This window comes from Neltuma alba, unplaced genomic scaffold (genome assembly GCF_004799145.2).
Source record: "Neltuma alba isolate B1F8T4 unplaced genomic scaffold, ASM479914v2 tig00010128_pilon, whole genome shotgun sequence".
In the NCBI taxonomy this organism is placed as follows: domain Eukaryota; kingdom Viridiplantae; phylum Streptophyta; class Magnoliopsida; order Fabales; family Fabaceae; genus Neltuma; species Neltuma alba.
The window spans coordinates 58,439-126,547 of NW_021635079.1; the positions used below are offsets into that span (position 1 = coordinate 58,439).

A 68,109-nucleotide genomic window follows, 5' to 3' on the forward strand; every position below is an offset into this window, starting at 1 on the left:
TTTTGTTTTTTTTTGGGAGGGAGGGTTAGTGAAGGAATGGGCTATGGACTTGTAGGGTTATATATATGGTTATCAGATTTAGGTGAATAGTCAAGAAAAGCAAATTAATTTTTTTGAAATATTTTTATTAAATTAAAGCTAGGCATTAATCATTAACCTTAAAAGAAATCAAAATAAATGAAGTTAAATTTATTAATAACTGGAAGAAAATTTGTTGTTGGGGATTTGCAGCTTGACTCAGTCGTACTATTGTTAATAATTAGAGTTAAATTTATTAATAACTGTACAGCTAAAAATGTTTTTGACAAACATGTATCATCCTAACATGTTTAATCTGTCAAAATCACTCTTAATGTAAAACAATCCAAACATAAGTTGAAATCTACCCATATTCTATTTTGCCAATGCTAATCTAAACACCCTATTAATTGGCAATGATGTGCTGTTTGAGTTTTAAATTGCATCATATCATCATTTTCTTCATGTTATCTCTCGGCCTAATTTCTGCAATGGGACTTGGGGGAGTTAATTTAATAAGAGAGTAAAGCTTGATCATACTTATATGCATACATAAATACATATACATATGTGCTTGATTGCGTGTAAGCAGTGATTGGGGCAAACTACTGCGAGAAGGTTAGAACTATTTGAGTTACTGAGAGTTCGTTAGTGTCTTTTTATTCACTTTATAGAGACAATGTATGCTTTCCGTTATTCTCCAATTCACTGGCTCCTCGAGAATATATGCCTGTCATATGGCCATGAACTTAGAAATGTTGGTTGACTCTTGCTATCTAATTGGAGCAATGCCAATTCCCGAAATAGTTGATAAGGTTTCTTTGAATCGTTGATGAGGTTTCATACATAAAATGTGCTTTCCTTTTTCTTTTTCTTTTATTTTTAATTGTCCTTTGTGAATAACATGCTAAACTATGGGAATTTTATATCTTGACCCTCCCACTAACCCATTTTTTCTGTAAAGGTCTGTGTAAGGAGGACATGATTTTATACTATCTTACGTTGAAGATGATGATGAGTACTGTCCAACTATGGTGGATCCAAGGACCAAAGCTTGGAGTTATGGTGGAATGTGCGCTAACAAAACTAGGTCAGCATTTTCTAAAGAAGGTGGTGACATCTGGAGACCCCTCGACCACAAAAAACTTGATCCGGAGATTCGTGCAAAGTTCAGCTAAATCAGTGTCTCTCAGCACTCTTTGCCATCTCCTCTCTCCTTCTACAGTTCAACCCCATCTCTCCTCAGTTGCCTTCCCGGTTAGTACTTTACTCTTTATCTCTCTCCTCGAATTGATTATTAGAGTCTCTGATATTTCTGCGAATTTTGCAGCTTTATGCAAGAATTGCGGAAGCACCTTGGTACAGTTGGAACCCTAAGATTGTAGATGAGCTTGCTACTTTGCTGGATAAACAGGAACAATATTCAGCCTGGGAAACTCTAATTTCGGGAGCCACTTCCAAATTAGAGTCTGGCTCTCGAAATCTGGCTCTTTTCTATTGTAAATTGTTGGATTGTAACTCCAAGCAAAATTCAGAAAGAGGGTTTGAGATTGCTTACTCGTACCTAAGCCAGCTTCTTCATAGTTCATCATCCTTTACTTACATAAAACGTCGTGTTTATGAGTATATGGTCAGTGGTTTATGTTCAATGGATAGGCCTTGTGAGGCAGAGAATTTGGTTGGGAATATGAGAATCAAAGCACTTGAACCTTCAGCGTTTGAATTCAAGTCTATCATGTGTGGTTATGGGAGATTGGGATTATTCCAAGACTTGGAGAGACTTTTGGTTCAAATGGAAAAAGAAGGGTTTGTCATTTATACAGTTTGTTCAAACATGGTTCTCTCAGCGTACGGAATGCACGGTGAGCTAACAAAGATGGTTTCATGGCTTCAAAGGATGAGGAATTCATCGATTCCGTTCTCAAAAAGGACGTATGATTCTGTTTTGAATTCATGTCCTGTTCTCATGAGAAAATTGGTGGACTTAAATGGCTTCCCATTGTCAATTGAAGAGTTGAATGCTAGTTTGGAAGGAGCTGAAGCTATAGTGATTCAAGAGCTAATCGAGTCAACCGAGATTCTAGAAGAGGTCATGGTTTGGGACTCTAAGCAGGCAAAGCTGGATTTACATGGACTGCATTTGGGTTCATCCTATCTGATTATGTTACTTTGGTTGCAATAAATGCGACGAAGGCTGAACGATTCAACTTACGCGATTCCTGCAGAAATTGTCGTGGTGTGTGGTTTAGGGAAGCATAGCAATCTCAGGGGACGATCGCCTGTGAAAACGTTGGTGAAAGAGATGATGGTGAAGATGAAAAGTCCTCTGAGAATTGATGATAGGAAGAACAGTGGTTGTTTTGTTGCTAAAGGTAAAGCTATGAGAGATTGGTTGTGTTTGGGACACGAATTAAACAAATAGAATATGCAAGATCATAATGGGGCCATCGTTGCCTAACCGTTAGTTAACCATGCTCGCTCCTACATGCATGCTCTCAAATTTGATTCTTTCTTTGGCTTTTGCACATGCCAGAGAGGGGGATTATATCAGATTTATTCCGAGAGATTAATAAGTTAAAAGAAAAAAAAATGTCTGTAATATACGTAATTCATTCCTCCCATGTCGTTATCTCCATCTTAAATCAAATTTATTCGTTTTTATTTTGTAATTTAATATTTTGATGCTAATTTTATGAAGTAATCAAAGGAAAAATTAAGTTGAGGTCTCAAAAAAAAAAAAAAAAAGGTTTATGAGAAGGTTTTAATGACGAATTAAATTGTCATTCCGTACTAAGACTGTCAATGTACATTGCTCTGTCACTATTGAGATCATTTTTTGTACCTATATTTTTTTTCCTTAAATTTTATTACAATTCTCCCGATATTTTGAGTGTGAATGGTCTAAATTTCATTAACAAATTCGTAGGTTCGTTTTCCGGGGTACTGGAAGCTCTTGACAGTGTGAAAAGGCTTACATTATCGAGTTTCACTTGTTCAACCAAAGGCCCCTCTCTCGTGCATCAAAACTTCCATTGGATGATCGGAATAAAATAAGAAAATAGAAAAGTCTTAGTCCTTGTTTGATTCCTTCTTTCTAGAACAATTTTTCGTTTTTTTTTAAAAACAAAGATAATTTAACTTTAGTTAAGTGTTTTGCAAAAAGAAAAAGAAATGTCTTTTAAAAATATAAAATTAGCATCCAACGCTTTGATGTGATTTTCCAACTACATACAATTTCCAACACCCTAATTTATTTATAATGCATTAAACACTATAAGCTATAAATAAAATTAAAGTGTTGGATACTATCAAAAAATTATATTAGGATACTGGATGTTACTTTACTCTTGAAAAAAATTTTAAAAGAATAAATTAGAACAATTTTTAAGATAATTTAATATAAAAGGCCATTGTTTTTAGATACTGACAACCCTTCGTTACTTATTTACCGCTTTATTAGCCACCTTTGTCATAAAAAAAATTCCAGCCGCCAACGAGAGTGCCAACGTGGCATGTTTATTTATTTATTTATTTTTAAAGAAAACTAAAGTATATATTTAATTTTCTACATTTACATCTAGTTTCAATTTGCTTCTTTAAATTTAAAAAGTATATTTTTGATTTATTTAATTTTAAAATCCTCTATCTCATTTAACAAAACATGTTGACTCGTGAAATGCTTGTTATCATTTTTATCATAAATAAACCTGCGGATCAATTGGTTTATTTTAATTTTGTACTATAAGTATGTTTTGCCAGTATTTAATTATATAGTTACTGTTTAAATTTATTGAGTCAACATTTTTGTGAAATGATGCTAATAGTGCTGAGATTAAAAAATATATTTTTTAAACTTTGATGTAAATTTAGTGGACTAAAGTATAGTTTAGCGTTAAATAGCGTAGGACAATCCTATAAAAACACATTTCCTAATTTCATTTTAGTAGATGTGGATGATTTGAGATTATTGACACTGGCGTCACTAATTTGTTATTTTGATATTTTCATGATATTTTTCTGGTATTTTCCCTAATTAGCAAATCATAGCTTTTTATTTATACATTTAAATAGAAATAAAGAATGTATTTTATTTTTTTAAATTTTTTTGTCATTGATTAATATTAACTTTTCCAACAGAAAAGAGAATATTACTTACTGGAAATTTATAGACTATTTTTCGTGATTTAATTTGCAAACAACATTTATTAAGAGTGATTTATCAATGCCAAGCATACTTATTCAAAACTAAAAAATTGATTTATTTATTTTTTAATGCATTTAAGTTTGTGTCCTAATTTTATGTTCACCTCACTTTTTAATATAAGAAGTTAAATTTATATTATAAGTAACAAAATGATTAGCGCATGCCCCTAACGCGTTAAACAACTAAACACAAAGGTCGTGCCACAAGTTATAGCAGCCCAACTAAGCGCGCACACAGAAATTTAAATTTTGAAGCGGCTCAACAAAACACAATACGCATCCTTCCACAAATCCACGCTATTTAGATAGAGTCCATGACAGTATCTTGAATCTAATAGGAGGATATTTGTGCTTATCCAAAAAAAAATTTGACAACAAAAGAGAGTTGACCTAATAGAAGGAGCCCGTCTCTCAAAACATGATGAATTGAAGTTTAAATCAATGTTGGGGAAGTGCTCACATTTAGTATCAAATAATGGTTTGAATATGATTACTTCCAATAGTAGGATACATATGCTTAGAAAAAAATATCTAACAGTACTTCAAATAAGATTACCTCTAATAAAAAAATATTTGTGCCTACGGAAAAAAAAGCATCTAAGCGAATAAATGATCTCAGCTTGCAATCTCGCATGAAAATATTAAGGGAAAAAAGACTTTTGATTCTAAAAGTAACTTCACAAGAGATTTTGTTTTTAAGGTATCAAACTAAAACTTTGTATGAAATTAAATAACTAAGGTGTCTGTTGTCACATAATGACCTAATAAATATAAGGGTTAAGGTGCAATTTTAACCCCAATATTATTTTTCAGATGCAATTTTGTCCCTGATCTTTTTAGTGGTGCAACTTGGATCCTGATTTTTTTGTGTGTAATCTTGTCTCTCATGGTTAAAATTACACCCAAAGATCAGAGACAAAATTGCACATGAGAAAAAAAGATCAGGGATAAAATTGTGCCTAAGAAATAAGATTAGGGGTAAAATTCATTACCAAAAGATTAGGAACACAATTGCACCTTAACCCTAAATATGATGACGTTACATAATTTTTAAGATATCAAACTAAAACTTCGTATGGATCTATTGCTTACGGATCTAACATTCAAAAAGGAATTGGATAAAATGTTTCACGAAACATTTGAACTATCATTTGAGCATTGCTGTTGGAGTTTGGATAAAATTACGTTACGTCATTATAAATAGTAAAAATTACATATAGTGAGATTTAAATGGAAAACCATACATAACAAATATAAGTAAGTGGACGTAAATTTTTTTCATTTATAAATGCAAAATTTAAAAGAAAAAATCCCATTTAAATCTAGTTGAAATACTAAAATTTAAAATCAGGCTTTCACTTTAAACAAATTCCTATGAATATTATAAAAAGACTAAAATGCCTCTCTATAATTAAAGTATGAGTAGTCAGTTATATTTTTCTCCCTTGCAAATTCTTTTCCTAAAATATGAAAATAATAAATTATAACACTGTCCTCAGTCCAAAATCTGTAAAAAGTTCGTTATCTTAATAAGTTTTTAACTCTTAAAATGTACGTGTATTCTATTAAAAAAATGTATGTGTTTAATAACAAAAATTGTATATGTGTATATATTATTAAGTATATGAAGAATGTATCAATATTAAAACTGAACAAAAATTAAACCCTTCCAAGACTAAAATCTAACAATAACTACATCCTTACGTTGATGAGGATGCTGGAATAATTATTAATGTAAGCCATTGACTATATTGTAATTTTTTGTCATCTACTGAAGATTTACTATTTTCAAATTTCAATCTAACAAGAAAATTTTAGGAAAAGAATTTGTGAGAAAAAAATATAAAAGTAACAACTCATATTATAATTATAAAGGGGTATTTTAAAGTTTTAACAATATTTATAAATTACTAATTGGGTCTGATTAGGAATTTGTTCAAAGTATGGATCTAATTTTAAATTTTAGTATTTTAGTTGGATTTAAATGGGATACTCTCAATTTAAAAACCCTATTGAACTCAAACCCTTAAAAAAAAATCTTCGGTATCGTTAAATATTCCTGGGCTGTTTCGCGGTAAAATTTTCAGTAAAACAATGAAGAAAGCATTTAAGAAGAAGAAACAAATGGAGAGACGAATTTGTCCCTAGCTGGTCCTTACGGGCTTGCACTTCGCGAATGTTACCCAATCAAATTCACGGAACCTTTTCGGTAACATGCTTTTTGGTGGGGACCAATTTACCATTGTTTGTCTTTTATACACATGGGGACTTTTGATTGACATAAAATATCAAATAAAGTTGGCAAAAAAAAAAAATCCAGTAAAACCTTTTTTCTTTGGTGATTAAAAAAACACGACAAGGGCAGCATGGGGTTGCGTGGTAAAGTGGCGCTCCTTTCTGTTCGAAATATAAGATAAATTTTATTAAAAGGATTTTATTTTTTTAATAAAATAATATTTATTTTTGTCTAAGTATTTAATGAGTTTTTTTTTCAATTTTACCCTATATATTTTTTCCCTCTTTGATTCATTTATTACATCTTATATTTATTCTTTTCCTTAATAAATGCATATTTAAGAAGAAATATATATCTTACATATTTATTGTTTTAAACTGATTTTAACTAATTTCTTGATAAGCGTAAATGGATAAAGTTTAGTTTATACTCCTCTGATCGTATTTATAGGGCAGATAGAGGATTTTTTTGTCCTATTTATAAGTCACTTTATTAAATTTTTATCATGAATGTACTATATTATCCTTCATTTATTATAGTGTATATAATTGTTATTTTTGAAAGGTGTATATGTAAATAAGGGTAAAGTTGAAAAGTTGTTATATTTTAATGAAGAGTTAATATAGTTTAAAGTTTTTGGTTTTTCTTAGTCTGTGTGAAACATGTTAGAAGTATCTTATAAATAAAATCAGAAAAGTATTTTGAGCCTGGAAGTAACTTTGTTGGACACTCCCCGAGTTTGACGATATACTATGGTTGTCACTCACTCACTTGGCATGTGGTTGGCATTTGTCGTTAAATCGTTAATTAAGTCATTAAGACCCCTCAGTATTAAGTTTGTATAAATTCTATGAAATTCATATATTGTTAATTATGTGCAATTCATCATTGAAATCGTTATTTATCTAGGAGCCTTGGTGCTCATTGGAGTAGTGATGAGCCCCAAAGAAAATGACCATGTACATTGAAAACATGGACTAGATATGAGGTGATCCAAACCATAGGTGGCTCTTTTTTAAACTGTACTTCTTTTTTAAATAAGTTCAAAAAGAGTCATTTTTTTAATACTTAATAGGTTTACATCCAAATCTGATTCGAATGGTTTAGATTTATTTTTTTATTTTTTAAAATAATTATTTTAATGAGTATAGAATCTAAAACAAAAATAATATTTTAACCATAATTTTTTTGAAAAATAATTTTGTTATTTAAAAAAAAAAATATAAAATAAATAAATCTGAATAATCCAAATTATATATAAATGATCTATATATGATGAGCTTGATGAGATGCTCATTACTCTCATGAGTATCAAAATTCATTCCTCTGTGTGTGTGTGTGTAGACAGTAAATTTTTTAAAATAGCATTAATCTCTTAATGCAAATTTTGTCCAACTTATAAGAGATAATATTTAAAACTAATAAATTTTATATTATTTAGCCCCAAAAAAAAGTTTATATTTGTAAAACACACACAATAAACAAAGGAACGTGCTAAAAGAATTTGCTAAATAATTTCCTCGTTTCAGCGGAACCTCAGCAAAAGATACTTGTTTACCGTTTCAATGGATAGTCAATTTTATAATACTATCAAAATTGTGTTATTTTAATATATATTATAAAATTATGCACTTTAAGTTTTTCAATTAAACTGTTTAAAAACTATTCATCTGTGATAGTATTGGCAAGGTACCATTATACTAATGCCACTGTCACGTTAATATGTGTGTGTGTGTGTGATATTGTGTTATTCTTGAACAACATTGGTCAGAGCAATAATAAGAATACTCCTTCAGGCCTGTTCAGCGGGCATCTTTCTTGATCCTAAAGGTAATACAAATACAATCAATTATTGTAGCTGCGTATTTAGTTTCTTTTACTTATTTATTAGTATGTATTATGTGCTAACTTGGTCCTTTTTTTTTTTTTTGCCAGGACCAAATGCTACCAAAATTGTGTTACTTTAATATATATTATAAAACTATAACTGTAAGTTTTTCAAACTGTTTAAAAAAAATTCATCCATAGTAGTACTGACAAGGGAATTTTTTGTTGCACAATTAAATCTGAGCTTCTAGGATGATCAATGATGCTATTACGCAGGCTATTCTGACAATGGGACCGGGAAATACCATCCAAAGTAATTATCATGCTCATTATAGGAAGGTAGTATGGCCGGGTGAAGACAAGAAATCTCAGTTATTACAGGAATCGAAGGGAGGATAAGACTTCGAAGGAATGATCGGAAACGGAATTTAAAAGAATTTGGATCCCCTCCACTGAAGCCGGAAAGCAGGAGAGAGCCAGTAATCTTGTCAGTCAAAAGGGAATAAAAAAGCATTTGGATTCCCTTCACTGAGACAGGGAAAGTAGGAGAGAGCCAGTAATTTTGTCAAATAACTAAAATTAAAATAAGGTGAAATTTCAAAAGGTGAAATATTATTGACCCTTTTCCAAATTAAATGATTATATTAAAAGAAAGATAACATCATAAGTTATTTATAAATTTAAATAAATTGCATGAGAGGGTGAGAAAAGATCATAAAAATATTTAATTTATATATTTTTAATAGGAAGCATAAGATGCGCTTGTCTGTGTAGGACTTGTGAGTTGCGTCGAAGGGAAGAGAGATTGGAAGAGAGAGAAGGACGATGTGAACACTGATCAGCAACAAAGTAGGAGAGAGCCAATAAATTTGTAAAGTGTGATAGAGGAAAATGGGATTCAGAAAGCTGCCAGATAAGTTAACACGTAGGATAAAGACATTATATTATGATTTTATCAGGCAGTGCATGGATGATATGATGCTTTGGGTGCACCTAAGAATTTCTTAAATCGTCTGTGGAAATTGCATGTCCCCACAAAAGTCAAGCGCTATTTGTGGCATATGCTGAATGAGGCGTTAGCTTCAAAAACAGCCTCAACACAAAAGGAAGCAGAAATATTTGTCTGCAAAATCTTGCTTTTCTCTTCGGCAGAAATTCTTCTTTTTATAATCATCATTCAACCCATCACAGCACAACCTCTCATTGAAAAGGCCAGGAATCCATCTATCACTCCACATTACTTTAACCTCATTCCCATCTCCCACTCTCCAAAATAATTCCTTCTTCAGAAGCTCTCTACCTTCAATAAATAAGTTACTTATTTATTGCAACCAAACCAAGTCATTGTCCTTGACAGTAAAAGGGAAAAAGGTTTCAGGATTTTTTTTCCTTCTTCCATAAAATTAAAACAAATGAAACTTTGCTGCAAATGTATTCTCTTGACATAATTTTCTATTCTTTCATCCTTAGATTATTTTATATAAACATGGTGTTTTACGAGAATCCACTAGTTTACGATCAGTGAGGCTGCATGTTTCAATTCAATTTTGTTTCATCCTCTGAGTAAATAACGTATCGGACATTAAAAAAAAATTAACATTATGCAATTTACATTATATTAAAAACACATGCAAATTTAATTGTCAATTAAAAGGAGACAAAATAGAGAGAATGGCTTGAAAATTTTCAATTACAAGAGTAAATATGTTTTCTCATTTGAGGCAGATTCTGTAAGCATGAAAGTACCATAGAGCATACTATCTCCGGTTCTAATTATGTAAGACCTTGTTTGTTTGTAGATTACAAACAAAATCTTATAATTTGATCCATAGATAATGTATGGTTCTTCAATACATAGTATAGTATACAGTTTATTATCATCATTCATGGAATTCTTAAAGTCATGAAACTTTCAGATCTTGAAGAAATATAAGATAATTGTTTCATAAAATTATCATCATGGCAGAACTTTGGAAACAGTGGCAAGAAGCCCTCAGATGCCAGGAAAGCTAAAAGACTATGAAGGAAAAGAAAACGAATCTTACATAATTTCTATTCACCTAAATCCTGTCATCGGCATCATTATAAGATTATGAAGGAAAGAAAAAAAAAGCCGAATCACACATGATTTCTATTCACACATAATTTCTATTCACACATAATTTCTATTCACCCACATCCTATCACCGGCATCCTTATAAGATTATGAAGGGGGGAAAAAAACGAATCTTACATAATTTCTATTCACCTGCATCGATCCTATCATCGGCATCCTTATTTTCTATATATAAGAAAGAACAAGATTCCTTTTCGGATTGAACGGGCCGAAGCAGAAACTTGACGCTTATAAGTGGCGCCTCCTGCCCGTCCGAAGCTGGGCGTAAAGGAGAAATTGGGAACCGAAGAAAGCCATAAAGGACATAGGATCTTAGTACCGTAACACTACCAATATATTCCCGACCAAGAACACGCGTCGTCATGCTACCGCATATGGCATCGAATGCTATATATACACACGGAGACACACACATACTGGTTCCAAGGCCCATCATCAGAATTTCGTGGTCTTCTTCCCTGCTTTTGCCCCTCGACTCTCCTCCCACCATCTTCATCCCTTTTTACTTCTTTTTGGTACCCTTCTTTGTCTTCTTCTATGGCCGACAACCAAGAAATTGCAGGGACGGCGCCCCACATGCCCTTAGCTCCATCTACGACTTTTAGCTCTCCACAAAGGTTTTACCACCTCATTAACTTCATATCTAGTTTTCCCATTATTATCTTACGTGTGCATTTGGACTAGACAAATTTCATTTCTGGTTTCTCCTACTTGCTTAGTTTCTTCCCCTTATTGTTATCACTACTTTATAATGCCAATTCAGTTTATTTATGACTTACTTTTGGAGGCTGCAGTTCAAACCGGGGACAAGAGGAAGCTTTTGCTCTGTTACACACTGTCATTATTTCTCTGATTACCACAGTAGGTGGTTATGTGCAGTTTCAATTTCAATCTAAGAAATTGTCCCTCTTTGATGAGAATGGAAGCATCACGAGCGCTGTTTTTGGGATGCCATTATTGTATGTTATGGGTTTGATGGCAGAATTAAAACTCCAAAATCGAACCACGTATCTTGCTATCATGAAAAAATTTACTCCTCTGGTTGGACTTCTTGTCGTGGTTCTACTTCTCTTTGTCTTGTCATTCATTTTGGGTTTGGCTGCGTCCATCATATGGGCTTTCTTGGCAATTGGGCCAACAATCAAATTGTTTCAGGAAATTATTCAATGCCTTCGTCGCATCATTCTCTATATTCCTGCAAATTAGATGGCAACACATAACTTTGACAGGGAAGAAAGAGACTCTATTGGGATTCAAGATGATGACTTGCCCGGCTGAGGCTCCTTTTGGCCAAAACCAAAACCTGTCTGAATGTTAGAATTAAATTGTCTAGCGAGTCAATCAGTCATCATAATAGGAAAAGTTGCAGCTTTTCCTTTTCAATACGTCTCTTTACTTTGTAATTTGGGCATGGCATAGATACCCGAAGCATAATGTGTCGTCTAGTGTTTAAGATAATGGCAGCATGCATCTTCCTTTGTCAAGTTTCAGAAATGCGGAACGACGAGACCTGCTACCAATTTGTGTTTTAGTAAACCTGTGATGTGCTACAGAGTTAGGAAGATTAGGTTGGGCTTGTTTGTTAATCTTTTTTTTGTTTTCTTGTTATCATAACAATTTTATAAAATTATCTTTTAAAATAAGTTTTGTGAACAAAAAAATAAAAAATATATTTGGATAATTGTTTAAAAAAACATTTGAAAGAAAAAATTAAAAAAAAAATTATATTTGGCAAGCGTTGACCGCTACTGGTGGTAATACCTGGTGAGTACTACTAATAAGTAAGAAAAAAATAAAGGTTTATCCAACTTTTCAAAATAAAAAATACAATTAAAAAAAATGAGGGAAAGATCTAAAAATTGTTGTGGTGCTTTAGTTTTTAAAAACACTACTGTTCTTTTTTTTTTTAAACATTCAACAAAAAATAATACCAAACAAATTTTTTATTTTCAAAATAAGAAATCAAACAAGCCTTAATTTTTTCCAACCTTGCAATCTATTAAAAAATGAAGAGAAAATTAATCTTATAGTTATTTAAATTGTGACTCAGGTATAGCTCTATAACTCAATCTTTCAATTATGACTAAATATGATTTTAAACTTTTAATTCAATTCCTCAATTTCATTAGCAATATATGAATTTTATTAGTCAGCAATTTAAAAGTATCTTTATAAATACTTTTTGAATCCAGAAGCATATCATAATCTCATAAAACCCAATTCAATTAAACATTTTTAATTAATAAAACATGCATGGAACCGCTGGCCAAAAATACATATAGAACTGTGATTGATTGATAGATTGAAATGAGGGTGGGAAAAAAAAAGTGGAACACTGTCATTTGAGAGTTTAAATTAGGGGGAAAATAGCCTTATATGATCACCATTTCATTAAATGCATTGAAAACCCCCTTTGTTAACATTATATGATAGCTTATAATTACCTATTTTGTTTTAAACTACCATAAATGAAATTCAATAACTACAAGAGACTAATTAGTTGATTGGAGAATATCAAAACAAAAGAATTAAAAACTATGGCTAGAGAGTAGGCGATGGAATACCATAAACTGCTTGAAAGGGAGTCATACCAATAGCAGAATGATAGTTATTGTTATACCATAATTTAGCTAACGACAGCCATTTAACCCACTACTTCGGATAATCACCAGTCATACACCTCAAATGACATTCCAAACAGTGATTCAATACCTCTATCTGTCCATCGGATTGGGGGTGATACGCTAAAGAATACTGAAGCTTGACCCCATTGAGTCGAAATAATTCCTTCCAAAATTTGCCACAAATAATTGGATCTCCATCTGTTACTATAGACTTAGGGAACCCATGCAATTTAACAATGTTATCCATAAAAACTTGGGCCACATCAACTGCAGAAAAAGGATGCTCTAAGGCAACAAAATGTGCTGCTTTGCTGAGACAGTCGACTACTACTAAAATGGTAGTTTTAGAGTAAGACTTCAAAAGACCTCCAATGAAGTCCATTGAAAGTTCTGTCCAGATGTGATCAGGGATGGGCAATGGCTGAATCAGTCCTGGAGTGGCAACGGTTTCATACTTGAACTGCTGACATGTATTGCAATTTCTCACAAATTCACGAACAGCTTTTTCAAGACCCTTCCAATAGAAGACAGAAGAAATGTGTTTGTATGTAGCTATGGCACCAGAATGGCCCCCAATTGCGTCTCCATGAAAGTAAGATAGTAACTCTGACCACAAGGCACATTCTGCTCCTACTACCAAACAGCCCTTATGTTTCAGTACTCGTTTGACCATGAAAAAGCAAGTTGAGACTGAGAGTCATTTTCCAAATCAACGATAAGACGCTGAATGTGTTCATCAGTAGCCCATGATTGTTGAACCCGGTCATATAGCTCTGTCATAGGGGCAGTAATGGCAATAATCGAAGCCTCAAATTGTTGTAAAAGAGCATCTACTACTAGATTGTCCTTACGTTTGTGATACTCAATATCATAAGTCAGACTCCACAATTTATTAATCCATTTTAGTTGATTAGGGGAAACAGACTTCTATTCCAATAAATGCTTCAGTGGAAGATGATCTGTTCGAATCGTAAAGGGATAACCAACCAATTAAGAACGCCAATGCTTGACAGCAAACACAATGGCCATAAGTTCCCGTTCATAAGCAGAGAAGGTGCGACAATGACCATTAAGACCTTTACTTATAAAAGCAATAGGGTGACCCTTCTGACTGAACACCCAAGAGGTGGGTGAATTGGGTGTTAGTTAAAAACAAAAATCTTTTCGCAATGTAATGAAATTCATAATAAATTATGAGTATAAAAACAATGAATTGATATAAGTATAATCACAGTAGTAAAATGGTTTAGCTGGAAATATAAAGAGATAAGGGAAGAGACGATTCAAACTGTGATTTATCCTGGTTCGGTCCTCATTGACCTACGTCCAGTCCCCAGGCTCCCCCTGAGATTTTCAATTGACTATTTCCCTCAAGTTTAACACGGGTACTTGAGAACCACTACAATCACAAGTTTGATCGGGCACTTGTGACACCACTTACAATTCTTAGACTAACTAGTCTATTCAATAATAACCTCACACCGAGGTAAATACTCCCCTTTACTCACCGTAAGGATACAATCTAATAATGATAATGAAGATTGAATATTTCTTCTCTCAAAGAAGTGATAGACGAATCTTAAGCACGTTTGGGAAATTCTCCTCTCTATCTTACGAATACATATGTTTTAGTCTATGAAGTACAGAGACAGGGAGTTTTCTCTCGGAGCGCTAAATGAGAATATGTTGATTCGGCATTTTAGCATTTGATGTTGTAAGATCAGACTCTTCTCTATTTTCTTGTTTTCAATGCTCTTCTATTTATAGATGATGTTGGGTACTTGACCGTTGAGCATTTTCTTCCTGTTTGGCTTGAAGAATATGACCGTTGAAACTAACCGTTGAAAGCTTCTGATAAAAGTCGATTCTTCACATCATAAATTCGTTGTGGCTCTTTACCTAAAATAATCTTCCTCAGATCAAATGATAAGTATCTGATAATCTTTGAAACAATAAGTTGGAAAACATGAAATCAATAATCAGATATTCAGAAAGTAAGATAAACTTACTTAATCGATGCCTTGATCATAATCCTTTGATCGATCATATTATCGATTAATTATATGAAGAAAAGATGTAGCAGATATATGTAATTATTGAATAGGTTATGGATCATGTGATGATCGAAGAAATGATCGATAAATGATGAAACATGAACACAGTGAACTCCGAATAAAATATGCAAGGTTAATCCCTTTCAAGTTTCGTTTACCTTCGTGTCTTTTCGATAAAGAGTTATATGTTAAAAGAAGGCTGAGAAAAGCTTGAAAGAAAATAGATCATTGATTTTAAGAATCATCATAGTCGACTGATGTTTAAACGGAAAACATTTCATGATCATTTCATGATCGAACACTTGTTGATCTAACAGATTATTGATAATCCAAGTGTTACAAAAATGAAACTTCAGTCATTGATGATTAAACAAATTATCTATAAATGGATGATGGATAAGGTTATCGATAAACAATGAGTAAGAATATATTCAGCGAAAAACAAACTATGTGGATTAATCGAACATGTGATCGATCAATGAATATTCGATCAAGTGATCGATAAAATGAAAAGCATAGATTTAATCATGTAAAGTAAAGAAATTGATTATCGATCACGTTATGTGAAAACAGGAGTTTCAGGAAATCGAATGATCGATCATTTTATCGATAAATCAATGATCGATTAGGTGATCGAAAAAATGATTCAACATAAGTTAATGCAGTGAAGATAATAATCGATCATTTGATCGATAAATGTTTGATCGATCAATTGATCGATCAAATATTTTGAACGAATGGTTTTGACAGAGCACTATATCGAGTAAGAAGACATGTAATATTCGAACAAGTTATCGATAAAGGTCTGATCGATTATTTCCTGCAACATCTTATATTAAGCAGCTATACCAATGATCGATTAGTTGATCGATCAATCTAGCAAGTTATTAAGCAGACTAAATTATCTATCACGTGATCGATAAAACTTGACAGTTATCGATCAAATGATCGATAAACATATTCATCTATAACGTTATCCAAAAATCATTTATCCAACATGTTACTGATAAAACCTTAATAATATGTATGAAGATACAAGAGAAGAATTGAGGAGATAGTACCAGTAACTCGATGAGTATGTAGTCGCTTGATCAGGCTTGAGTAACATATGATAATGGCTTTTCATTTCTTCATCTCTTCTAGAGCTTTTACTCAATAACATGTTTGAGTAGCATGTTGTTTAAGAGTTTAATCAATCTATGTAGAATTTCTGGTTTTTACCTCAATAATTTCGAATTCTGATTCAAGCAAAACGAAGGTTAACTTTGAGTGATCATAAATCTTCCAATTCAACTCCAAATTTTGCAAATGACATATCCCCAGAAAGCTCTCTGAGTCTACTTTCTAATGCAACAAGAATCACCCCAAAATTCGTTGTGGTTGCAAATTTATCTTCATCACAATGACTAAAGGTCAGAATAAAGGCGTTAATCCTTACTGCAATCTTTCGAACAACATATCTCCCTCGTATGAAACTCTTTGAAGGTGAATTTAGTGTCCATGAACCGTGTTCTGAGTCTAGTTTCATAGGAATCAAGTTTCACCTCAAACGGATTTGTAATTTGAGAGATATTGAAGAAATACCGAATCTATGTCAGAGTTGAACAAAGAACAGAACATAACAGAGGATGTATTTTATCGATAACTTGATCGATAAATGAATGATCGATCAAGTAATCGATAATTGCCCATGAAAATCACCTCTGAAGCTTATTTTCCATGTTTATATGAAGGGTGACTCAATATATGATGGTATAACTTCCCGGTTGTATATTTTAGCTTCCGACTGAGCCATTCAAACTTCTGATTGAGTATAACAACATTTAACATCAAATCTATGAACTTGAATCTTGATATTTTCATTTGATCTTGCAAGTTCTTCTTTTCTCAATCTCTCTTCTTCTTCTTCCTCTTGATCATTCTCCATAACTCAAAGTGCAACATAATAACTCCTCTCTTTTCTTGAGGAAACTACACAAGATAGTAAGTATGATAGTTAGTCAAAATATGAGATAAATAATTTATGTAAACTTTTTGCTCTATTATTTGACATCATCAAAACTAATCATATCTAATAGACTCAACATGACCCCCATTTCGGATCTTGAAGCATCAGTCTCAATGACAAACTTCTCACTAAAGTTAGGAAGTACTAATACTGGAGGAGAAGTCATAGCAGTCTTTAATGAGTCAAAATCACGTTGGGCTTCTTTTGTCTACTGAAACTTAGAATCATGGTGTAGGAAGACTGTCAAGGGCTGGCAGATCAGACCGAAATTCTTCACAAAGCGACAGTAATATCCGACAAGTCCAAGGAACCCACGCAAGGCACGCACGGTTGTAGGAAGAGGCCATGACCGAATGGTTGCTATCTTTTAAGGATCAGCCTCAACACCTTTAGCCGAAATAATATGTCCCAGATAATCTACTTGTGTTGATCCAAAAACACATTTGCTAGCTTTAGCATAAAGTTGATGTGTACGTAAAATAGACAGCGTTTGAGTCAAGTGAGTTAAATGGGTAGCCTAATCAGGACTATAGACCAAAATGTCATAAAAAAAACAAGAATGAATTTCCGCAGATGAGCTTTAAAAATCAAATTCATCAGGCTCTAAAAAGTTGCCGGGGCATTCGTAAGCCCGAAGGGCATCACTACAAATTCATATAACCCTCTATGAGTTTTAAACGCCGTCTTGTGAATGTCAGGAGGATGCATTCGAATCTGATGATAACTAGCTCGTAAGTCAAGTTTTGAAAAATAACAAGCGCCTTGCAACTCATTGAGAAGCTCTTCGATGAGAGGAATAGGAAATTTGTTTTTAATAGTCTGGTCATTCAATTGCCTATAGTCAACGCAAGAACGCCAAGTACCATCTTTCTTATGAACCAACACAACTGGTGCTGTGAATGGGCTCCGACTTGGACGAATAACTCCAATTTGAAGCATTTACTAGACTTGTCGTTCAATCTCATCCTTTTGAACAGGGCCATAGCGATAAGGTCGACAGCTCACTGGTTGCGACTGCTTGAGATGAATTTGGTGGTCAAACGCTAGTGACGGCAATACGGATTGAGGTTCCGCAAAGACATCCTTGAAGGAATCAAGCAGCTTAGCAAGTTGATCGCGTTGCAGCTCCGAAAGTGATGACTCACTACTAACAGCCATAAAAATAGTGGGGTCAATAGGGTATGGACAAATGAGGAAGGAGTGTGGAGCTCGTCATACTAAGCAATCATCAATGGGCTGCTCGTGTAAATTGGACTTCAGAGAGCCCATTCTGAAAATTTCAATGTGTTGGCCTTGATAATTAAAGGCAATAAAATGCTGGTCCATGTCCAAAATAATGCGACTAAACCTCCTGAGCCACTGGGCTCCCAAAATTAAATTAAAGACACCTAAATCCATCACCAAAAAATCATCCATAAAGGTCCTATCAGCCATTGACCATGGTAAATCTTGACAAAATCTATTGATAAGAAGCTGACGACCACCTGCAACATTAACATGTAGAGCATGACCATCTGTGACTGGAAGCTTCAATCATTTCGCAAGGGCAGCATAAACAACATTGTGTGTACTGCCAGTGTCAATTAATATTACGATTCTCTGTTTCTTAATGTATCCCTCCAATTTCAAGGTCGTACACCCTTCACTACCTTCTACTGCATTGATGGTAGCTGTCGGTAAGGAATCAGAGTCCAATGTATCAATAGCATCAGCAAAATCATCATCGTCATTATCTGGTATAACAAGCATCATCACCTGGGATTCTTTGCATTTGTGAGATGAGGTGTATTTATCGTTACACCAATAATAGAGGCCCTTGCGACGCCTTTCTTCTATATCCTTTTTGGATAATGTCACCGAAGGCTTCTTGACAGATGCAGAAGACGAAGAAGCAGAAGAAGGAAGGTTTTGTGTAGAAGAAGATTTCGCTGCCGGGTAAAATGATGATCGACCCCCATAATTAATAGAGGCCAATGGAGTCTTGGAAGGCTGATAAGTCCAGGGCAGTCGCGAACTAGCAGCAGTATCATACATTGCTTGGAGGGAACGTTCTTGCATACGAGCCATCTGCATCATGCTAGCCAAACTCATTGGTCGAAAGGCAGCTATGCAAGCTTGAAGATCAGTACGCAATCCTCCTAAGAAACAATTCATCGAAACTTCCTCTGGAATATCCATGTCGGTGAGCAGATCATCAAAAATCTCAATATACTCATCAATAGAAGAGGTTGCCTGTTGCAACTGTTTCAGTTGGACCATCGGGTTGATGTGTCTGATTTCTATAAAACGAGCTTCCATTTGATCAAAATAGTCATCCCAAGAAACTTCATCTTCTCAGCGTTTCTTCATAAAGTTGAGATGCCATTTCAGTGCCTTGCCCTCCAAATGAATGCTCAATAAGCGAATACGATGTTCCACAGGCATACCATCTATAGAAAAAAATTGACAGCACCTATATGCTCAGCCTCGAAAATCTGATATGTCAAAACGCGAAAATTCTACCCGACTCTGTTTAGCCGGCGGTACGTAAGATTGAGAAGCATGATGGAAGGTTTCGAACTGGACGCTCTTGGCACGATTGAAGCTACTTGATGAGCTGTCGGCATGATCTCCCTGACCGTGATGAAGCAAGGAGTTAAGAGTACCGTTCAAATCTTGCAAACACACTTCAATCTTGCTCATTAAACTCTTCAAATCGGTGATATCTGCAGTATTCTGTTCTAATCTTGCGTGACTACTCTCGACCATAGCAGCATTCAAATCTAATCGCTGCTCCTATTCATGATAGCGTTCGCCCGATCTAGTCTCTAGAGTCGTTTACCGAAGATGTAGCTCTGATACCAAATCGGTACAGGCTGGCCGAGAGAGAGAGAGAAAGAGAGGGAGAGAGAGAGAACAGGAAACTAATTTCCACACTTTATTCAACAAGTCCCAATATACACGAATGGCAGTTCTTATAGAATGAGCTGTAGCCTAACTGATTTGTAACTAACACATATAATGCCACGTAACTACACATTTTAACATATCACTAAAAAGAGTAACAATATAATGCCACGTATCAGGTATTCTTAACATTGTTGCATCTTGATCCCGAAGCCCTTAAATGAAAATCATCATCCCCGTGCTAAAAGAACTGAATATCTTCTGCCATCTGAATAAGAAGTAAGATCGTGAGTCTCAGCTTGTTTCTTTCTTTTCTACGCTTTTTCCCAAATAATTAGAGGGGGAAATTAGTGATGGTGAGCATCTAGGCCTCAAGGGCTGAGACGTGTGGGATTTTCTTTTGTCCCAAGCAACTGAAGTCTTCTTGTGATCTCCTTCAACAATTGGATAACTAGATCGTGTGATTTGAGTCCAAGACTAGAATGAGAGTGAGCTTTGGAGATTGTAAACATAAATTCTCAGGAAGAAAATCACGAAGAAACTGCAAACGCAGATAGCATTAGACCACTCAAACCATGCTCTCCAAATTTACTTCAAAGAAGAAAAGCCAGGCATGGCGCTTCAGCTTGGTCTTCCCCAGAGAATGGCACATGAAGACATTACACAAAGACGTCAAAAACCAGATACACGAACATCAGAACCAGATACAAGGACCCAAGCAAAACCTTTTACACCTATTTTGATTGTGCTTTTTGTCTTTTCATTAAAAAAGTAATGTATCTTTTTTATCTTGATATACCACAACACTGGCACGGCTCCATTTGAGATTCCAAACTGAATAATGGTAACTAGACCATGTCATAATGAACAAGTGTATCGAAATTCAGACTTAGCTATAGAGCAGATTTGATCAGAAAGACTATCTGTATCATGAAAGTAGGAATAAAAGTTGCCAATAACACACATAGAACAATTGATATATATGTCTTGCTAAAGCATAGCAAAAAGGAAAAGGAAAAGGGAAACTCTTGACACGTTAAGCAGTTAGCACTTTATTTAATTTGTGCGTTTTCACTTTGTTTTTCTTCATTGATTGAATGTTTTGGATGTATCTCTTGGACAACAACTGACATGAAGTGTGAAAATTTTATGATAATTTTGAATAAGCTGGTAAGACCTAAATAACTTTGTTAAGAGCAAATTTCTCCTAGAATTCAGCATGCTCATAGGAAAAAGTAAAACGAATAGCCTATAAATTAGAGCCATAAGATCGAAACTAGTTCCACCACGACAATGGCTAGTGACGAATGAATTTGACATAAAGAACATTGCACATTGAGCAAGCATGAAAGCATTCTTTGCCACTTCAATTCAAAATCATGTTTTCCGCACACATAAGATTACCTGTTTGTTGTAACCAGACCAGTACCCTGTTCTTGACAATTAAAGAATAAAAAAATGGTTTCAGGATTTTCCAAAAAGAGAGAGGGGGGAGGGAGAGAGGAAACAATGTGGCAAAGTGTATTCTCTTGTCATAATTTGTCTGGCTCTCATCCATAAGTTTTTCTTTTTCCCATTTAAACGTTCAGGTTAACAAGAATTAGCAATTTTACCATCAGTGAGCTACACTTTTCCTGTCCGGTTTCATTTCGTCCTCTCCACGAGTTACCTGTAAGACATAACAAACAGAACATTGTACAACATACGTGTAAGTTGTATTAAGAATATGTTGAACATGGGCCGAAGCTCAAATATGTTAGACAGACGAAGCCCAACTCGGGTGCCTAGCACAATTTATGTTTCTTTGTATCAGGGGTATTTTTGGGAAAGGATACCGGTTAGTTAGAGGGGGAGCGTGGATATATGTTTGGGGGATCTTTTCTGTTAGGGGGATATGGGAGAATTGGTTGTGGTGTAGGAGAGCCTGTGCCTCTCGAATGTGCAGAGTGAGAACTCTGTGATTCCTGTGACCGTTTGTGGTGCATGAATAATACTTGGAGCGTTTTGGCTCCATTATAGGTATCAGAGCAATCGTACCTGGGGCATGGTTTAGACTCGCGTGGAGTCCAGGATGGATGGTCTTGATTCCCGAGTGATTCAGGCGGAGCAAGCAATTGAGCATTTGACGTCCGATATGACCTCCATGAAGACGGACATGGCAACGGTGAAATGTGACCTCACGACTTTGACGTCAATGATGACAGAGGTGGCCGCTAGTCTACGCTCAGGAAAACGTCCTGCAGAGCTGGAGGTTAACGGTGGCGAATCTTCCCAATCACCTGGGTTGACAGCTACGCAAGCCACTGAGGCTCATACTCGGATCATCGCGATTGAAGAACATAATGGGGGCGCTGGAGTCAACACCTCCAGTTACCGTAAATTGGACATGCCTCTCTTCTCCGGTGAAGAACCTCTTAGCTGGATCTTCAAAATTGAATGCTACTTTAAGTTCAACAAGGTAGCCGATTCTGAGAAGCTTGATGCAGCAGTATTGTGTTTCGAAGGGCGCGCCCTTAATTGGTTCCAGTGGAAGGAGGTGAGAGCTCCAGTGGGATCTTGGTTGGACTTAAAACGGGGATTTAATTTTGCGTTTTCACCCCTCCCAATGTGGCAATAGTTATGAGATGCTGATGGCCCTACGCCAATATCAAACTGTGGCCGAGTATATTGAGGGTTTCGAATTGCTATCTGCGACCTTGGGCAACTGTGATGAGGAGGTCCTGGTTGCTGCATTTCTGAACGACCTCAAACTGGAGATTAAGGCTGACTTACGTCTCTTGAAACTTCACACGTTGGCTGAGTATATGGACATGGCTTTGAGACTTGAGGAACGTAATGGAGTTTTGACTCATATCTATCATCCACGCACTGTGGGGCCCTTCAAATCATGGACCGAAGACCGTACCTATCTTCATCGATTGGGTTCTACTCGGCCGCCCCCCTCGTCTGAAATGGGAAAGACACCTTCGTCAACCTCAACTACCATAGTTAAAGCCACCGATCACAAGCCGGCCATTGATGATTCGAAGAAGACCGCGATTCCTGTCACTTATGCCACTAAATCCATTCCAAGGAAGTACACTGACGCTGAGATTGAGCGCCGCCAGGAGTTAGGTCTCTGTTTCAAATGTGATGAAAAATATCGTCCTGGTCATCGCTGCAAAAAGAAACAACTCCAGGTTCTGATCATGTCCGAGGAGACAACTGATGAACGATCTGAGCCTAAAGATCCTGACGCACCCGACGCGATGGAGGGTGATGCTGTTCCGAATGAAGAAGCGCCAATAGGACAACTCATGTCCCTTTCCTTGAATACGTTAGCAGGTTTCACCAGTGGAAAAACCATCAAGCTAAGGGGTTCGTTAGGAGGCCGCGACGTTCTCATTCTCATCGATTATGGTGCTACTCACAGTTTCATACACCATGACTTGGTTTCTGCTTTGTCTCTGCCTCTGGACCCCCACATAGCATTCACTGTTTAGGTCGGGGATGCGCGCAAAGTACGTGGCCGTGGGGTTTGTCGCGATGTGTCCTTGTTGGTTCAGGGATTACATATTATACACTCCCTTTACCCCTTTCGGTTAGGTGGTTCGGATGTTATTCTCGGTGCCTATTGGTTATCTTCTTTAGGAGAAGTATTGGTCAGTTGGAGGCACTCGACCCTCAAGATTGACCTGGGAGAGGAATGGGTCTGTCTTAAGGGCAACCCTGCACTACACAGGACTCCCATGACTTTTAACTCGCTATGTCGCACCACACGCCATGATGACGATGTGTTTTTTGTTGGATTCACCGAGTTGAAGATGACTGAATTGACTTACTCTCCTTTAACAGAAGACATTCAGAACTTGCTAGCGGAGTTCCCTACAGTACAAAATCCAGTGATTGGATTGCCGCCACCAAGAGCTGTTGACCACTCCATTGACTTACAACCAGGAGCCTCTCCACCAAACATCCGTCCATACCGGTACCCCCACTACCAGAAAACTGAAATTGAACGCCTAGTACAAGAGATGCTCGCCGCTGGCATTATACGCCCCAGTAGGAGTCCTTTCTCCAGTCCTATGTTATTGGTGAAGAAAAAAGATGGTAGTTGGCATTTCTGTGTGGATTATCGTGCCCTGAACAAAGCTACGATTCATGACAAATTTCCAATTCCTGCTATCGAGGAGCTATTGGATGAGCTAGGAGGTGCTCAGATTTTCTCTAAGTTAGACTTGAAGTCCGGTTATCACCAAATCCGAATGAAGAAGGGAGAAGAACACAAGATGGCTTTTCGAACCCATGATGGCCATTACGAGTTTCTTGTCATGCCATTCGGATTGAAGAATGCCCCCTCTACTTTTCAATCCTTGATGAATGATGTTTTTCGCCAATATCTCCGCAAGTTCATTCTAGTTTTTTTTTATGACATTCTAATCTACAGTGGTGACAGAACGGCTCATCTTCAACATTTGCAGATTGCCCTGGAGTTGCTGCAACGAAATTGTCTGGTAATCAATGTCAAAAAATGTGTGTTTGCTCAGTTAAAGCTGGAATACCTTGGTCACATCATTTCCAGTGAAGGAGTCCATGCTGATCCGAGTAAAGTAGCTAGTATGCGATCCTGGCCTGTCCCTACGACCTTGAAAAGCTTGCGTGGTTTTTTGGGATTAACAGGGTATTACCGACGGTTTGTGAAAGTCTATGGCATTATCGCGGCTCCATTAACCAATCTTCTCAAGAAAAATGCTTTTTGCTGGACGGATGAGGCTCAGTTTGCCTTTGACAGTTTGAAGGAAGCTATGTCCACCACTCCCATTTTGGCCTTACCCAACTTTTCTCAGCCTTTCATTGTTGAAACCGATGCTTCAAGGACTGGTCTAGGGGCTATATTGATGCAGAATGGGCGTCCTATCGCCTATTATAGTCACTCCTTATCAGCTCGACGTCGCAAATGCTCAGTTTACGAGAGGGAATTAATGGCTATAGTTTTTGCCATGCGGAAGTGGCGTTACTACTTGCTAGGACGTCCTTTTACTATACGGACAGATCAGAAAGCGCTCAAATACTTATTGGAGCAACGGGTCTTAGATGATTCGCAGCAAGGCTGGGTCTCCAAGCTGATGGGTTACTCCTTTCAGATCCAATACAAGCCGGGGTCCTCTAATTCAGCCGTCGATGCCCTGTCGAGACAGCATGAGAGCTTCGAACTTAATGCTATCTCAGTGAGTCAACCTACAACTATACATAGTTGGGATGAAGAGGTACAAAAAGACCCTGTTTTGGCCAAAATTTTTCAGTCCTTGGTCACGGGACAACCGGGCCCAGCTGGTTATGCACTGAAGGGGGGGCATTTATTTTACCACGGTTGTTTAGTCTTACCCAAGTTATCCCCGCGGATTCCCATGTTGCTCAAGGAGTTCCACGATTCCCCTGTTGGCGGTCACTCCGGATACCTCCGCACCTACAAACGGTTAGCTTCTCTCTTTTATTGGGATGGCATGCGCCGAGACGTGCAAAAGTATGTCGCTGCTTGTGACATTTGTCAGCGTAACAAGCATTTAGCTCTGAGTCCAGCTGGGTTGCTTCAACCTTTACCCATTCCGGATCAAGTTTGGTCAGACATTTCGATGGACTTCATTTCTGGGTTGCCCAAATCTCAGCGGTATGACACTATTTTTGTGGTGGTTGACCGATTTACCAAGTATGCCCATTTTCTTCCTCTTCGCCATCCCTATACAGCATTTGACGTGGCTGCCCTGTTTGTCAAAGAGATCGTTCGCCTTCATGGTTTTCCCAGGTCAATCGTGTCTGATCGGGACAAACTATTCCTCAGCCATTTTTGGAAGGAACTTTTCAAGGCTGCTGGTACTTCCCTCAATTACAGTTCTAGTTATCACCCACAAAGCGATGGTCAAACGGAGGTGGTCAACCGTAGTCTGGAAACGTATCTCCGTTGTTTCTGTTGTGATGCACCGCATACGTGGGTCAATTGGTTATGTTGGGCTGAATATTGGTTCAATACTACTTATAATCGCTCTGCGGGTATGTCTCCTTTCAAGGCTCTGTATGGTCGGGACCCACCCACATTCTTTCGCTATCAGGAGCCGACTTCAAGTGTTGATGCGGTCAATATGCAGTTACAGGCCAGGAACGTTATTCTAGATGAACTGAAGCGGAATTTGGAGAGGGCTCAACAGTATATGAAATCTCATGCTGATAAAAAGCGACGAGACGTACAGTTGGCAGTGGGTGATTCTGTGTATTTGAAGTTACAGCCTTATCGGTTTCGTTCCTTGGCCAAACGTCCTAATGAAAAACTCAGCCCACGTTTTTATGGCCCTTTCCTTGTTATTGAGTGCGTTGGTCCTGTGGCTTATCGCCTTCAACTTCCGTCTGAGGCTAAGATACATCCTGTGTTTCATGTTTCTCAGCTCAAAAAATCTCTCTCCCCTGGCCTTATGGCTCACCCGCTCCCTTCTTCTTTGACTGATGATATGGAATTGCATGTCTACCCTGAGTTAGTACTGAAACACCGCAAGCTTACTGATGGCAGTTATGAAGTCCTTATTAAATGGCTCAATTTACCAAACATTGACAGCACATGGGAAGCGTATGATGTCATCAAACAGCAATTTCCTGCCTTTGACCTTGAGGACAAGGCCAACCTTGATAGGGGGTATTGTTGAACATGGGCCGAAGCTCAAATATGTTAGACAGACGAAGCCCAACTCGGGCGCCTAGCACAATTTATGTTTCTTTGTATCAGGGGTATTTTTGGGAAAGGATACCGGTTAGTTAGAGGGGGAGCGTGGATATATGTTTGGGGGATCTTTTCTGTTAGGGGGATATGGGAGAATTGGTTGTGGTGTAGGAGAGCCTGTGCCTCTCGAATGTGCAGAGTGAGAACTCTGTGATTCCTGTGACCGTTTGTGGTGCATGAATAATACTTAGCGTTTTGGCTCCATTAGAATACATGCAAATTTAATCACCAAGTGAAGATATAGCATAAATTAAAAAAGAGGGAATGGCTTAAAAAATTTCAATTACAAGTGTAGATATCTTTTTTATTATTATTTTTTCACCAGGAAGATTCTACCAAACATAAACACCCAAGGAACCGTACATGGTTCCTCAATATAACAAGGCATTAAGTTGTGAGTTTGATTATTCTCTAAATTTACCTACAGTTATTGTTGCTCTTCCCCTAGATCTTCCCAATTTTGCTCCACTCCTTATGTTGTTATTTCAGATTCGTTATCATTTCTAACTATCATATCTTTCATCAGATATGAAATCATAAGATCTAATAGAAAACATAATATAATCTTTTATTATATTATTGACCTGGCAGAACTCTAGAAACAGAGGAAAGAAGTCCTCTGACAAATTTCATGAGAGAGGGAATAGAAGAAGGAACAAGCAAAGGTAAAAACTGATAAAGAAAAATATCTACCATCACGCTCTTAACTATTCAAGCCAAATAAAGAATCTCACAAAACTTTTAACGCACTACATGCCTTCCTTAGAAATATTTAGATGAAAGGAAAGGGATGGAGAGTAACACATCAAAAAGAAGATGAAGTAAACTTTCCTCTTCATATAGTAATGACATATTTAGTATCCAACCAACACCGGACAAGGAAGGCAATTTCCTAATTCCCTAGAGACTCTTTTCTTCGATGCCCAAGTTCCTTCTCACGGGCCCTTTGCTCTAAAGGTTACAAGACAAAGCCAGAGAAAATTTTCTTGCACCACCCCGATAACAGCCTCCCATAAACGGAGCCCATATAGTGAATGAAATAATTTATGGTCATTAGCTTAGGCTTTAAAGACAAGTTCACTGATAAACTAGCCTACATAGAATTTGTGTCCCAACAGCCCCAACACCAGGTGAAATGAGTACCTCTTCACAGAATCAGCAGCACATAAAAATAGGGTCTCGGAAAAAAAAATCTAGATTTTGTTTGTAATACCAACCATCATTAGAAATGAGAAGATTAAATAAAGAACGGTGTGCCACAATCAAGCCAGATGAAAAAGATCTACTGTCAGTTGAATGTTCTGATACAGTGTAATTTGGAAAAGAAATGGCTCCAAATATAGTAAGACTTGGAAAGACTTCGTTTTTTTCATTTTTCATGGACTCTAAGGTTGAAGAAACTTAAATCTACTTTTCTCATGATTTCCAACTTCTTAACCCGGTAATACAGAACGGGATGACAAAAATGCAAGCTAGCACCAGATTTGATCCCTCCAAATTTCTATAACATGACAAAGCAAGATGTGCGCTTCAATTATTTGAAATACTAGATGATAGCATATACTTTAGGCAATTATTCCATCCATATCCATGGTACAAATGTATTATTTGGACATAATTTGCAGTTGCCTAATTTGCTGTTGTCTCCTTCCAATTTGAACATATTGCTGAACATGAATTAGAGAGTTTACCACGGCTAAGGCTGCATGTTTCTGTTCAATTGCATTTCACCTACTGAGCAAATTACCTGTACGATATTATAAACAGAACATTATACAATATACATGCAAGTTGTGTGAAGAATACTTGCAATACAATTGTGAAACCAAAAAAAAAATCCTCAAAAATAATGAAACAATATTCAATTATGTTAGAAAATGCAAATTTAATTACCAAGTTAATGGAGGCAAAACAAAAAGAATGTCTTCAAAAATTTCAATTACACAAGTAAACATCTTTTTTCACTCATGGCAAATTCTATCAAGCATAAATACCCCTAAGAATCTTACAGGTCCTTAAACATGGTAAAACATAAAGTTTGGTTATTCACTAAATTTGGTTGCCGTTATTGTTTTCTTCCTTCTTGATTTTCTCATTCCCCCATCCTTTCATCATTATTTCAGGCTTCATCATTTCTAGATATAGAATTTCTCCTTAACATGGGGTTATGAAAGCTCAAATAAATATATCTTTCATAACAAATTATCATCATGGCAGAGCTTTCAAAACAGGGACAAGAAGCCAGCAGATAGCTCTAATGGAAAATGGCAGAAGAAGGGGGAACAAGAAAGCTAAAAGCTAGCAAATAAAAAATCTCTACACCATGTTTATTTACAGTTCCGACCAAATAATGAATCATACAGAATTCAGACTCTACAACATCCATTCTTGGAATCCTTACAGAAGATGAATATATGTGCGTGCTGGTGCACGCATGCGCTTGTGAAAGGACAAGATTTTTCTCCATTAAGCACTTACAGTTAGCCTAATTTCTATGGAAAGAAGACGAGTAGCACATCAGCACAATGTAAGATACAGTAAACCCTTTCATTTCATATATAACTGATTTATTTAGTATCCAGCCCAAATTCAGACAGGGAAGTCATTTTCCTCATTCTGAACAGTGATTTCTTCCATTTCTAAGTTCCTTTGGTCAAGTTTACAGGATAATGTCACTGAAAAGTTTCTTGAAACAACATGATGACAGCTTTGGCCATAAACAGAGCCCGTGTGATGAGTGCCATAATCCCCAACAATGGTATTAAGATTATGTAGACCATCTTATTAAGAAACTAACAAAGAATAAAGGAAGGCCTAACAGATGGATTGGAATTTAAGGTCCTTGGTTGAGCTATAAAGACAACCATACTCAAAGACTGGCCTACCAAAAATTCAAGTCCTGACAGTCCCAACACTAGGTGAAAGGAGCAACCCTTCATGGAAGAACTAATGAATAATTAGAAATGAGCACAATGGATCAATAATGTTGTGCCACGCTGAAGAGGGGAAGGGGATCCGTTATGTCAGTTGAATGTTTTGCTCTTACGTCATTTGTAAAAGGAGATGGCACCAAATCTGGTAAGAAGACCTTTGAGAGCGTTGCTGCTTCTTTTTTTTTTTTTCATTTTTAATGGATTGAAAGGTTGAAGAAAACAAATCTAATCATCTCCCGATTTCAATGTTCTTAATCCGGTAGCACAATAGGTTTACTAAAACACAAACTGGTAGTAAAACGAAAACTGGTAGTAGAGTTGATCCCTCCCTATTTCTGAAACTTGACAAAGCAAGATGCATATTGCCATTATCCTACACTCTGGACAATACAATATTCTTGAGGAATTTATGCCATCCACTTACAAAGTATGGAGACATGGAAAAGAAAAAATCAGCAACTTTTCCTAGTACCATTACTAACTGTCTCACCGGCCAATTTAATTCAAACATGCAAGTTTTATCCAAGAAAAATAGAAAATTCATACACATAGGTTTTGCTTTTGGCCAAAAGAAGCTTCAGACAGTTAAGCTATCTCTTGATTCCCAGTAGACACACTTTCTTCCATCTCAAAGCTACTTGTTGCTGTCCGATTGCGATGAAGCCATTGAATAATTTCTTGAAACAATTTCACTATTGTCTTGTTGTAGCATTCTTTCTTAGTAGTTTTTAAGTTTTCATTCAAGTCCGCATGTGGCAACGGAAGTTTTGTCCGCACTATATACTATTAAATAAATATCATATTGGAGGTATTTATATTTTTTTTTAATTTTTAATTTAGTATCTATATGTTTTTTGTTCTTAACTAAATTTTTATTTTTCCTCTATTAATATCATTAATCCTTATGTAGAGACTAAAAATATCAATAGAACAAAGTTATAAGAGCAAATGTTGCTAAAAAGATAAAATTAAATGTTTAATTAAAAGGAAAAAAACACATAGGTACCAAATTAAAAATGAAGAGAAAGTATAGGTACCTTCAATATGGTTTTCCCTACTATTAATTATCAATCAATTATATTCTTAAAAACTTGTAATACCCAACTTATTTGAAAATAAGTTAGGTATGAAATTGTAGGATCCGAATATATTCAATTAATGAGCTTTAAATAATATGTTGATTGAGACTTGAATATATTGAATTACATTGGAAACATTATAAATAAATGCAATTTCAAATAAAGATTCAAATGAAAAAATTAATAATTAACTTTGAATTTGAATAATATCTTAATTGAAATTTGAATATATTAATTTAAATAAGGGGTATCATAATTAAATACTTCTCGGATCCTTAATATAAGATCTATTTAATTAATTTGATTAGATTAAGGAAGTTAGATAAGTTAGTTAATTATGAGAAATGTGACACATTTTTCCTGAAATACCATAATCATCTTTCTTAATACCCCATCTTCCTCTTCTACTTGATTATGGTTGAGGGAGTATTCATAGGGAGTTTTATTAATTTAAAATTACTTGAAATCTCAAAATGAATGGGAGTTTTATGAGACCTAAGAGTAATATATTTTAAATAAAAGATTACGTCACTGCCCCTGTTTTCTAATTAACAAGCTCACGGACATGGACTAGCAAGTTAATGAGAAATTATCAAAGGTGTGTTTGGATTAGCTATGACAAAACTGACTTTTACTCTATCTGACTTTTGTAAAAGTCAGTTAAGATAAAAGTCCATTAGTATAATATAATTTATGTTTGGACTAGTTTTTTTTTATATAAAAATCAGTTTGCTAAATTGAAATTTGTTTGGATAAGTAATGAAAAAATAAGTTTACATGTAAAATGATTAAAAAGGATATCATTTTCCTCCAAACTAATTTGTCTGACTTATAAATTGATTTGTAATCTAGTGATATGCATAAATATTTTAGAGAGATTGTGTAACATATGATATAATTAAATAATTTATTTAGCTTTTTTAATCTCTTTAAATTAGTCTATTGGGTCTTATATTAAAGATTTGAGATAGTATATCATATGTATATAATTTGATAAATTTAAGAAAAATAATAAATGAAAAATAATTATATTATTACTAAAAAATCAAATTATTAAATCAGACCCACTTAAATACCTTTTTTTTCTTTATCCTTATTTACTTTCTCTCTCCGTGTTGGTAACTCAAGAAGTTCAAATTTTGAGCTTTTAGCGCAGCCAACTTTTGTTTCAAAAGTTGGTAGGACAAAAAGCCCATCCAAATATCCTAAAACCTCTAACGGAGCCACAAACCTCAGTTTTATCAATTCCACTGCACATTTTCCTTCTTTAATGGTGATCCAAACAGGCACTAACAAGTTAGAGAGTGCTAGTTGACAACTGAATTTATGGAATAATATAACATTCACATAAGATTAAATTATAACACAAGAGTATTATATAACAATCTTTCAGCTAAAGTGATGTGTAAACTATTAGATAAAATAATAGGTTTATATTAAAATTTTGTTGTAGATTGCTATTAACAAGCTCATGGGAATGGATTAATAAGTTAATGGGAACATACTGACAATTCAGGGGTATCAGTTGACAACTAAATCTTTGTCCTTGTTCCTAATTAACGAGCTCATTGATATAGATTAACAAGTTGATGAGAACTTATTGACAAATACATGGACTTGTTATAACTTGTCAATGTTATATAAGAATTTTTCCAAATTTGATCTTATGTGGAAGTTATATTGTCCTATAAATTTAGTTGTTAACTGACGCTCCATGACTTATCAATAGGTTTTGATTGATTTGTTAATTTATACTCATAAGATTGTTAATGCCTATCTGTAAAAATTAAAGATAATATTAGCCCACATTTTTATTTCGAAATTGTTGCTCTTTGGTGGTCGTATGTCACAAATTTTTGTCTAGCCTTATTTCATGTATATATTAATATTAAAGAAGTGTAAAGTTCCAACGTCATGTTCTTTTCTAATTATATATAGTGCGTTAATTTTATTTATGACATATTCTAATCTTCTCATAACTCTTATATTTAAAATCAGAAGAGTATTATTTTTCTACTACTTCTAGTACCTTAATTTTATTTATAATGCATTATAAATAAAATTAGAATATTAGGTGTAATTGGATTGGATACATCATAAATAAGATTAAAATGTTAAATACTGCTGAGCAATAACATTAGGGTGTTTTATGATAATTTACCCATTAAAATGATAAAAAAATTGGATTAATACTATTATTATTTCTTACGGTATAGAAAGTAAGTGCGTATGTGATTTTAAAAATAATTTTATAATATGTAAAATAAGTGTAAAAAGAGTTTTGTTTTGACTTATATAAAATAAGATACCCATTAAAAATAATATAAAAATTGGATTAATACTATTATTATTCCTTATAGTATAGAAAATAAGTATGTATGTGATTTTAAAAGTAATTATATATATAATATATGAAATCACTGTGAGAAGAGTTATGTTTTGATTTATATAAAAATAAATATTTTTTGGGTTAAGGTGCAATTTTAACAATAAAATTTATCTTAAGGGGCATTAGGCACCATAAAATTTATTTGGATGCAAAAATATACATGAAATTGTCAAAAGTGGGTATCTGGCACCACGCCGTTAACATCTGTTAGTTTACCGTGAGAGGGGACCATGAAGCCAATTTTAAGGTGTATTTTTAATAACATAATTTACATCAAGGGACATTAGGTACCATAAAGTTTATGTTAGTGCAAAAATATGCATAACCTTGCTAAAAGGGGAAAAAAAGAACAAAATTCTCTAACTCCCATAAACGTCCATTAATTTTTTTTTAGGTCCCATTAAATATCACTTTCTCTCTCTAGTCATTCCTACTTCCTTTTCTCTTTAGTATAATGACCAAATTTGAAAAAAAATTAAAGAAGTAAAATAATGGGGGAATTACAATCAAGTCCCACAGAAGAGAAATAATTACCAAAAGGTCACAATAACAATCTTAACAGCCTATAATAACAAGTCCTATAGTGAGAATAACAACTTCTGGGACTTGTTTTTCAATTGTTTTCCTTTCTTGGGACCTCATTGTAATTCTCTCTAAAATAATTACTTAAATATAGCATATAGCACATGATTTCTCTAAAATATTTATATACATTATTTGATTATATATTAGTTTAAAAGCCAAACAAATTAATTTAGAAAAAAACGATAAATATAATACTTTAACGTATTTTATTAAATTTTTAATCTCCTTAAATTAGTCTATTGTGTCTTATATTAAGGACTGGAAGTAGTAATTGGGTGCAAGTAATGAACCTCATATCCTGGAAGAGAAAGACATTTTACGTAAATACATATAAAAGGCTTGGGGATTGAGAAAATGAAATGACAAAGAAAGTATGTAGGTTGTCTATGATGAGAGAAAGATGAATCGACTTGGAAATGAAAATTGATGGAGAGAAAATATAGCATTTGGTGGGACCCAAAAGAATAAAATTAATGAACGTTTACATGAGTTAAAACATTTTGTTAGTTTTTTCCTTTCAGAAAGTTCATGTATACTTTTACATCCAGATAAACTTCATGATGCCTAATGCCCTTTGATGTAAACTTTATTATTAAAAATACACTTTAAAAGTGATTTCATAGGCCCTTCTAACGGTAAACTAACGAACATTAACGGCATGGTACCAAATATCCTCTTTTAACAACTTCATGTATATTTTTACACCTAAATAAATATTATGGTATCCAATACTTTTCATGTAAACTTTATTGTTAAAATTACACTTTAATTCATATTTTTTTAAGGTAATTTTGAGCATCCCGAACAACCGTGTAGTCCATCGGTTCACAATCAATCTTCCTGTCTTTCACGTTACATGAAAAGAACAGATAAGATAGAGCGAAAGATGCGGGGGACAGAGATGGAGCCGAGTAAAGAGAAAGCGAGGTTGGGAGAAGAACGCGAAATGGAGGCGGAACGGAAGACTCAACATTCGGCTCCGGAGAAACCCGAACCGGTAATAGCCTCAGATCTTCCCCTTTCCCCTTGAATTCAATGAATCCTATCTCTCAATTCATTGATATAGCTAACTCCGGTTAAAATTGAGGCCAAAAAATTTGTCGGATTAAACTTCAATGTGTAGAGTGAGCCCTTTGGTAGTGCTTATCAAAAATGGCTTCGTAGCTTGTTGGGCGATTTGGTTCTTGTGTGTTCAGTGGGTTGGATTTGGTCATTGCCCCTGTTTTTTCCCTGTTCTTACTTAGTTTCTGCTTTTGTTTGTTATTCTCTTCTGCTTCTGCTTTCCTTCTTTTACTTCGGCGCAACATTGATATCACAGAAAAACAAGAAAAAACATCTCTTCGTTGCAACATTGTTATTCTCTGCTTCTGATTTCTTCCATTTATTGCTTGTCAAGTTTATCTTTTTTCGGAATGATTTTGAGGGGAAAAGCCTGTAATGATGCGATGGTGGTGGTTTTTTTTTTTCTTTTGGGAGGGAGGGTTAGTGAAGGAATGGGCTATGGACTTGTAGGGTTATATATATGGTTAACAGACTTAGGTGAATAGTCAAGAAAAGCAAATTAATTTTTTTGAAATATTTTTATTAAATTAAAGCTAGGCATTAATCATTAACCTTAAAAGAAATCAAAATAGTTAGTTAAATTTATTAATAGCTGGAAGAAAATTTATTGCTGAGTATTTGCAGTTTGACTCAGTCGTACTGTTGTTAATATTACACTACATTGTAAGGCTCATGTTGCTTTTAGTAATTGTACAGCTAAAAATGTTTTTGACATACATGTGTCATCCTAACATGTTTAATCTGTCAAAATCACTCTTAATGGAAAACAATCCAAACATAAGTTCAAATCTACCCATAAACACACTATTAATTGGCAACGATGTGCTGTTTGAGTTTTGAATTGCATCATATCATCATTTTCTTCATGTTATCTCTCGGCCTAATTTCTGCAATGGGACTTGGGGGAGTTAATTTAATAAGAGAGTAAAGCTTGATCATAGTTATATGCATACATAAATGCATATACATATGTGCTTGATTGCATGTAAGCAGTGATTGAGGCAAACTACTGCGAGAATGTTAGAACTATTTGAGTTACTGAGAGTTCGTTAGTGTCTTTTTATTCACTTTATAGGGACAATGTATGCTTTCCGTTATTCTCCAATTCACTGGCTCCTCGAGAATATATGCCTGTCATATGGCCATGAACTTAGAAATGTTGGTTGACTCTTGCTATCTAATTGGAGCAATGCCAATTCCCGAAATAGTTGATAAGGTTTCTTTGAATCGTTGATGAGGTTTCATACATAAAATGTGCTTTTCTTTTTCTTTTTCTTTTATTTTTAATTGTCCTTTGTGAATAACATGCTAAACTATGGGAATTTTATATCTTTACCCTCCCACTAACCCATTTTTTCCGTGAAGGTCTGTGTAAGAAGGACATGATTTTATAATATCTAACGTCGAAGATGATGTTGAGCAGTGTCCAGCTATGGTGGAACCAAGGACCAAAGCTTGGAGTTATGGTAGAATGTGCGCTAACAAAACAAAGGTCAGCATTTTCTGAAGAAGGTGGTGACATCTGGAGACCCTTCGACCACAAACAACTTGATCCGGAGATTCGTACAAAGTTCACCTAAATCAGTGTCTCTCAGCACTCTTTGCCATCTCCTCTCTCCTTCTACAGTTCAACCCCATTTCTCCTCAGTTGCCTTCCCGGTTAGTACTTTACTCTTTATCTCTCTCCTCAAGTTGATTATTAGAGTATCTGATGTTTTTGCAAATTTTGCAGCTTTATTCAAGAATTGCTGAAGCACCTTGGTACAGTTGGAACCCTAAGATTGTAGCTGAGCTTGCTGCTTTGCTGGATAAACAGGAGCAATATTCAGCCTGGGAGACTCTAATTTCGGAAGGCACTTCCAAATTAGAGTCTGGCTCTCGAGATCTGGCTCTTTTCTATTGTAAATTGTTAGAGTGTCACTCCAAGCAAAGTTCAGAAAGAGGGTTTGAGATTGCTTACTCCTACCTAAGCCAGCTTCTTCATAGTTCATCATCCTCTAATTACATAAAACGTCATGTTTATGAATATATGGTCAGTGGTTTATGTTCAATGGATAGGCCTTGTGAGGCAGAGAATTTGGTTGAGAATATGAGAATCAAAGCACTTGAACCTTCAGCATTTGAATTCAAGTCTATCATGTATGGTTATGGAAGATTGGGATTATTCCAAGACTTGGAGAGACTTTTGGTTCAAATAGAAAAAGAAGGGTTTGTTATTGATACAGTTTGTTCAAATATGGTTCTTTCAGCGTACGGAATGCATGGTGAGCCAACAAACATGGTTTCATGGCTTCAAAGGATGAGGAATACATCGATTCCGTTCTCGAAAAGGACATATAATTCTGTTCTGAATTCATGTCCTGTTCTCATGAGAAAGTTGGTGGACTTGAATGGCTTCCCATTGTCAATTGAGGAGTTGAATGCCAGTTTGGAAGGAGATGAATCTATGGTGGTTGGAGAGCTAATCAGGTCAACCGAGATTCTAGAAGAGGTCATGGTTTGGGACACTAAGCAGGCAAAGCTGGATTTACATGGACTGCATTTGGGTTCATATTATCTAATTATGTTACTTTGGTTGCAAGAAATGCGACGAAGGCTGAACCATTCAACTTACGCGATTCCTGCAGAAATTGTTGTGTTGTGTGGTTCAGGGAAGCATAGCAATCTCAGGGGACAATCTCCTGTGAAAAAGTTGGTGAAAGAGATGATGGTGAAGATGAAAAGTCCTCTGAGAATTGATGATAGGAAGAACAATGGTTGTTTTGTTGCTAAAGGTAAAGCTATGAGAGATTGGTTGTGTTTAGGACACGAATTAAACAAATAGGATATGCAAAATCATAATGGGGCCATCGTTGCCTGACCGTTAGTTGACCATGCTTGCTCCTACATGCCATGCTCTCAAACCTGGTTCTTTCTTTTGCGATTGCACATGTTTTTTGGGGGTGGGGGGGTTAATATCAGACTTATTCGGACAGATTAATAAGTTAAAAAGAAAAAAAAAATCTGGAATGTACGTAATTCATTCCTTCCATGTCAGTTATCTCCATCTTAAATCAAATTTATTCGTTTTTATTTTGTAATTTAATATTTTCATACTAATTTAATGAAATAATCAGAGGATAAATTAAGTTGAGGTCTCAAAAAAAAAAAAAGATTATCAAAAAGTTTTAATGACAAATTAAATTGTGATTCCGTACTAAGCTTGTCAATGTATATTGTTCTGTTACGATTGAGATCATTTTTTGTAACTATATTTTTTTTCTTAAATTTCATAACAATTCTCCGAATATGTTGAGTGTGAATGGTCTAAATTTCATTAACAAATTCGTAGATTCGTTTTGCAGCTATTGGAAACTCTCAACAATGTCATCATTCAACCAGAGGGCCCTCTCTGTTGCATCAAAACTTCCATTGGATGATCGGAATAAAATAAGAAAATAGAAACATCTTACGCGTTGTCTCATTCCTTCTTCCTAGAACAATTTTTCGTTTTTTTTTCAAAAAAGAATAATTTAATTTTCGTTGAGTGTTTTGCAAAATGAAAAAGTAATATCTTTTAAAAAAATAGAAAATTAGCATCCAACACTTTGATATAATTTTCCAACTACATACAAGTTCCAACATCCTCAGTTTATTTATAATGCATTAAACATCATAAACTATAAATAAAATTAGAGTGTTGGATACTATTAAAAAATTATATTAGGATACTGGATCTTACTTTACTCTTGAAAAAATTACAAAAAAAAAATAGAACAATTTTAAAGATAATTTAATATAAAAGGCCATTTGTTTTGAGATATTGACAACACTTCTTTACTCATTTACCGCTCTATCGGCCAACTTTGTCATTAAAAAATTCCAGCCACCAACGAGAGTGTCGAGGTGGCATGTTTATTTATTTTTTTTTAAAAAAACTAAAGTATATATTTAATTAGTTTCGTTTCCATCTAGTGTCAATCTGGTTCTTTAAAATTAAAATGTGCATTTTTATTTTTTTATTTTTAAAATCCTCTCTCTCATTTAACAAAAAATGTTGACTCAAGAACTTTGAGATAGGAAGCTGACATATTATGCTTGTTATCATTTTTATTATAAATAAGTCGGCGGATCAATTGGTTTATTTTAATTTTGTATTATAAATATGTTTTGTCAGTATTTAATTATATAGTTACTGTTTGAATTTATTGAATCAACACTTTTTGTGAAATGATACTAACAGTGCTGAGATTAAAAAAATATACTTTTTAAACTTAGATGTAAATTTGGCGTACTAGAAATTTATATTATATAAATTTCATATATTCAATTAAATTTTGTAATAAATTATTATACAAATTATAGTATTTGCATGAGTATAAACTATTTTTTGTGATTTAATTTGCAAATAATATTTATTAAGAGTGATTTATCATTGCCAAGCATTTTTTTTTAACGAATTTTAATTTGTTTCCTGATTTTATGTTCGCACCATTTTTTAATATAAGAAGTTAAATTTTATATTATAACTAATAGGGTTAATACAAATTTTGGTCCCTCAAATTTGGGTCCAATTTGGTATTGGTCCCTGAAATGTAAAACGTGTGGTATTGGTCCCTGAAATTATGTCCGTTTCAGACCGTTAGTCCTTGACATCTTGGCACCGTTAAATTTTGCTGACGTGGCGTTAACATCGTTAACCAATGAGTTGGTATATATGTGGCATATGACCTGGACATGGTATTGGTCCCTCAAATTTGAGGCCATTTTGGTATTAGTCCTTGAAATTTAAAATAGATGGTATTAGTCCCTCAAAGTATATTTGTTTCTGGCTGTTAGTTCTTGATAGCTTTACGCCATCAAATTTGTCTGAGTTGGCTCTAACTTTGTTAACTTATGATATGGCATTTGACTTGGCAACTAAAACTTGATGATGTGGCATGAGCAATGGAAGGCTATGGTCGAAGAGAATCTATGCAATTTGGGATTCACTTTTGTCAAAACACATAGCTTCTGCTCCTATATTAGTGTGGAGGAAATGCAGTGCATTCTCAGCTAAACCTTCTACCTCATCTGCTACCTTTGTGCAAAAAAGTGACTTAACAATTCATGAGAAGAAGAAGCTGGCTTCAGATACAAAACCACTCCCATTGAAGCCATCTTCTTCTAGTACAGACAATGATGAACCTCCCAAGAAAAAAGAGAAGCCCATTAGCAGAGTAAGAAGCTTGAGAAAAAGCAACAAGAACCTCACTGGCAACTCCAACAAAAAGGCAGGCACAACCAGCAAGCCACCAGAGTCGCTGAGACCAGATAACGGCAAAGCAGAGGGTTCTACAGGAACAGATAAAAAGAGGAGGGCCTAAAGCTATCAGGGACCAAAGGCCAGAAACAGATATAATTTGAGGGACCAATACCATCAGTTTTAAATTTGAGGGACCAACACCAAAATGACCCCAAATTATCATGTCCAGGTCATATGCCAACTCATCAGTTTAACGGTGTTAACGCCATGTCAGCAAAATTTAACGGTGCTAAGATGCCAGGGACCAACGGTCTAAAACGGACATGATTTCAGGGACCAATACCACACGTTTTAAATTTCAGGGGCCAATATCAAATTGGGTTCAAATTTGAGAGACTAAAATTTGTATTAACCCTAACTAATAAAATGATTGACATATACTCCAAACGTACTAGACAATTAAACACCTACATTGTGCCGCAAGTTATAGCAGCCCAACTAAGTTCGCTCACAGAAATTTAAATTTTGAAGCGGCCCAACAAAACACAACACACATCCACCCGCACATTGGCATAGGAAGATGTGTACATATTTAGTACTTAACAATGTCTCAAATAAAATTACTTGTAACAAGAAGATACTTGTGCTTGTCAAACAAAAAATTCTCAACCAGAGGAAGTCAGTTCTAATAGAAGGAGCTTATCTCTCACAACATGGTGAATCAAAGTTCAAATCTATTTTGGGAAAAGTGCTTATCTTTAGTGCCTAATAGTGACTTGAATATAATTACTTCTAATAGTAGAATACATGTGCCTAGAAAAAAATGTCTACCGGTACCTCAAACAGAATTGTTTCTGGCAGAATAATATTTGTGCCTCCTAAAAATAAAGCATGCAAGCAAATAAATAATCTCAGCTTGCAATCTCGCATGAAAATATTAAGGGAAAAAAGACTTTTGATTCTAAAAATAACTTTGCAAGAGATTTTATTTAAGATATCAAACTAAAAGTTTGCATGGAATTAAAGAATTAAGGCGTCTGTTTTCACATAATGACCTAATAAATATATGACGTAACATAATTTTTAAGATATTAAACTAAAACTTGGTATGGATCTATTGCTTGCAGTTGCAGATCACGAAACATTTGAACTATCTTGAACATTGCTGTTGGAGTTTGGATAAAATTATGTTACGTCATTATAAATAGTAAAAATTACATATGGTGAGATTTAAATGAAAAACTATGCATAACAAATATAAGTAAGTGGATATAAATTTTGTCCATTTCTAAATATCAAATTTAAAAGAGAAAATCCCATTTAAATCCAATTGAAATACTAAAATTCGAAATCAGGCTTTCACCTTGAACAAATTCTTTAGAGATTTATGAACATTGTAAAAAGACCAAAATACCCTTTTATAATTAAAATATGAGTTGTTACTTATATTTTTCTCCCTTACAAATTTGTTTTCTAAAATATGAGAATAATAAATTTTAACACTTTCCTCAATCCAAAGTCTGTAAAAAAAGGTTCATCATCTGAATGAGTTTTCCTCTCTTAAAATGTACGTCTGTTCTGTTAAAAAAATGTAATTGTTTAATGCAAAAATTGTACGTGTGTACATATTATTAAGTATGTGGAAAATGGATCAATATTAAAACTAAGCGTAAATTAAATTCATCCAAAATTAAATCTAATACTGACCTACATGGCTACATTAATGAGATCGCTGGAATAATTATTAATGTGAATCAATGATTATGGTGTAATTTTTTGTCCTCTACTAAAGATTTACTATTTTCAAATTTCAGAAAAATGTAGCAAAAAAATTTGAGGAAAAAAATTTGTGAGAAAAAAAATATAAAGGTAACAACACATATTATAATTATAGAGGGATATTCTGGACTTTTAACAATATTTATAAATCTCTAATTCGACTTCTTAACCTGATTAGAAATTTGTTCAAAATGTAAACCTACTTTTAAATTTCAGGATTTTAGTTGAATTTAAATGAGTTTTTTTTTTTATTTTTTTAGAAGAGCAAACAGATGGGGAGGCAATTTTGTCCCTGACTAGTCTTTCCACTTTCATAATGCCACTCAATCAAATTCACGGTACCTTTTACAAGTCTTAGGCTCTTAGCACTCTCATAATGCCACCCAAAGTCTTTGCACTCTCATAATGCAACCCCATCCGATTCACGGAGCCTTTTCTACATGGTTTTAGCGGGGATCAATTTATCATCATTTCCCTTTTTTTTGACCAGCCCTTGTTTCTTTTATACTTATGGAAAAGAAAACAGCATGGAAGGGCGGCAAGAAAAAGTGACAGCTATGTTGGGGCTCCTCGAGTTTGGTGATACACTGTGGCTGCCACTCATTCACTTGGCTTATGGTTGGCATTTGTCCTTTTGAGTTTGTATAAAGCCCATCAAATTCATTTATTGTTAATTACGTGCAATTTATCATTGAAAACGTTATTTTTCTGGGAGTTTGGGTGCTCATTAAAGCGATTAAATCGATGAGCTCCAAAGAAAGTGATCCTTATTTACATAGGAAACATAGACCAGATTTGAAATGATCCGAGCAATAGGCGGTTCTCTTTTAAGCTGCACTTTTTTTTTTTTAATAAGTTTAAAAAAAGTCATATCTTTTAAATACTTAACAAGTTTACATCCAAATCTGATTTGGATAGTTCATATTTATTTTTTAATTTTTTAAAATAATTATTTTAGTGAGTATAAAATTTAAAACAACAATAATATCTCAACTATAGTTTTTTGAAAAATAATTTTTTATAAAAATAAAAATATAAAAAATAAATCTGGATTATCCAAATTATATACAAATGGTCTACATATGATGAGCTTGATGAGATGCTCATTACTCTCATGAGTATCAAACTCATTCCTATGTACATATAAAATAAATTTTTTAAAATACCATTAATTTCTTAATGCAAATTTGTCCAACTTATAAGAGCTCATATTTAAATTAATAAAGTTTACATTATTTGGCCAAAAAATAGTTTATATTAGTAAAAACACACAATAAACAAAGGAAGTCACGCGCCAAAAGAATTTGCTAAATAATTTCCTCGTTTCAGTGGCACCTTAGCAAAAGATACTTGTTTACTGTTTCAATCGATAGTCAATTTTATAATACTATCAAAATTGTGTTGTTTTAATATATATTATAAAATTATGCATTTTAAGTTTTTCAATTAAACTATTTAAAAACTATTCATTTATTATAGTGGGTCCATTTGGATTAGCAGTAGAAAAAGTAACTTATTTTTAATTTAACTTTTAAAAAAATGAGGTTGGATAAAATTTAAATTGGATAGCGTGATTTATGTTTGTATTGATTTTTATAAAAGTTAGTTCCTAAAGTAAAAAATTTATTTGGATTATAATTCAATAAGTAAATTTGGTTTGTGGAATAATCAAAATAGGTATGACTTTTATTAAATAATAAAAATAATTAAAATAAACAAAATATAGTAATTTTAAATTATTATAACAGAAAAAATTATATTTAATGAATAAAACATATTTAAATTAGAAATCATAGTAATGTAAAATTTTTTGAACTAAATAATATTACATAATTAATTGGATGATATATTCTGCATAATTTATGTAAATAAAAAATTAAAATTAAAATTAAAAATTAAAAATATTATGAAAAATGTTAAAAATTATTTTTATTTAAGAAAATATTAAAATAAATAACTTAAAACTGATTTGGAAGCATAAAGAATATATAGAGAAAAGCATAAGAACAATACAGATATAAGGGCAAAATGTCTTTTAATTTTAAAAAGCTGCTTTTGTATAAATCATAAGTAAATTTTTGATGCTTTTGAAATCGTTTTTAAAAAAGCAGTTTTTGATTTATATCTATATGTGTGTGTGTGTAATATTGTGATATTCTTGAACAGCATTGGTCAGAGGAGTAGTAAGAATACTCCTTCAGGCCCCAGGATCCGGAGGGCAACTTTCTCCATCCTACGGGTAATACAAATACGATCAATTATTGTAGCTGCGTATTCAGTTTCTTTAACTTATTTATTAATATGTATTATGTGCTAGCTTGGTTTTTTTTTTTGCCAGGACCAAAATGCTACCAAAATTTTGTTACTTTAATATTTATTATAAAATTATGTACTGTAAGTTTTTCAAACTATTTAAAAAAAAATTCATATACTGTAGTACTAACAAGGGAATCTTTTGTTGAATATATAATTAAATCTGAGCTTCTAGGATGATCAATGATGCTATTATGCAGACTATTCTTACAGTGGGACCAGGAAATACCATCCAAATATTTGACATGTCAAACAAATTGTGTATATGCATACACACATCAAAAATAAAAGTAGTTACTTTAACACAATTACATAAAAAAAAAAAGTAATAAAATACGTGTGTGTGAGGAACGTGGACAATGACGGGCTCTCATTCGGTGATTATCATAGTCATTATAGGAAGGTAGTATGACCGGGCGAAGACAAGAAATCTGAGGTATTGTAGGAATTCGAAGGGAGAAAAAAAAGGTACTGACAGATTTTATATCCCAACCTTTTTCAGAAAAAGGTTGGGAGAGAAAAAAAAGGTGCTGACAGATTTTATATCCCAACCTTTCTTAGAGAAAGGTTGGGATATTTATCCCAAACAACCTTTTCCCAACCTTTCTCTAAGAAAGGTTGGGATATAAAATCTGTCAGCACCTTTTTTTTCTCCCTTTGAATTCCTACAATACCTTCTTGTCTTCGCCCGGTCACATTGCCTTCGTACGTATTGGTGGGTCCAATCTGTTGGACATGAATTTACTGGATTCTCTTCGCCACACCTGTTGCCATTTGTACTAAATGGTAATTTGCCAAAAGGGTCTAAGGGTGCGTTCCCTTCAGTGAAAGCATAAATTTGAGCTGCACAGCACAGCACAGCTTGCAAAATTTCCTATACTCGTTAATTCCTTCATCTCAATACAGATGCCTTCTCCTACATTACCCACTATTCTTCTCAGCGTGTTCAGGTTAGTTATCAGCATCACTTTTATTAATCTGCTTTCTTTTAATTATATAATCTCTGCTACTGCATGATGCTACTCATCTCCTTCATGTTACTCTCTTTCTTTCTGTCTTATAATTTGCCTCAGTTCTCTAGTTTTTAATTTGCTTAACAGTCCTTGAACTAGTTCTTTGTTTCCTGTAAAAAGAGATAGAATCATCAATCTTGAGCAGTAAGTACTAAGTTCTACTCATGTTGTCTATGTTGCTTTCTTTCTATCTTATATTGTGCCTAGATTCTCTAGTTTTTGCTAAACAGTTCATGCATTAGTCTTTTTTTCTTTTTCTTTTTTTACAGTAAAAAGAAAAAGATAGAATCGTCAACCTCGACCAGTAAGTTCTGTTTAGGTTGTTTAAGTTGCTTTCTATCTATCCTATAACTTCAGTCAGTTCCTCATCTTATAAGAGAGAAGAGGAGAGAGAAACGTGAATGATAATAAGGAAGAAGATGAAAAGGAGGAGAAACAAGAGTCACGTAAAATGGTGAAGAGAGAGAAAATCTAGGAGAGGCTTATTGGAAAATGGAAGGGAGAGATTTGGTAGATAGTTCCTAATTAGGAAGCAGATGGAGTATGATTCTTCTAAAATTTCTTCCTCTACTACCAGTAAGTTCTTCTCATGTTTAAGTTGCTTTCTTTCTATCTTACAATTGGTCTCAGTTCTCTTGTTTTCTGGATCAATCAATCTGCTTCAATATGTATGTGTCTAACTTCATCATATATACACACACATATGTATTACAAACATCATATACACAAGGAAGAAGTGTCTAATTAACTAAATTGATGCTATTAAGTCAGTTTACATTGATCACAGACGTGAAACTCATTTACGTCAATCTTCCTCCTCTTCTGGTAACGACTAATATTCATTCCCGGGGTCTCAATACCTACACTTTTATTTTAACCTCCTCGATGTGAGATTTGTTTTTATACATATAAACACATTATATTCCGGCCACCTCCATTCCGTGTACCCAGTGCTTCTTTGATTCCTTCTAAGTTTTAACTCTGGGTTCATGCCTTTTCATCAGTTCATAAGTTTTCTTTTTCTTCCCTGACGGCATCTTGGTGGCGGAGGTGTGCGCGGTAAAACTGGGGAGGGTGGGGTATAAGTGGGAGAAACTATGAAAGAGGGTTTTAGAAAAAGAAGAGACAAATCGAAAGAGAAACTGGTGAAGGACAATGAGAAGGAAGAGGAAAAGAATGAGAAAAGAGAGCAATGAAAAATGGGGAAGAGAAGTGCAGATAATGAGAGGGAAGAGGAAAAGAAAAAGGAAAGATAGCGATGAAAAATGGTTTTTTTTTTTTGGACAAATTTTTTTTTTCCAAGTGAATTTTGACAAAATTTTCAGTTGGAGAAAGAGGCACATACGCTGAGTTGGTGCATTTTTATTGGAGAATGTTTAAATGATGTCGAGAAATTCTTAGGTGGAGCCAGAACACCATATCATCTATGTACTGCCAATTAAATCACAACCCTATCATATCAACTCTAACTGGCAGCATTTTGAATCCCCATTTTTTCTCTCCTACTTTCCAAATTTACGGTCCACAGTCACATTGTCCTCTCTTTCCCCAGATGAACTGATCGCGCCGTCCTTTATTTCCCTTGCAAACATCACTTTCACATATCCTTTTTCTCAACTGATCGCGCCGTCCCCTTCTTCCTTGAGTCCCTTCTCCTCCTTCCCATTCTCACCCCCTTCTCACACACACGTTGACATGCATCTGCATATTTTCGTTTTGTTTTTTCATTTGGATATTTTCAACCTTTAGGGGTAGATTTTTCTAGCAAATGGAATTTCAAATTTATATTATTTTAATTTTATAAAGTTTTATATTTTTATTTACTTTTAATTTTAATTTGAATGAAAAGTAATATTAAATTTAAATAATAATAATTAATAACTTAGAATTTGACATCATTTTGAATTTGATTTTTAGAATTTAATTTAATCTGATTAGTCTAACAATTTCTGATATTCAAAACAGTGGTTTTAGTCCATAAAACTAAATAGCTTCAAATACTAAAATTAAAATAAAGTAAAATTTCAAAAACTAAAAATAGTATTAACATTTTTCTAGCTTAAACTATTATATTAAAAAAGACATGATATCATGAGTGCATCAAGCATTCCAAAATATTTTCTCATGTATATTCCAAATATTTTTTAGGAACCTCCAATACTTTGAAATATTTTTCTTGCCTTGGTATTGGATACACCAAAAAATATTTTTAGGTTCTAAATGCACAAAAAATTCTTTAGTGTACTAGACACACTTAAAAAATTTCAAAATGTTAGATATATCACAAAATATTTTAAAGTGTAAGATACACTTAAAAAAATATTTTGGAGTACTCGATGCACCTTAATTCATTGTAAATAAATTGTATGAGAGAGGTGAGAAAAGATCACAAAAGCACTAGATATTTTTAATAGGAAGCATCATAAGATGCGCAAGTCTACAAGGGACTTGTGACTTATAAGTTGTAAGGACGGGAAGAGAGATACGAAGAGGGAGAAGGACTATGGGACTACTGATCAGTGAAAAAGTAGGAAAGAACAAGTAATTTTGTCAAGTCGAAAAGAGAAAATTGGGATTTAGAAAGCTGCCAACTAAGTTGACATGTAGGATAGAGACATCTGATATGTTGTGATTTTGTTGGGTAGTGCATAGATGATGTGGTACTTCTCGTCATGATGAATCACTTCAGAATTTCTCACTCACAAATCAACACATGTGCTGAATTGGTGCATTTTTATTGGAGAATGTTTAAATGATACTGTGCCCTTGAACTGCTTCAGAATTTCTCACTCACAAATCAATATTCAAGGCTCTGATTAATACCAAGTCGATCACCAAACTTAGTCTAACGTGTGAGCTGTCACTTCTGAAGTGCACCCACCTTTTATCTTCAATATTTTATCTATTTTACCTTTAAGGTAATCCTAATATGATTGTACATATTAAGTGCTTCCATCAATTAAAAGATTGTTCTAATGCTAATGATTAACAATAATGTTTTAAGAAAAACAACACTCATTTATTACAGAGAATAGCTTGACTAATTTCAAATATTTTGAAATTAGCATGATTTTTCTAAAGTTTCTTCATTTATTATATTACCTAGACAAAAGCGCTATCCATATGTTTCTTATGATGTAACAGTGACTCATCACTAAGAACATACAGATTTATTATGCTAATTAATCGTGGCAGGTCCATTCCTAGATATGGAGGTTTTGGTGACTTGATGGAGGAGTTAACTTCTATGGTGCAGAGGCAGTACCCCAATGCATCGCCATTGGAGGAAAACTCTGCCAGAAGGTGGATTTTTATCGCAAGCAGAAGCATCTATAGATGTACCGGAGATATCATCTCAGGTTCTCTAGCTTGTTCGGTGTTAATATCATTCCTCATCTCTCGTGATGAAACCCCAATTTATGTCTTCATCATCTGGGCATTCCTCATATTGGCAATACTGGTCGTTCATATTTGATCAACAATAATGGGGCAGCATATTAGAGAGGGTATTAGAAGGAGGAGGCCAGCACGTTATTATTAGAGGTCCCAAACCCAGTCACGTCTCGTGATCTTTGTTGTTGTATACGAGTACAAGTATCCTCCTATTAGATCATTCTGTTCGAAACACTATTAAGCATTAAATGTGGGTATATCTTTGTTACCCATATATTTGTTTGGCTTATTATATATGTATATATATATGTGTGTGTGAAGATGGATTTATTCTGTAAGGCTTTAATACACGATTATATTTCTTATGTTAATTACGATAGTTGTATCTTTATAATATTGCCTTTTTTCTCTCGCGCATTTTTTTTTCTTGGAGGTAAAGTTTTCCTTTATATGTTCACATTGCCTTTTGCTTGACCATTAGACGTTAGTTTTCATTCGGTCAAAAATCGACGTTCTGGTGGTGCCCCTTCGTTAGTTAGAACCGGTTTCGGTGCTCATTACTTTGATGAGTACTTTAAACTCATAAAATTTGAACCATCTATATCTTATTTGGATTATCCATATTTGATTTTTCTTTTATTTTTATTTCTATTTATTCAAAATAATTATTTTAATATGTATATAATCTAAAATAGGGATAATCTCTTAACTATCATTCTTTCAAAATATAGTTTTTTCTATTTAAAAATAATTAATTAAAGATCTTAAATCTGAACCATCCAAATGAGATATAAATGGTCCAGGTCTGATGAATTTAGGGTGCTCATCACTTTGGTTCCTTCTTTAGTCCTGTTACCTGCATCTTCAAGCAAAAATAATAAATTTTTATAATAACTATTATTTCAACAATATAAAATAAATTATCATTATTATTTACACAACGTCCACACGTGGGGGACTGGGACATTTTCCTCTTCAACTCTCTGAATTTTTGTTCCTCGATCGTATGTTTTCATTGCTAAGGATAATTTCAAAACATTAACATCGCAGTATCTCTTTTATTATACGATTGATTATTAACAAGGATTCGAAAAATGGGCGTACAAGGAGAAGCCAAAGGCGCTAATTAATGCGGACAAAAGTGATGGGTGACTATTCCATGTGGCCATGTAATGTTGGGATAATCCTTTTAAAATTGCCATTTGAAATACCCAGATTCTAATTTGAATTATTAATTTGGTATTACCTAAGCTGAAATTTATAAATTAGGTCAAATTATTTCTTTATGCCGGAGCTATTATAAAAGCAAAACCGAAGTGTGCAAGTTTTTGGTAACACGTTTGTTTTGAAATATCTATCTATTTAGGTCTTGTAAATACCCCTTCAGTTCTAAATATAAGATCTATTTTGTAGTGTAATTTACACTACAAATAGGCCTTATATTTAGGACCGGAGGGAGTATAAAATTTGAACTTGTTAATTTTAAAATGTGCATTGTCATTGAGTTACAAGATGCTATTCGTGTGCATATGTTTTATTAAGTTGTATAAATTTAGTCTTACATTGTAAGTATTTAACGTCAAATACTATCAAGGGACAAACAAACTTAATCAATATATTCTTTAAATCCTAAATATAAGACCCAATTACATTATAAAATGAATCTTATATTTTGGAGTAAAAGAGTATATAGTGGCCATCTTCTCGTACTCTCATTGTTATAGGTAAACAGAGAGAAAAGAGAGAACACAGAATAAACAGTAAAAATATGTATTCACTCACACTCAATACAACTTCTAATATTCTATTTATAGACCACTACGTCTTTCTATTTACCTTATTACCCCCACTAATAATATTACCATATATCACCCACTAATAGATTTTTTTTTTTTTTGGGATTCTTCCTAGACCGGATCAAAAAGCCGTTTGGCAAAGTTTTTTCTTGACTGATCAGATAAGAACCAGTTAAAAAGGTAAAGCATAGAGAAGAGATGGAGACGAGATTAAGAAAACCATTTTATATTCATTTGCTTGTGTTTCAACACAAATGACATGTCTTATTTATTTATAGTTATAATATTACACATAGGCTACACTCATATTTAAATGATAAATAATAGACAATAAAATTTATAAATGTGAGTGAGAGGTGAATTATGAAATAAAAAAAATAGCGAAGAAGTATTAAAGTAAGGTAATATGAAAAGAAAGAGGAAGACTAATATCCACTCATTATGATATTTATAACAACAGCGATGCTTTGAAGTTTTTTTGGCCAAAAGATATTGTGAATCCAACGGTCGTAATCTTCACCAAAGTAACTATCTAATCCAACGATCCACAATCAACTTTCATGTTCGAACATTACCAAAAAAACAAATAAGATAAACCAGAAGACGCAGAAGGCAGGGATGGCACGAGGGAGAATTTGAGAAAAGGGGAGAAGATTAAACAGTACAGAATGGAGGACTCAACATTCTACTGGGGAGACACCCGAATCGGTAATGGCTTTACTTAACTCTCATTAGTTCTTCAGATTCATTCTGTATCACTCATGTTTCTTATACAATACAGGCCTCAATTTGAAATTCTATAAACTAGCTGATAATTTTTTCCCTACTTATCCTTCATCTCCTGAAATACCATATATGAGAATATACGAAAATGAGCCCGTCAATTATTTTTTTAATGGAAAATGTTAACTTTTTTTTTGCTTGTATAAAGTTACTTCAATGTGGAAAATATGCAGTGATGCTTTATACTTAGCTAAATCCTTGAGGAAATTTGACGATTGAGATTAGGAAAAGAGCATGTACTTGGTTTTACTTCATTACAGGAGGATTTATAATATGGGGTTTATTATACGTTCCAGGGCTTAAATTTGGAGCTCAAGGTTTGGAATCTCACAATAAGAATTAGAAGCTCGATTTTGCAGCTTAATTTTATGTTCAGATGCGGTTTTGAAGTCAGTCATTTTCGAGAGATAAAGTAGCTCTAATCTGATATTTTCTATTTACCACTTTGAGCCATTAAAAGAAGTTCTAAGTTAAATGATCTTCCCGATAACGCAACTGACTTAGCTCTTCAAATTTTGATTTATTGATGGTTGTATGTGTCAATTCATACTAGCCATGGAGTTCAATCACCCCAACTCTTGTCTTGTTTCAGAAATGCAAAACCACAGATGATGTGAATCAGATGCACCCAAGAATGATCACAATAGGGCTAATCAACAACTCGTCTCTCACTACTAAACTCATCCTCACTTTTGTTTCTTCACCCTATGAGCCTCTTATTGAGTTTGCTCACCACATCTTCTTCAAGCATCATGCTCATCGTAATCCTCAAGAACAGGAGAACCCTTTTCTCTGGAATGCCACACTCAGGTCCTACTCTCATGGTTGTTCCCCAGGAGTAGCTCTAGTAATACTCTGTTTGATGCTTGAGCTGGGGGTTTGTTTGGATAAGTTCTCATTTTCTCTGGCTTTGAAAGCCTACTCTTGAGTGGGTTTGATGAAAGGAGGAATGTAGATTCATGGATTATTGTGTTAATTGCAAATTGGGTATGATACATATTTGAAAAATTGCTTGATTAGTTGTTTTCTGAGATTTGGGTGCGTTCAATATGCTCATCGATCATTTGACAGAATATCTTGTCATGATTCTATCTCATATAACTCAATGATTGATGGGTATGTCAAATATGGGATGGTTGGAAAAGCTTGTGAATTGTTTAACAATATGCCTCTGAAGGAGCATAATCTGATTACTTGGAACTCAATGATTAGAGGATATGTGAGATCCAAAGATGGATTGAATTGTGCCTGGAATCTGTTTCTTGAAATGCCTGAGAGAGACTTGGTTTCGTGGAACACAATGATTGATGGATGTGTAAAGCTTGGAAATATAGAAGATGCTCATATATTGTTTAACAAGATACCTAAAAGAGATTTGATCACTTAGACTACTATGATTGATGGTTATGTGAAATTAGGTAATGTTCTTGTTGCAAGGAGATTGTTTGATGAAATGCCTGAGAGAAACACTATTTCTTGCAATACCATGATGGCTGGCTATGTTCAGAATGGATATTGTGTTGAAGCTCTAAAGCTATTTCATGATATGAGAATAAAAGCACATATACAACCAGATGATACCACATTGTTAACTGTTCTTACAGCCATCACCCAATTAGGACATGCTGAAGTTGGAGCCGTCATACACTAATATTTAGAGAATAACAATAGTAAACACTTAAGTGGTAAACTTGGTGTTGTTTTAATCAACATGTATTCTAAGTGTGGTAGCATAGAGAATGCTATCTCAGTATTTGAGAATATTGATATGAAAAGTGTTGATCATTGGAATGCTGTGATTGGTGGCTTGGCTATTCATGGTATGGGTGAAACGACTGTCAATTTTCTCTTCTAGATGGTAAAGGATTCTGTTAAACTGGACGATATCACATTCATTGGAGCGTTGAGTGCTTGTGGGCATGTCAGCTTATTAGAGGAGGGATTGATATGTTTTGAGCTCATGCAAAGAGCATATAAGGTTGAACCTAAGGTGCAACACTATGGTTGCATGGTAGACATCTTTTGTCGAGCCGAGCATGTTGAAGCTGCCAAAAAACTCATCGAGGCAATGCCTATCAAACCAAATGATGTGATTTAGAGGACTTTGCTTAGTGCATGTCAAATCCATGAGAACTACTCAGTAGGAAAGCCAGTTGCTGAGCAATTGATCGAGTTAAACTCTTTCAGTCCAAGCTCCTACATGCTCCTATCTAATGTTTATGCTACTGTGGGCATGTGGGACAATGTGAAAATGGTCAGAACAGTAATGAAAGAGAGAAACCTAAAGAAAATACTAGGCTATAGTTGGATTGAATTGGAGAGAGTCATTCATCAGTTCTCTGCACAAGACAATTCAGACCCTGCAGTTAAAGAGATTTATTCCATGTTGAGTGGTTTGTAAATTCCCATTTAGAAGAGATAGTTGAATGCAACATCTATGTTTCTATGTTAAGTAATTTGCAAATTCTAATTAAGTCTGGTTTCTTGTTGCGAAGTTTGTCAACTAAACGATCAGTTGGTAGATATCTTTACCAAGTCTCTCAAGGGTCCTTAGATTTGATGCATATGTAACATGCTTGATGCATATGATTTATGTGCCCTATCTCGAGGGGCATTGCTAGAATATATGTAAATAATGTAATTGATAGAAGGTGCATATATAAGACAATCGGATCCTTCTTTAATACAATCTGCAGAAATCATTTACTCTAGTTCACATTCTGGATTGTCTAGTTTCTGTTAGTAGAAATGTGTTCCTGCAAATATGATTGCATCATTCCTTTGTTTCAAGTCTCAAATGAGAATGGTGAAAAGTGGGTTTGTTTACCATACTAGTGCTGGCATTTTTAGTTCCAAATACTGCTATAGGGTTCATTTTAGTTTCTTCATAATTTCTTTGGTATATATACAAATATTTCTTTACATTTTTTCACTTTGATAGGGTTTGTACGTGTGCATTACTTTTATGTGTCTGCGTGGCGGGCTAATTAATAATTAGGAAAAGAGAAGGTGAAGAAAATCCTATCAATTACAACGATTAGTTAAGTTTATATTGTTTTCATTTTGTTAATTTGGAATTTGAATTGCTTAACAAAACCAAGGGAAAACGGAATTAGAATTAGAATGAGGAAGTGCTACTCATTTTTCCACTTGCCTTCAAGCATGCATTTATTTCGAGAAAAAAAACCCCATAGGTTCTAGACAAAAAACTGAATGTTAAAGCTTTCAAGGAATTAAATTATACTAGCTCCGATCCTTATATAATACCTAGTTGACTAATTTGGAGAGATTAAAAAAATTAGTTAAGTTATTTATTTGTAATAAATAGGTATTGTCTTTTCTAGAATACCTTTGCTAATCATGTATATTAACTATAACTGCTATTTGATGAAACATTTAATGCGTGCAACTACTACATAATTACTTTGAAAAAATAGATAGATATGGAAGATAGAGTGGATTAATATCTTATATTTAAGATCAAATTAAATGTTAATATAACTTTTATATTAAAGACTGGAGGTAGTATATAAATTTGTCTTGTAATTTGAAAGAATTGAATATTCAGGGAGTTTGAGTTGCGGTTTATTAACTCTATGGTTTATAAAATTGATAGTCCAAGTAATTGACTAAGTTTGGAAAGTATCATAACATAACATTCTTATTAAATTAAAAGGGTGTACAGCCATATATGATCAAGCATATAATATTTGTGGCTATTCACCCTTTAATTAAGACTAAGATATTTTTATGCTTTAAAAATGATAATTTGATAAGTTGATGTCAATGTTAGTTATGTAAAATGTTTGCAATGTATTGTTTTTAATTTGTACTTACCCTTTTGAGTGTGCTTAAACATGATGTTGGCCCATGATTGCTTTTGAAATTTTGGATTATTATTTATTAATTTAAAAAATTAAATTAAAAGCCAACCCACCAACCTACCAAGGTGGGTTAGGATTGGTATTTTGCTAACCTACCAAGGTGTTGTTACTTTAACTCATACCGTATAATTTGCAGGTTGTGACCAAGTTGTGACCAGCTGATCTATATTCCCAACTCTCAACTCTACTTTTGTATTTACATATAGGTATAAATTCATGAAATCAAACAATGGATAGTGTTTAAGTCCACTACAAGACCCAATTTCATTGTTATGTATTGGAATTGAACCCTGTCAAGTTTCATAATCCAGTCCAAAAATTATTACATATGATTAGCAAATAGAAGCCTCCAAATTGTGGACTTGTGATTGCTAAAGATTTGGGTCGTCATAGTTTTAGGCCCAATTTTATGGCCCATTTTTGCAGTTCAGATGTGAGATTTAAAATGTAAATTTTATTTGAAATTTTTATTAAATAATGGTTGTTTCAGAAGTTAAATATTAATTGATTTTAAAAGGTTAAGTGTTCCATATATATTTATATTCGTCGTTAGTCTTTCTCAACATGACGAGTACTTTACAAATTCAAAACGTTTTATAATACTAAGAAAAATTAAATTTCAATTTAAAGAATAACAGTAATAAATAATTATTGTGATTCTTCAAATAAATTTTAATTATAGAAAACTTTAAATTATTATCATTATTTCATACAAATTTGAAAGTAAGTTTACAAGACTATTATAATCTATATTATCTATATATAAAAGTAGAATCACATGCTTATCTTGGTAAAAGACGTGTCCATTTCTTTTATGGTTATTTTCAATTCTAGTTTCTGTTTTTCTTTTATTATTGTACTTTTTTTTTTAACCATGAATGATAATTCATTATGCTGCCACAAGAATAACATGTACAAAGAAAATGCCAAAACAACAATGACAGCAAAATAACGGCAGAAGTTCAAAAAATTAAAAACGATAGGAAACTAGAAATACTAACTGTGTGCAAAAAAAAAATATCAAACATTATTTGTTTTTATTATAACTTGTGGGAGTCAAGCTCGTCATAGATTAAGACAGCTTTCCTTAATGCGATTAATTCTGAGATGGATGTTGAGTGTGCTTTTACTCCTTCCCCATATACCCCTATAAGAAACGACTAGTGTGGTGGTGACTTGCGATACACTAGCCCAATAGCTGCCAAGTCCTCTTGCAAATAAAAGGAGCCATCACAATTGATTTTAGCCCACCCAGCTTGGTGGTGCCGCTACTAGTGAGACAAGGATAAGAAGATGATGAAAACTTCTCTGTATTATTCATCAACTTAACTCAGAGATGTACAAGTGTTGCTCATAAAGAGCATGTGAACTCTAACTAAACTTGGTTATAGAGGCTCTGATACCATATACGAGTAAGACAAGGATAAGAAGATGATGAAAGCTTCTTTGTATTATTCATCAACTTAACTCGGAGATGTACAAGTGTTGCTTATATAGAGCACGTGAGCTCCAACTAAGCTTGGTTACAGATTAACAAATTGCCAGCTAATGACAACTTAACAACTAGTGACAGTTAGACTCAATTAAGGCCCATTGGGCTTATACACCGATAACGCCACCTATCTCTGAGCTTTGGGTTGAGTTATAGCTTCCTAACTTCGAGTAGATTGATTAAGAGCTACCCAATGCTCTAAAGCACCCACCCAAACTTGCCTTAGCACCAATTGTGGGTTTGGGACCTCATTGTGTGCCTTTAATATATGCCATACTGACTAGACGATCAAAGAGAGATCACTCTTGTGTATCTTCTTGGTGTAGCATTAAATTAGAAGACCAATCCTCAAACAAAGCTATTGCCGATCAATCAATCCTCAGGGAGATACAGCTTCCAAATCAGACACAATGTACCCAAAGGCAGAAGAAGAGGTGCTTTAGAGTTTTAGGTTCAGCCAAGCATACTGGGCACAATGGGTTTGTGGAACAATGGCATTGAAAGAGTTTTTCCTTGGTAGGGACTACACTAGAGCAACATCACCACATGAACTGTAATATCTTAGATAACGCATGAATCTTCCATAGGCGGTGTCAGAACTATTTGGGCACAACACAGGATGTGTTTGATTGATTACTGTGTGAGTTTTACTAGTCATAGCATGTTTATATCCAGGCTTCACAGTAAAGCTCCCATTGTGAGCATGGGGCCATACCAACCTGTCTGTATGAGTGAGATAGTTCAAAGAAATAGATCCTATCTTCCTAATAATATCTTGAGGCACAACATCTTGAAAGGCTATTAGATTCCATCTACCATTCTTTATCCAAGTGGCAACAGTATCATTCCCTGTGTGTAAGAGGAAACCCACGACCTAGTATCTTTTGTGGACCTTAGCCTTCTAACATGGGCTAGGTACCTAACCTATTGACTAATTGGAGTTTGAGGAGTAAGAGTGTGCCTTCAAGGATTTTGATGAAAACTTCATACCTTTTGTCGTGACATCTTGAGGTACTCAATCACTTTTCTAATGGAAGTACAGATTTGAATTTATATTCTCCTCCTTATAAAATGCAAAGCCACTTGCTACTTCGACCAACACTCATTAGTTGCATATCATTATTGTTCTTTGTCAACAAAGGAAGACTTGATATTCCTCAATGGTCAAGCCATGGTTTTTGTTTTGCCTTTAAAAAGGGGGATAGTTAAATCCAAGTAGGAGCTAATTTACATTGGAAGTTATGTTCTTGATATATGCTAATTCTTTCGTAACAGGCATATGTGCATACATGGATAGAGTATAATTTTTCAGTTTCTAGTTATGGTGTTGAACATAGGTCAATCTTTTAAAATCATCTGGTTATTTTCACTTGTATATTCTCAACTCTTTTTTACAAACTTTGTAGCTTTGTTGATGGGGGTTTAAATTAACTGCTGTTTTTCTGTTGATTCATCTTCACTTTATAACTATCATACTTGAAAAGCAAATAAGTCTCGATGCAAATTTGATCGCCCTTGAATTTATTGCAAATCAACACAGCTTCCTTTACTGTCAAGTAATGTTTTAAAATCTGAACTAGAAGTCAAACCAAAAAAGTTAGTGGGTCATAGTGTAAATGATTGGACCAGTTGGACCATTCAGTTGAACTAGTAATATAATAATTAAATAAAAAAATTATATATATAATAATATATGGCTAGAAATATAAACTTAAAGTGTCAAAAATACCAAAACGTGTCAAATTATCAAGATATTAAGCAATAAATTAATGTTATAAAATGTTTAATAAAAAATAAAATAAAATATGTTATCAAAAAAATAAAATTAAATACAAACCTAACTATTAGGGAGGCAAAAGATAATGTAAAATATTTATCAACGTTCAATAATATTTAATGATAGTAAATTCTTTTTATAAACTTTGTTTTGACAATTTGACAACACAATGCTGTAGTGAAATTTATCTCTTTTCGCCTCCTCCCTTACTCAATTTTATAATCAAATTAAAAGGGACACATGGTGAGAGAATGAAACTCTGCCAAAAAGGTAACTCTACTTGCTCTCTTCTCCTTTTGCATTTCAGATGGCCGTCTTCAACTTTACGTTCTTGAAGCCGCCTCGCATGGTTTCTCCACTAGAGCTTTAAAAGATGGATTTGGGTTTGTGATTAAAGGTAGATCTAATTAGTTATTAGTGGTAAGGTACTCTCTATTTTTTCCTATTTCTTGAATGGGTCTTTCTCACCTTCTCTCAACTTTTTTCTCTTCATCCCCTTCTTCAACCTCTCTCATTTATCCAACCATCTGGTTTTATTAAACTCATTCTAGTCTCTGGTTAAACTCCAGTTTTTAGCTCAAACACTGATTCTAATAGGCTCAAAACGGCCTAACTACACAGACGGTCCATCCATATAAAACAAGCCGCCAAACATGTCGGTTGACAGTCAAACCGCTTCGACTGTTCGGTCTGGCTTTCAAATCATTACTGCCAAGCATTCTACTTCTTAGGCAGTTTGAGCACAAAGTCTCCTCCCATAACACCCCCAAACAAAAAAACACATATACTGTCTCTACACACTAGGCCTATATCAGCACAGCCATTCTGCTCTAGAAAAGCACCATCAACATTGATTTTCACAATGACTTCAGCTAGTACCTCCCATTGTGTTTTCCTTTCAATCCTTGTTTCTCCTCTAACATTTATCCTACTACTCAGACCTGCTTTTGCACACCAAACTTCTCTAACTAGAGTAGAAGCCACAGTCACTACACGATCAACATTAACTCTTACCTCATTGGAAATCCAAATCACATCCTGCCTCCCAAATTCCCTAACACAATAAAGCAACCAGAGCTTCATTAAGCTTTTTATTGCCTAGCATTAGCTCTTCAGACCACTTCCTAATGCTAGAAATCTGTGATCTATTAAGTCTCAAAGACAATGAACATTCAAACCTGCACCTACACACCCAAAGACAGAGCAGAATCAGATGCTCACTTGTCTCAGCTTACTCACCACAAATTGGACAAAGATCACAAGGGGCACATTTCCTTGTGTTAGGCTGCTTTTGTAGCTAAGGCATCATTCTGTATATGCCACAAATAGTGCTTGATTTTTGGGGGGACATGCAATTTCCACATACAATTCCAGAGTTGCTTAGAAACCAGACAGAAAACTACTTAGACTTGACGCCACATTGCCCTTTGCTCCTCCTTAGCAACCTGATAACTAGTTTCAATGTTGTATTTCCCATCTCTGCAATTCACCCATATTGATTCATGTTTCTTTCTTAGAGAAGAAATGTTTGTCTGCAAAATCTTCCTTTTCTCTTCAGTAGAAATTCTTGTTTTTATCATCATCATTCAACTCATCATAGCACAATCTCTCGTTCAGAAGGCTAGGAATCTATCTATCACTCCACACTACTTTAACTTCATCTTTCTTTCCTGGAGGAGAAATGTTTGTCTGCAAAATCTTCCTTTTCTTTTCAGTAGAAGTTCTTGTTTTTATCATCATCATTCAACTCATCACAGCACAACCTCTCATTCAGAAGGCCAAGAATCTGTCTATCACTCCGCACTTCTTTAACTTCACTCCCATTTCTCACTCTCCAAAATAATTCCTTCTCCAATAACTTATTTATTGCAACCAAATCAAGTCATTATCCTTGACAATACAGCAACAACAACAAGCCTTACCGTACTAGATGGAGTCAGTCGCATGGATCGTACGATGCCATTATACTCTATCAACAACCAAGTCATTATCCTTGACAATAAAAGGGGGAAAATGGTTTATGATTTTTTTTGGCATAAAACTAAAAGAAACGAATGAAACTATGTTGCAAACGTATTCTCTTGACATAATTTTCTATTCTCTCATCCTTAGGTTCTTTTACCTAAACATAGTGCTTTACAAGAATCCACAAGTTTACCATCGATGAGGATACACGTTTCAGTTCAATTTTGTTTCATCCTTTGAGTAAATAACCTATCAAATATAAAAAACAGAACATTATACAACGTACATTGTATAAAGAATAATAGCAAATTTAATTATGAAATAAATTCTATTACATTAAAAATACATGCAAATTTAATCGACAATTAAAAGGAGACAAAATAGAATAGAGAGAATGGCTTGAAAATTTTCAATTACAGGGGTAAATATGTTTTCTCACTTGAGGTAGATTCTATCAAGCATAAAAAGTACCATAGAACATTCGTGGTTCTTCAACACATAGTATAGCATGCAGTTTGATTATCCACTAAATTTAGTTGAAGTTATCCCCCCGCCGTTCGCGTCCCCCCTTCCCCCCGCCCCATTTTTCTGCTATTATTTCAGGCCGCTTAATTCATGGAGTTCTTAAGCCATGAAATTTTTAGATCTTGAAGAAATATAAGATAATTCTGTCATAAAATTATCATCATGGCAGAACTTGGAAACAATGGCAAGAAGCCCTCAGATAGCTCTCATGGGACAGGGAAAAGAATAAATAAGGAAAGCTAAAAACTGATGAAGGAAAAATGGATCTTACATAATTTCTACACTAGTGCTGTACATCCTATCAACGGCATCCTTATAATTAGTGTGCTTATGTGTTTATATAAGAAAGAACAAGATTTTTTTTTTCCTGTTGAGAAACTGCAATTAACTAAACGTCTATGGAAAGAAGCGTGGGAGTAGAACGTCAACCCAAGCTTAGATAGAGATCATTTTACTTCAGAAAGGTGCTAGAACCCAGGATGTAAGAGTGTAAAATTCACAGGGAATCCAATTAATTTATAAAGCATCTCACTTTATAAATTAACCAATAGTCAGGAGAATCTCTTGGAATGTTAAACTTCAATCTTCTTATCTTTCATGACTACATGCATACATATATAGGAGGGACAACACAACTGATATTAAGAGACAACACATTTGAACAAGCCTAATATATTGACAGAAGCACAGCAGAGGAAGCTAACCGATGCGAATAATTTCTTTGTCAGCAGAGTGTGATTCTAGCCTAGGTTTCTTCCTTCTACTATAAACTAACACAAGACTAGTATCAACAGGAAAGACGTTTCCTTGAATTTGAGGAGAGTGTTGGGAAAATATAATTAGGACATGAGAGAGAAAGGAGAAAGAGAGGGGAAATAGAAGAGAGACTGAGAGATTAAGAGGGCAGAGAGAGAGAACAAAGAAAGGTCGAGAGAAACTAGAATGGAATACGACATATCATTCACATTATAATCTGATTTACAATATAGGGGTTTACATTTATTTATAGGCATTAGCAAGTAACGGTCATTATTCTTAACTACCCTAACTAACTTCTTCATCCCACTTACTATTACCGATAGGCAAGCTTCGGCCAAAAGAAACTTCAGACATGAAAGCCATTTGCTTGAATCTCATGAGAGCCACTTTCTTCAATGTCAAAGTTACTTATTGCAGCCTGATTCCGAAAGGTAGAAGCATGCCGCAGAAATGCATAATCAAGCCATGAAATTGTATGATCACGCCACCAAAACATTGAACAGTTCCATGGAACAATTTGATGGTAGGCTCCACCATCAATAAAGCCCATATAATTGATGCAGCTATACCCAAGGGGAGGCATAAGATAAAGAGAAACAGCACAACAACCAGAAGCCCAACTATCGGAGTGAAAAGTTTGATGATAGGAAGGTAATTAATTCGATTTTGAAGTTTAAATTCTGCCATCAAACCCATAGCATGTAGGAACAATATCACAAAAACGGCTCTCATGATGTTCCGATGCCCATCAAATAGGGCTAATGGGTTGAATTTATATTGAGATAGAACATGCCCACCTGCTGCAGTAATCAGAGAAATTATGAACGTATGCATTGGTGAAAGGAGCTCTGGCTGTCCCTGGTTCATGCTGGAAAAGCAAGAAACAGAAGCGGATAAGGATTCTAATATTGTAGCATCAATAACAATAATAAAAAGGCGAAATGCGGGAACTAAGAATGGAAAAATGAATAAGAAAGTGAGAAATGTCGAAGATAATGATCAAAAAATGTTGATTCAACCAAAATAATGGGAACACTTTCTAAAGTTAATCAGTCTTGGTAAAACCTTAGCGAAGGGATAAAAGGAGATGGAGCAGGACGCAAGCTGGGCTGTGAGCCTGTGACCTCTCCAATTTGAATGTTCACTGAGGACGACGGAAAAGAAAGAGACATCTTATTAGGCAGAACTATAAAGCACTCGACTCGGCTCTTCTTCTGACTGGCCAAGACCAAAAACCCTTGAGCGAAGCCCAGTTACTCTTGAGTCTCGACTTAGCTCTTGTTCCCTTCAATCTCAAATCAGCTCTTACTTCCTTTGAATCCGAATTTTTTGGAGCGTCGATGCGAGAAACTGGTTTGCGCCGGCTCCTTTTATAGCAGCAACAGAGAGCACACGTACGCGTAGATGCGAATTAACACTTGTGGAGCGTTTCCTTTAATGGTGACCAATAAGGCGCGTGTGTGTGTCGCCTTGCAGTCCATTTCCCTTCCCTCAGCTGAAACAACGGCTTCCAATATCCAGTTTCAACAATCCAGCAGCATCTTGTGTTCTTCTGCATTTTGTGTCTTGCTTAAATAGAGAGGCATCATGTCATGTTAATAAAATCAGAAACATGTTCAAGTCAAACTTTAATAAAATAATTTCAAATAAACGGAGCATACACACACACACGTATATTCATAAGCTAATGCATCCATATTCTTGTTATATAAGACTCTTTTTTTCACATTGTATCACAAATTAGCATATATATATAATTGTTATCATGAATATATAAGGAAAATTACAATGAAATTTGGACTTTGTAAATTATCATGCACTCACACTTGTTTATTTTGCTATATTAGTTGTTAAAATACGTGTGTGCAATTATAAATGAACTTGTGAACACTTGTTTCATCTTGTATTAGAAACTGTTACCATGTAAATTTGGACTTATAAAGTTTTATATAGAATAATTTTCATTCAGACTTGTTTTTCGTTTCAATAGTTAGGGTTGTTTTTGTCAACTTTCTTCCCAACATAATTTCATTTTGGGAAAAAAAAAAAATTCAACTCAAATTTCAGAATCTCTTAAGTCTCATTGAAAATTAAACCCCATATATGAAATTTAAATGAAATTCGGGATATTTTCTAACTCCACCAAGTAGCACTTTATATCAATATTAATCATCAATAAGCAATAATAATAACAGCTCCCCTTGGGCAGATGCTTATATGACATGGCTTCGCATCCATGTCACTGTTCAGAAGGACATTTCGGTTTTACAAAAAGTAATTTTCTGTCGGGAAAATCTCTTGAAAAATAAAAATAAAGTAAAGGAAAAAAAAAAGACCTTCGTTCAAGTCACATATGATTGATTAAGGGTTGCAAGGACTTGAAAACTCAGGAGCTTAGTATGCTTAAAATAGCCCCAGGAACTACCTATCTATAAATGGATTTTACTAGCTCATATCCACGTATCATCTCTACATATTAATAGCACATAACTCAACTAATAAGAACAATATGTAATTGTGTACCAGCTGTGTTGAATATTTGTTGGGAGAGCTCGTGGAGTTTTATCCCACTGGATCCAAATTAGTGATGAGTCTGAATAAATTCCAAATATTGGGGCAAAAAAACCAAAAAGAGAGAAAGTGACGGGGGAGTAGTCGTGAGAAACCCCCCGGGGGGGGGGGGGTCAAATCGACTTGGTGCCGTCCTCTAATCACTCTTTGGCTGCGTGTCCCCTAATCCTGTGGTCACCATATCTCAATCTCACTCACATATTTCCAGATTCACATTTACTACTCCGATCCCATGAAAAAAATTTTGTGCTTATTTTTAAATTTTACTCTCATTTAAGTTTAATTGGAAAAAGAAAAGCAACGGATGAATATGAAAATGATTTGTATTATAAATAGAGAAAATTTTTTAATAAGAGTAAAATTAAAATTTTTTGTTAATTTAATACTCCATTCGTCTCTTTTATAAGCAACTTTAGAGCTCATCACATAAATCAAAATGTTAGTTAAAATTAGTTAAAGACAATAAATGTGTAGAAATTTGAAGTTCTTTCTCTAAAATGCCCTTATTGAGAGAGTGTAAAAAAGAGAATAAGAAAATTATTATAATAAAGAGAATTATGAAAGAGAGAATGTGTGATGGAGAGATGATAGTTTGGGAAATAAAATAATAAATATATTAAGTAATTAATGAGGGCAAAATAGGGAATTCGCTTCAAAAATTTAAGACAACTTGCAAATTGCAAATGTTGCTTATATTTATAGACAAGAGAAAGATAGTAGTTGTTGCTTATAAAAAAGGATGGAAGGAGTACATCCCTTAATATGTAATAATATGTTACAAATAATTTATATTAAGTATCAGATTGATAAATCATATGCACTATATTTCAATTGTTTTACTACCTCTAGTTTTAAATATAAAAGCTAGTTAACTAATTTGAGTAGATTAAGAAAATAAGTTTCTAAATATAAGAACTAGTTGACTAATTTGAGTAAATTAAAGAAATAAGTTAAGTTAGTTATTTGTAATGAATAGGTATTGTTTTTAGTAAAATATCATTGATAATCAAGTTTATTGGTTAAAACTACTTTTATTAGAAGGACTATCTTTTTAAAAAAATAAATATGAGAAATAAAATAGATTGACGTCTTATATTTAAAACCAAAATAAAAATAAATAAAATTTTATATTAAAAACCGGAAATCGTATTATTCAAGTAAGAATATGCTATTTACATCACCCTTCTCATGAAAATTCATGTGCGTTTCATCCAGGTTCATTTTTAAATTATTATTCATAATATGGTTATTTAATATTTATCAGGTTTCATGTCGGCCTTTTAGTTCTAAAAGTGAGATAAAAAAAACTTTCTAGCACCTAATTAACTAACACTGTTAAGTAAGTGGTTAACAAATAATAAAAACGACAAAATAAATTTATTTAAAATTTCTTAATAAAATGCTTAGAATTACAACCTTTAAATAAATAACTTTTACTCGTTTCAATAATATTAAAAATTCAACCTAGAATGTAAAGTACAAGAATTAAATATTTAAGTTTTATTATAATTAAAATACTTTCAAAATCCTAAAATAAAACTTGTTTATTTTAAAGATGTGAGAGATGCGAAATGGAAGGCGGAAATACTTCAAAATGTAACGTGGCCCCAGTCCAATTATGAAGTGTATTCTTCATTTGGACTTCATATATGGGCTGTCGTGAGGACCAATGATTTTTGTCCAGGTTTTGTCCAGTCCATTCTCATGTTTCAGACGAGGCACGTGACTCTTCTTCTGGTCAATGTCTCTTGAAGCTCACGATTATCCCTTAGACCAATCCAGTTCATTGGAGCAAGAGCCGGCTGCCAAATTTACTGCTCAACGGTCCAACTCCTCCCCTGCTAATATATTTGAGGTGTCGAACCGTGGGAATGATGTGAGGAAAATGAAGCGTTCAAGTAACACTAATCTTACAAGCGCCAAGAGGAGAAAGACCTTTACCATTTCCTTTTGTGTTTCGTCAGATGTTTCTATAATCAAGGCCCTCCTTATGCTCTTTGCTGATAGCCCTGCGAATAGGGCATGTTAATCGTAGGAGGACTCGCCCTGCATTTGAAGTTAACACCTCCACCTGGGTTTTGCAAGTTTTGACTCCTACGTCCTCTCTGGTTTTGCGAGCTTTCTGCCAAAAAGGCTCGCATTGTAGAAGGATGAGCCGCAGATACCATGGTTGCCACAGAATAAGTAGTGCTGTGGTAATCAAGAATGCTCCTAGGCTGCTCATCTTTCCATCTGCTTTCTCCGTTTTTCATTTGTATGGCTTTAGTTTGCGTTTGGTTTACAGCAACAGGCATGCTTACAATCAGCTTCGCTCATCAACACTATTACGGCTTCATGGTGATCTCTAACTTGGCTCTATTATGTTGTTGCTGGGATTTGGCATCAGCATTACACTATTTTTCAACACCTTTTACGGTGCAGACGTCGTGAGATTATGAGTAGTTCTCAGATCTCGTAGTAGTGTTAACTTCTGGCAATTTTTTTATTAATAATTTAGCATAAGTAAAAGAATTCGTTTTCTTTTTTAAGCATTTTTTTCATGGCCTTTAGTTTCCTGTTAAATAGTCCAGTCCAGGTGTTGTGAGCCATGGATTGTCAGGACTGCATTTGGGGGACTAAAGCAGGAAGCATAGTTTTGATGAAACATGTATAACGGGTGATGGGTGTTTCATTATTTCTAATCCTCGATAATGGCTCCCCCCTCCCCCTCCCAAAAAAAAAAAATTCAAAGAACCACTGAGACTAGAGCCAAGAAAACAGGCCGAGCCCATCAGGCCGAGCCCATTTAGGTCCTAAAATTATGAGGGTCAGGTTTGATATTTTTCTCTTAAAATGAGAAATAAGCCTTGGAGGGCCAAGGGCTTAAAAGAGCCAGCCTTGGAGTGCCGCAGGCCGGCCCTTTTAAACCTTTTTATAATTTTTTTATATAATATTAATGTTATTAATTTTTTACATTATTAATAATATTTCACATATTTAGTTATTATTATCATTTTAAAATTAAATTTAGTTTTAGACAATAATTTATCCAATTAAATTTTTAAAAAATAGGTTAATTTGGATTTTAATAATGATTTGATTTATATTATATGCGTTAATATTTTTAAACTATATATATATATTTGATAATAGAATATTTTTATACTTATATAACTTATGATGCTATAATTTGAATTAGAAATTCATGAGTTTCAACAACAATGTTTCTCACATTAAAGTAAAATAATAGTTAGATTGCAAAATTCAAAAATAAAATTCTTATAAAGAAGAAAAACTTGATATTTTTGTTACGAAAGAAAAGTATACTTACGAAGAAAAGTAATTAATTATAGTGATGATGAAGTTTCAAAAGATTAATAATAGTGTTTATTTATTGCACAATTGCATTATAGATAAAACTTTTAGATGTTGTTATCTTGTTAATGAATGTTTTAGATGTTCTTAGATGTTGATGAATATTTATATATGATGATATTTTATATTTGTGACTTAATTTTATTCATATTTATGTCTTTTATTAATAATTTCATTGGTTTATTTTTATATTTTTATAAAAAATTTGATAAATATAAAAAAAATAGTATTTTTTTCTTAAACGGGTCAAAAGCCCGCGGGCCGGCCCTGGCCCTGTAGCTTAAGGGCCGGGCCTAGTAAATTGGGGTATTTTTAAAATTTCAGCCCTGGAGGGCCGGTCCTTTTAAGCCCGCCAGCCCTGAAGGGCCGGCCCTAATTCCCGGCTCTAACTGAGACCCTTGTATCGTGCACTTAGTCGAGGCTATAAACAAACATGTTATGCTTTTAGGAATGATGAAAATAATGGTACAACAGATCCGCGCTTGTTCCGGGCACTCACTCGGTTTTAGACTTTTGCGCCGAGCACGAGACGGGTCGTTTGGAGTTACGTCTGGCTAGGTTGTCATTGATTGTGTTACTGATGTTTAGGTGCTTTGATGTTGCAACGGAGGTTCGTCCGGGTTGTATGAATGTCTAAGAAGGCTTGAGGAAGGGAATCATCGGAAGAAGTAAATAATTAGATACTACCTCCGGTCCTTAATATAAGACCTTGTTTG

The 68,109-nt window shown here is 34.3% G+C and overlaps 1 protein-coding gene and 2 pseudogenes across 1 annotated transcript in view; all 3 read left to right on the plus strand.

Annotated features, from left to right (window-relative positions):
* The window catches only part of LOC114754333 (pentatricopeptide repeat-containing protein At2g17033-like), a 3,060-nt gene extending 558 nt beyond the window's left edge, over window positions 1-2,502 (plus strand). Inside the window, exons 2-3 of the mRNA XM_028943105.1 lie at window positions 983-1,275; window positions 1,349-2,502. Of these exons, the coding sequence (XP_028798938.1) occupies window positions 1,000-1,275; window positions 1,349-2,200 (1,128 nt within the window). The 5' untranslated portion in view covers window positions 983-999 and the 3' untranslated portion in view covers window positions 2,201-2,502. The remainder of the gene's footprint in view (window positions 1-982; window positions 1,276-1,348) is intronic.
* A 33,672-nt stretch (window positions 2,503-36,174) lies between these two features.
* Window positions 36,175-37,651, plus strand: LOC114754291 (pentatricopeptide repeat-containing protein At2g17033-like; annotated as a pseudogene).
* A 10,712-nt stretch (window positions 37,652-48,363) lies between these two features.
* Window positions 48,364-53,467, plus strand: LOC114754292 (pentatricopeptide repeat-containing protein At2g45350, chloroplastic-like; annotated as a pseudogene).
* Window positions 53,468-68,109: the final 14,642 nt, after the last annotated feature.